At 44.3% G+C, this 72089-nt stretch overlaps 3 protein-coding genes and 4 non-coding genes across 7 annotated transcripts; 5 read left to right on the top strand and 2 right to left on the bottom strand.

Moving 5' to 3' along the window:
• The first annotated feature begins 21743 nt into the window (after positions 1 to 21743).
• LOC123450999 lies at positions 21744 to 23169 on the top strand. The gene is made up of 2 exons (XM_045128013.1): positions 21744 to 22552; positions 22664 to 23169. Exons 1-2 carry the CDS (start codon positions 22045 to 22047, stop codon positions 23038 to 23040), a joined length of 885 nt encoding a protein of 294 aa, XP_044983948.1. The 5' UTR covers positions 21744 to 22044; the 3' UTR covers positions 23041 to 23169.
• A 10291-nt stretch (positions 23170 to 33460) lies between these two features.
• On the bottom strand, positions 33461 to 34340 carry LOC123447056. Its single transcript, XM_045123619.1, has one exon. The coding sequence runs from the start codon at positions 33940 to 33942 to the stop codon at positions 33496 to 33498; it is 447 nt and encodes a 148-aa protein (XP_044979554.1). The 5' UTR covers positions 33943 to 34340; the 3' UTR covers positions 33461 to 33495.
• A 3833-nt stretch (positions 34341 to 38173) lies between these two features.
• Positions 38174 to 38263, top strand: LOC123451647. The gene has a single exon (XR_006632475.1). It is a non-coding gene; the product is annotated as a small nucleolar RNA snoR126 (small nucleolar RNA).
• A 114-nt stretch (positions 38264 to 38377) lies between these two features.
• On the top strand, positions 38378 to 38467 carry LOC123451648. Its single transcript, XR_006632476.1, has one exon. It is a non-coding gene; the product is annotated as a small nucleolar RNA snoR126 (small nucleolar RNA).
• A 395-nt stretch (positions 38468 to 38862) lies between these two features.
• On the top strand, positions 38863 to 38952 carry LOC123451649. Its single transcript, XR_006632477.1, has one exon. It is a non-coding gene; the product is annotated as a small nucleolar RNA snoR126 (small nucleolar RNA).
• A 304-nt stretch (positions 38953 to 39256) lies between these two features.
• Positions 39257 to 39346, top strand: LOC123451650. Its single transcript, XR_006632478.1, has one exon. It is a non-coding gene; the product is annotated as a small nucleolar RNA snoR126 (small nucleolar RNA).
• Positions 39347 to 40806: 1460 nt separating this feature from the next.
• LOC123447055 (growth-regulating factor 9-like) lies at positions 40807 to 43648 on the bottom strand. Its single transcript, XM_045123618.1, has 4 exons — positions 43246 to 43648; positions 42634 to 42822; positions 41830 to 42148; positions 40807 to 41621 (listed from the first exon to the last, which is right to left on the bottom strand). The coding sequence occupies exons 1-4, from the start codon at positions 43415 to 43417 to the stop codon at positions 41075 to 41077; spliced, it is 1227 nt and encodes a 408-aa protein (XP_044979553.1). The 5' UTR covers positions 43418 to 43648; the 3' UTR covers positions 40807 to 41074.
• Between the last annotated feature and the right edge of the window lie 28441 nt (positions 43649 to 72089).

Genomic DNA, 72089 nt, shown 5'->3' with positions numbered 1-72089 from the left:
CCACTCTCAAGGCCTATGGGCTTCCCCGGGGTGGGTTGCCCCCCCGGTGAACTCCCGGAACCCATTCGTCATTCCCGGTACATTCCCGGTAACTCCGAAAACCTTCCGGTAATCAAATGAGGTCATCCTATATATCAATCTTCGTTTCCGGACTATTCCGGAAACCCTCGTGACGTCCGTGATCTCATCCGGGACTCCGAACAACATTCGGTAACCAACCATATAACTCAAATACGCATAAAACAACGTCGAACCTTAAGTGTGCAGACCCTGCGGGTTCGAGAACTATGTAGACATGACCCGAGAGACTCCTCGGTCAATATCCAATAGCGGGACCTGGATGCCCATATTGGATCCTACATATTCTACGAAGATCTTATCGTTTGAACCTCAGTGCCAAGGATTCATATAATCCCGTATGTCATTCCCTTTGTCCTTCGATATGTTACTTGCCCGAGATTCGATCGTCAGTATCCGCATACCTATTTCAATCTCGTTTACCGGCAAGTCTCTTTACTCGTTCCGTAATACAAGATCCCACAACTTACACTAAGTTACATTGCTTGCAAGGCTTGTGTCTGATGTTGTATTACCGAGTGAGCCCCGACATACCTCTCCGTTCACATGGAGTGACAAATCCCAGTCTTGATCCATACTAACTCAACTAACACCTTCGGAGATACCTGTAGAGCATCTTTATAGTCACCCAGTTACGTTGCGACGTTTGATACACGCAAAGCATTCCTCCAGTGTCAGTGAGTTATATGATCTCATGGTCATAGGAATAAATATTTGACACGCAGAAAACAGTAGCAACAAAATGACACGATCAACATGCTACGTCTATTAGTTTGGGTCTAGTCCATCACGTGATTCTCCTAATGACGTGATCCAGTTATCAAGCAACAACACCTTGTTCATAATCAGAAGACACTGACTATCTTTGATCATCTGGCTAGCCGACTAGAGGCTTGCTAGGGACGGTGTTTTGTCTATGTATCCACACATGTAAATGAGTCTTCATTCAATACAATTATAGCATGGATAATAAACGATTATCTTGATACAGGAATTATAATAATAACTATATTTATTATTGCCTCTAGGGCATAATTCCAACAGTTTACTAGTGGCTTCTCTCATGAAAGCAAGTAGACGGTGGGTGAACAAATTACTGTCGAGCAATTGATAGAACTGTGCACAGTCGCGACGATATCTATGCAATGATTATTTCTATAGGCATCACGTCTGAAACAAGTAGACGGATACTTTCTGCATCTACTACTACTACTCCACACGTCGACCGCTATCCAGCATGCATCTAGTGTATTAAGTCCATAAGAACAGAGTAACACCTTAAGCAAGATGACATGATGTAGAGGGATAATCTCAAACCAATGATAAAAAACCCTATCTTTTTACCCTTGATGGAAACTGCTTGATGTGTTCCTTGCTGCCCCTATTGTCACTAGGAAAGGTCACCACATGGCAGAACCCAAAACCAAGCACTTCTCCCATTGCAAGAATCATATATCTTGTTGGCCAAACAAAACCCAAGACTCGGAGAGACTTACAAGGATATCAAATCATGCATATAAGAAATCAGCAAAGACTCAAATATATATCGTAGATAATCTGATCACAAGTCCACAATTCATCGGATCTCGACGAACACATCGCCAAAGAAGATTACATCGGATAGATCTCCATGAAGATCATGGAGAACTTTGTATTGAAGATCCAAGAGAGAGAAGAAGCCATCTAGCTACTAACTACGGACCCGTAGGTCTGAAGTGAACTACTCACGAGTCACTGGAGGGGCGATGATGATGATGAAGAAGCCCTCCAACTCCAAAGTCCCCTCCGGCAGGGTGCCGGGAAGGGTCTCAAAATGAGATCTCGCGGAAACGGAAGCTTGCGGCAGCGGAAAAGTATTTTCGAGGCTCCCCTGATTTTTTGCGGAATATTTGGAAATATATAGGCGCAAGACCTAGGTCAGGGGACGGCCAGGGAGGCCACAAGCCTGCCCACCGTCGCCTCCCCCCTGGTGGCGGAGTGGGGGCTTGTGGGCTCCCTGGAGCCCACCTGGCTTGGCCCAAAAGCCCCCTGGACTTCTTCCGTTCGGGAAAAAATCATTTCGGGGTTTTTCTTCCGTTTGGACTCCGTTCCAAAATCAGATCTGAAAAGAGTCAAAAACACGGAAAAAAACAGGAACTGGCACTTGTCACTGAATTAATAAGTTAGTCCCAAAAAGATATAAAAAGGTACATAAAACATAAAAAGAAGGCAAGATAACAGCGTGAACCCATAAAATCTTATAGATACGTTTGAGACGTATCAAGCATCCCCAAGCTTAACTCCTGCTCGTCCTTGAGTAGGGAAGTGATAAGAATGAATTTTTGATGCTTTCATGCTACCTAGCATAGGTGTCCTTTGTAATTCCTCTTATGTGACGTGAATGTTCAGATCCATTTGATTCAAAACAATAGTTTGCTATTGATGTGGAAACAATAATAATTCAAGCAAACTAGCAAAGTAATCATGAACTTTCAAAATAACAAGGCCAAAAGAAGGTTATCCCTACAAAAGCATATAGTCTGGCTATTCTCTATTATCATTGCACAACGAATTTAAATCATGCACAACCCCGGTATTGGCCAAGTAATTGTTTCACACCTTTACTTTCTCAAACATTTTCAACTCTCACGCAATACATTAGCCTGAGCCATGGTTATAGCACTATAGATGGTGTGGAATGTGGTGGAGGTTGCAAGACAAAAAGGAGAAGATAGTCACATTAACTAGGCATATTAATGAGCTGTGGAGATGCTCATCAATAGATATCAATGCGAATGAGTAGGGATTGCCATACAAATGATGCACTAGAGCTACAAGTATGTGAAAGCTGATAAAGAAAACTAGTGGGCGTGCATCCAACTTGCTTGCTCACGAAGACCTAAGGCAATTTTGAGGAAGCCTGTCATTAGAATATACAAGCCAAGTTATATAATGAAAAATTCCCACTAGCTATATGGTGGTGACAAAACGAGAGACTCTCAATCATGAAGATCATGGTGCTCAAAATGCACAAGTGTGGAAAAAGTGGTAGCATTGTCCCTTCTCTCTTTTTCTCTCATTTTTTTATTATTTTGGTGGGCTCTTTGGCCTCTTTTTTTATGGGCTTCTTTGGCCTCTTTTATTTCCTCACATGGGACAATGCTCCAGTAATGATGATCATCACACTTTCAACTCAAAACTTAGAGCAACTATGACTCTATATGGAATGCCTTCGGTAGTGTACCGTGGCAATGATCTAGCATGGCATAGACATCAATGGAAACATCATGCTAGCTATCTTATGATCATGCAAAGGTAATGTAGACGTGGTGGCACATATCATAGTGGTAGTTGCATGGCAATATATCTCAGAATGACTTTGAAAAATCCATAGTAGGTAGGTATGGTGGCTGTTTTGAGGGAGGCTAATGGTGGGTTTTGTGCACTGGCGAAAGTTGCACGACACTAAGAAGATAATGATGGTGGAAGGTGAAAGTGCATCTAAACCATGGACTCGACATTAGTCATGAAGAACTCATATACTTGTTGCAAAAGTTTTATTAGTAATCGAAACAAAGCATTCAACGCATACTCCTAGGGAAAGGGTTGGTAGGTATAAACCATCGCGCGATCCCGACCGCCACGCAAAGGATGAGAATCAATATACTAATCATGCTCACACTTCATCACATAGTGGTTCACCATACGTGCATGCTACGGGAATCACTAACTTCAACACAAGTATTTCTAGATCCACAACACCTTACTAGCATGACTTCAATATTACCATAACCACAACTCAAAACTAATTGAGGTGAATCAAACTTCTCTAACTATTCAATGCACATGAAGGTGGAAGTTTTCGTATCCCTTTGGATAACTACCCCTTTTGAGACTACTTTCAAAGCATAGATCAAATACCAAGCCACGCATCGCTGTGCTCTAAAAGATATAAGTGAAGCACATAGAGCAAAAGTATCTAGCTCAAAAGATATAAGTGAAGCATATGTGAGCTGAATTGTCTACCAAAAGATATAAGTGAAGCTCGACAAAATCACGGTGTGTGCATGTCTCTCTCTCTAGGTGTGCAGCAAGGATGATTGTGACACAACAAAAAATAAAAGACTCCTACGATACAAGACGCTCCAAGCAAGAACACATAACATGTGGTGAATAAAAATATAGCCCCAAGTAACATTACCGATGGATTGAAGACGAGAGAGGGGATGCCTTCTCGGGACATCCCCAAGCTTAGGCTTTTACGGCATCCTTGAATCTCTTGGGGTGCCTTGGGCATCCCCAAGTTTGAGATCTTGCCACTCTTTATCTCTTTGTCCATAAGAACTTTACCCAAAACTTGAAACTTCACAACACGAAACTTAAACAGAAACTCGTGATAACATTAGTACAAGAAAGCAAACCACCACTTCCTTAGGTACTGTAGCAAACTTAAATTCTACTTGTGCTGATGTTGGGTTACTGTACTTTCAATCTTCCATGGCTAATACCCCCGATACTATCCATAGTTTCATCAAAATAAGCAACCAACACAACAAAAACAGAATCTGTTAACAGCAGACCAGTCTGTAGCAATCTGTATGTTTCGTATACCATTGGTACTTCAAAAATTCTGAAAAATTACGACAGTCTGAAGAATTTGCGTAGCAATCAGCAGCAAAAAGAATCAACTCAAAAGCTCTTACAGAAAAAAAAACGAAAATTCTTTTCGTATGCAGAAAGTTTCTGTCTTTTCCAGCATGACCAAACGATCATCCCCAAGACTAATCATAACGGTTTTGCTTGGCACAAACATAAAGAGAAACACAAAAAAAAACACAATCATAACAGAATTATGAAAGTGTGGAAAACACAAAACAGAAAGAAAAAGGATAGATTCGTTGGGTTGCCTCCCAACAAGCGCTTTTGTTTAACGCCCTTAGCTAGGCATTCAATGACGCTCTCAGAAAAGACAAGAATTGAAGCACAACGAGAGCATCCTAAAGCATGTGAAAATCACATCTAAGTCTAACATACTTCCTATGCATAGGCATTTTATAGTAAAACAGATTGTCAAGACAACCAATAGTTGCCATATGCAAGGAAGAAGATAGAGACAATATCAATCTCAACATGACGAGAGGTAATTTGGTAACATGAAAGTTTCTACCATAATATTTTCCTCTCTCATAGCAATTACATGTGGGATCATATTCGAATTCAACAATGTAACTATCACAAAGGATATTCTTTTCATGATCCACATGCATGCAAAGTTGACGCTCTTCAAAAATAGTGGGATTATCATCTAAAGTAATGACTTCTCCAAACCCACTTTCAATAATATTGCAAATATCATATTCATCATGAGGTTTGAACAAATTTTCAAGATCATAAGAAAGATCATCACCGCAATCATGATTATTGCAACAAGTAGTGGACATAACAAAACTAGTATCCCCAAGCTTAGGGTTTTGCATAATTTTAGCATGATTGTCACTCATAGGATTTATAGTGAAATCATTGCAATCATGTTTTTCATCCAAGGAGCCCTCGTGAATCACTTCATGAATTTCTTCCTCACAATTTTCAGATTCACGCATCTTACGCAAAACTCCAAAGAAATAGTCAATTGCCCTCAACTCACTAGCAATTTGTTCCACACGAGTGCGTCTCTTAAAGAGACTAGCTAGTGGATGAGGATCCATATCAATAGATTTTCAGCAAGCGAAGATGCAAGCATACTGAAGGCACATGGCACACAAGCAAACAGAAAGCAAGCGAGAGAAAAGGGCGAACAAAAAAGGCAAAAGGCAAAAGAAAACGGCGAAGGCAAAAGGCAAATGAAAACGGCAAATGTGAAGTGGGGGAGGGGAAAACGAGAGGCAACTGGCAACAAAAGTAAATGCAAGAGAAGAGTTTGTGAGACCTGCTTGGATAGATCTTGATTTCTCCTCCCCGGCAACGGAGCCAGAAATACTTCTGCTATCTCAAAAAGATCCCCGGCAACGGCGCCAGAAATACTTTTGATGTTTTGCTATGTATCCCTTGCAATGGCGCCAGAAATAGTTGTATCGACGGCACCAGGAATCCTTCAGCTACGGCTACGCCTTAAGGGACTTCCTAGGCAAGTATGCAAAGGATTTCCCCCGTGGCCTTGGAGCCTTGCGTTGGTGTTCCCTCGAAGCGGAAAGGATGATGTAGCACAGCGACGGTAAGTATTTCCCTCAGTTTGAGAACCAATGTATCAATCCGGCGGAAGAGTATCTCAAGATCCTGCACAAACACAAAAGCTTCACCCAACGCTATGAAGGGTTGTCAATCCCTTATAGATTGTTTGCCAAGTGAGAACTGAAAGCAACAAAGTAACAAAGCAAAGTAAAAGCGGAGATGTAAACGATGGATGTGAATAGACCCGGGGGGCGTAGTGTTTACTAGGGGCTTCTCTCATGAAAGCAAGTAGACGGTGGATGAACAAATTATTGTCGAGCAATTGATAGAACTATGCAGAGTCGTGACGATATCTATGCAATGATTATTTCTATAGGCATCACGTCCGAAACAAGTAGACCGATACTTTCTGCATCTACTACTACTACTCCACACGTCGACCGCTATCCAGCATGCATCTAGTGTATTAAGTCCATAAGAACAGAGTAACACCTTAAGCAAGATGACATGATGTAGAGGGATAATCTCAAACCAATGAATAAAAAACCCATCTTTTTACCCTTGATGGAAACTGCTTGATGTGTTCCTTGCTGCCCCTACTGTCACTAGGAAAGGTCACCACATGGCAGAACCCAAAACCAAGCACTTCTCCCATTGCAAGAATCATAGATCTAGTTGGCCAAACAAAACCCAAGACTCGGAGAGACTTACAAGGATATCAAATCATGCATATAAGAAATCAGCAAAGACTCAAATATATATCGTAGATAATCTGATCACAAGTCCACAATTCATCGGATCTCGACGAACACATCGCCAAAGAAGATTACATCGGATAGATCTCCATGAGGATCATGTAGAACTTTGTATTGAAGATCCAAGAGAGAGAAGAAGCCATCTAGCTACTAACTATGGACCCGTAGGTCTGAAGTGAACTACTCACGAGTCACTGGAGGGGCGATGATGATGATGAAGAAGCCCTCCAACTCCAATGTCCCCTCTGGCAGGGCGTCAGGAAGGGTCTCCAAATGAGATCTCGCGGAAACGGAAGCTTGCGGCAGCGGAAAAGTATTTTCGAGGCTCCCCTGATTTTTTGCGGAAGATTTGGGAATATATAGGCGCAAGACCTAGGTCATGGGACGGCCAGGGAGGCCACAAGCCTGCCCACCGTCGCCTCCCCCCAGGTGGCGGAGTGGGGGCTTGTGGGCTCCTTGGAGCCCACCTGGCTTGGCCCAAAAGCCCCGTGGACTTATTTCGTTCGGGAAAAAATCATTTCGTGGTTTTTCTTCCGTTTGGACTCCGTTCCAAAATCAGATCTGAAAAGAGTCAAAAACACGAAAAAAACAGGAACTGACACTTGGCACTGAATTAATAAGTTAGTCCCAAAAAGATATAAAAAGGTACACAAAACATACAAAGAAGGCAAGATAACAGCGTGAAACCATCAAAAATTATAGATACGTTTGAGACGTATCAGCCACCCATCGCACGCAACAAGAGCACCACACGCATGTGGCCGCCGCCACATCTCGAGACACAATGCACAGATCCGTTGCAACGAGGACCTTCACCACGATCCGCGACGCTTGCACCACCACCACCGCCAGTTACCGAGCCGTCGGACCCCTCGCCAACACAGCGCCGCCGCCCAACACCATCGTCCCGTGTCGGCCAACACCGATGGGGGTAGAGATGCCACCGCGAGGGCTAGCCGGCGGTGGCGAGGGAGAAGAACGGGAGGGGCACATTAGGTTCGGTGGCTAGGGTTCCCCCTCCGGGTCGCTCACAGGAGCGACACAAAAGGGCCTCGTGGTCGCTTCAAAGCGAGATGAATTCTGAACAAGGGACGGACATAGTTGGGAATGGGAAAGGGCTCTGGGTGTGGTTTTTCTGTGGCCGGGGGTGTTGGAGTTAACCTTCCCTTGATTTGGTGTTAATTTACGGGACTTCATTCATTGAGCGAGGTTTGAATTTTTTCGACGATTATCATTCAGAAACAAAAAAAACATCCTCGGTCTCGCATGGACGTTTACGGGTGATTTGGTCATCTGAGGCCATGTACAATGGTTGATAAGGTAATTTTATCTTTAAGTCTTGCATGTAATTCAGAGATTATAAAAAAATTGTCTTGCAATGGATCATCTCTTAGCCTTATCTTCAATAACTATCTATTCCTGAAAACGTGGCGAGACATATTGTGTTAAGAGATCATCTCTTGTCTTTTTTCTTAAATAAGAAAAAAAACTTTTTTTCTTATGAGTTATTTTTTTCCTTCACCTCATTATTTATCGTACGTGACACTTCTAAAATAGCACCATATCTGCGTTGCCCTAACTCTCACCTCCTCTTGTGGTAAATTCATTGTTTTGACCTTTTTGAAAAGTTAAGCCGGATTTGACCCCGGTTGGGATTTTTTTCCGGATGTGACCCTTTTGCTACCGCTAGAGCCCTTGGCGGTAAGGTAGAACAACCTAACGCCGAGGCCCCTAGTGGTAGGGAAATGGCCTACCGCCCAAGAGGGTGGCGGTAGCGCATGTCACCCTACCGCTAAGGGGTTCGACGGTAGACACTCGCGAAACTGTGTTCATGTTTTGTTTCCTTTTCGAATCTTGTTCAAGCACTTGTAGTCTAATAGTGGATAATGTGTGCACAACAAATGCAGGAGAACCCTCACACAAGAGTGGACGCATCATTCTGTGGTAAAGCTTCAGATCCAAGCCTGATGTTGCATTTGACGGGATTCACACAGGTAGGAGGTTCTATGGCTATGGGGTGCAGGTCAATTTGTTAATTAAGTCCGTTAATTTAGTTAATTCAGTCCATATATATTTGAATCATTTTGTTAATTCTACCAATCGTGTGTCTCTTAATGTATTTAACTTGAGATGGATTCAGTTGATTCAGTCAGTCAATCACACAATCAATTTAATATAGTACATTTACTGTTAACTTGTGACATACTAAGTTAATTTAATTCAGTCTTTTTAGTAGAAAGAATAAATTATTTGTATTAAATTGTGCCTTTGTATTTGGATTGTGTCTTTTTTATTTGTATTACATGTAGTGCAAAGATTTAGTTATTTGCACTTGATTCAGTCTCTGCATTTTGTCTTTGCATTTTGATTGGATATTATTTTGGCAGTTTAACCTGAAATTGAATAATTTATTGTGGATGGCATTGATTGTGGAGTTTCTGAGTGGGTTGATGCCCCGTGGCCTCGTGTACTTCAAAGATGGTTTGGGAGATGTTTCATGAACGGTGGCGAAGACATATTGACTCGGCGGCGAGGGGCACATCGGCGAGAGGGGGGCAAGAGGGCAGAGCAGAGAGAGAGAGAGAGAGTGGGCGGTTCGTTTATGACCTAGTCGTGCTAACTTCCGTCACTCGTCGGACGTTAGAGTCGTCCTACGTGACACCCGACATATAGGTCCATTCTGTTGAAAATCGTTAACAACGGCTTCAAATCGACCATTTATATTTACTAGTTGAATGCCCGTACGTTGCCACGAAACAACAAATTTGAACATGAAGACATTGATTAAAACATGCTGCTTATGATTGTGTTACAACAAAATAGTGCTTATTCACTCATAGAAAACAAAGTATACTCAAACTCAAGGTGAACATAGTTAAGATCATGGGTCTACATGAAAAAAATAGTTTTATTCTCTTGACAAAATCTTGTATAGCTTGAGAGGTATTGGCTTCACATTCATGGTCATTTTATGCGAGTAGGTGTATGAACACTACTGTAGGTCCATTGATATGGAACAACAATGACATATACATATTTGACGAAATTACGTTATATCCGCTCAGTGAATGTGTTGTGTCAAACACAGGATCCCAACAATTCTTACGCAATCTACACACCGCAACAGATCCTTCCATGTCCCTTCCTCCCCACCGAGTGCCATTGTGTGGAATAACAAGTTTTAACTTCTCTAGTTAAACCTTTTCTTCCAAGACGGCTCCATTTTACTACTTATCACAGTTTAAAGCAACCTGCAACTCCAAGCATCCCGATAAATCTTATCAATAGTTAGTTGGGTCCGTTCTTTTTAGAACATAAACCTGTTCGCAACAAATGTTATCAATACGTTTTTAAGATGATATTGTTTACATAGGTTCTCCACCAAGTTTATAAACAAGGTAATAGCTAACAAGCAGCTCAGTATATGTATCTGAGTTATTATGATCTTCAGGCTTTATTTCTTACAAAATAACAAGAACATGCATTTCCAACAAAAGAAAACAGAAATATACATGCCCCACGGAAACTGAAATTAAGGATAGTGCTTGACCTCTTCTAGTTATTAAATTCTTAATCATGCAAATGTATATAAAACCATGCCTCGTTTCTTTGTCTTCTCTTCATATATGGCGTATATCTCTACTATTAAAGCATTTTATTACAACAAGTCTTTTCAGAGAGGCTCAGGTCTAAACATTATGATACTTTCTACAAACTCATGAGCAGCCTATGCACATAGGCAAATCATCTCTGGTATTTTAAAGTTATGATATAAGCACCGGTTCTTTATATTATTGCACTAAAAATATTTTTATTCAGCATAAGAACAATTTAGACATTCATGTATACAGAATTAAACCATCGATGAGCCTTTCTTTAGATCATCAGTGTAGTAACCTACCCAGTTCCATAATTTATTTTTCCTCTCTTTCTTGTCAATCCGACACCGCATAGCACATGAGATCCCTTCTTTTCTAAGAATAAGATTAAAACAAATAAATCAACTATGTTCTGAATTCTAAATGCATGGTCAAGAGCCCATGTTAAACAACTACAGTGGTGACCCAAGAAAGCATTACAAAAAGTCGACACAAATAAATATGAAAGGTCAGGAAGAAAGTTAAGTTGATCACTCATGAGAAGTTATAGACGCAAATTAAACAATATGACATGTACCAAAGGAAGATGTGCATGAAATTTTCATAGCTACAATCTCGTAGAAATATCATTGATAATTAGTTGTCTCACGGGGTAGTGAAAACACTCTTGTAATAATCTAGGAGGACTAACTACAGAATTACATAGAAGAAAAGAATCGATTCATCCATCGTTCTTGTAATAATTCGACAACTAATGAGGAATATACCTTTCGTTTACTTTTCCAAATCCTTTGTGCACACTTCTTATTTTTAAACTACGATAACATTAATCTGAAATAAATAAATAACCATATTATATAGAAATTAATTTTAACCCCTAACATTTAGAACTGCCTTATACAAATAATCGAGTGCACACGCGACAAGAAAATGTTTCTTTTGTAGAACCAAAACCTTCCTTTTCTGTATACCCGTTAATGAATCCTAGTAGAAGCGACTCATGGTACTATACATTAGTACGACATCAGAGTCACATTTTACATCACTTACTTGCCCTATAAACCACCTTAACGACATGGCATATTAGTCCTATAAAATATATTGGCCTAATTGAGCATGTGCAATGCAGGTTGCCTATTATATGGTGTAGCACACGTGCACGTACGTCAAAAATCTTAGAATTGTTTTTCTTCTAAAATGCAACGTAAACCAAATTAAGAACTATCTTAAAATTGTTTTGTTATTTTCAATATTAAGAGATTGCTTAATTTAAAATCATGAAGAATACAATCGCAACACATGCTTTAATTTAAAATATGACATTTGATCAAATGCTAAACCTGAGGAAAATTCACCAAGCTCATCGCCGCCACCACGCCCCTACATCTCTCCTTGCTCCATCAAGCTCCCTCCGGTGCTCCAAAGCTGCAGGACATGTCTGTGATGAGAAGCACTTCCTTCAGCGTGCTCCCAACATCGCCATACTTCATTACTTTGGCAGCCGCTGCCGAGTTTATTTTCAATATTAAGAGATTGCTTAATTTAAAATCATGAAGAATACAATCGCAACACATGCTTTAATTTAAAATATGACATTTGATCAAATGCTAAACCTGAGGAAAATTCACCAAGCTCATCGCCGCCACCACGCCCCTACATATCTCCTTGCTCCATCAGGCTCCCTTCGGTGCTCCGGAAGCTGCAGGACATGTCCGTGATGAGCAGCACTTCCTCCAGCGTGCTCCCAACATCGCCATACTTCATTACTTTGGCAGCCGCTGCCGAGCTCCATGACCATGCTCCTGTCCTCCACAAGCCTTGCTGACCTCGCCATTGCCATCCTTGTGATCTTCCATTCCTCCCTCCCGCTCGTGCCCTGTGTTGGTCGTTCACGGCACACGGTAGCGAGCCGCCTGGGCCAGAGCGCCGCTGGTCTGGTCAACGAAATCCAGGCCGTTCGACTGGTTTGTCCAATCCGGTCCAACTCAACGGCGGGCAGTCCAAAGGGTGGTGTGGTTTATCCTACAAGGGATTGCCAATTAGCCAGTGCAAACTTGAAGTTCAGTTTTCATATGATGCTAATGCACAATACTGTAAGATATTTGAGTTCTGAGTGAGCGATCAACTATTTAAAATTATTGTCGGCCGGCCAACACAACAACATACATTTATTCCAAGGAAGAGACCATCTAGGTGGGGAAAGACAGATGTATATCCTGATGCTTTGCCAACCTGATAAAAGAATTAGCATTGCATATACACATATATGCAAGTGCACGCATGGAAACTATTGAGTGTAGTCTGTGTGTGAGTGGACCTATGAGAGGCAAGAACATGTTAAAATATCATAGAAGCACCAATCTTTATTCGTAGCAGTAATTACAAAATAATTCTGAGTGGCATCATGCACATTAATAGATTTGACCGGAAATTTTAAAATAAAATAAATTGAGTTCAAAATATGATTTGGTCAAAATATAAAATGAGGCCCAAATGACATAAACTCTAGAAATAAAATATTACTAACAATGGTGCAAATATAGGGGCATATTGACATGTAACAACGGAACATCAGTCAACTGTAACATGTCAACAGCCAATAGTACAATGAGCAAGAAACTTGAAGGAATGTGTCTTTTGTGTGAATATTGTTTCAAGGATAGCTAGTACCATCACAAAATATGTTACGGTAGAACTTTTGTCTCATTTTTATTTATTTATTATTTATCGCGTTGAGTAGTAAATCAGAACAGAAAAAGCAAACGCTTGTCAAGATTATCATTCTCTGAATGTTCTCCAATTTAATACAACTATCATTTCTCTGAATGTTCTCCAATCCAATACGACTATCATTTCTCTGAATGTTCTCCAATCTAAAATGACACAGAGAAAATACCATAGAATAGAATGATGAATATGCTTGTAACAAGAGTACCCACTATCCTTAAATTATACTTCTAAAGATAGGAAAATAACCTCAACCTCAAGCATGATGGTTTGCTTAGCAAAAGTTAGATCAACCTTAATGTTCAATACTAATCTTAGCAGTATGATGTTTCAACGAGTGGATGGATATGGAGTTTCCCTCCTCACTACTGACCAAATTCGAACAGCCTGCTATGCTTGCAAAAAGGTAAGCCAAAACTTGAATTGCTGAAACTGAGATGGAAAGCTATATATTCTGTTATTCGAAAAACATATGAACCTAACTTAGCTTCAAATTTCTCAGAAATTAAGCATACCTTGTTCTACAGGCTACATACTAATATACATAAGCTAAAGACATTACGCAAGCCTTTGAGTTGACTGACCAAAAAAGCTGATGCGTGTCCCTACAGCAGGTAGTTCCACCAGCTCGACGTCCTCGTCATTGTTGTCCTCCTCTTCGTAGAACTCTTCAATTGATGAGCACACCATTCAAAATTAAAGCTAAAATGAAATTCGGTTAAGTTCATAAGAAACAACATCTGATTCAGTTCGTTACAATTTGCAACTGCCCATAAGAATTCAAGCACACAAGAGCAAAGAAGATTCTGGAAATTGCAGGTGGATGTACCTGACAGCGAAAGCTTCAGGCCAGAATTGGCCAGTGCTGACGAATATCAAGATGGGATTTGCGGCAGCGCTGGGCGTCCTTGGCTCCTTCCTTCCCTCCAGCAGTGGGTCGTATCTCACCGACGGTGCCACGGGTCAACTACAATGACAACTTCACCCATCCTCCAACCCCTCCCGGGTCCCCATCTACACTGCGTAGTCGTCAACAGTGAGCCGCTCAAGGAGGCAGGCCGCATTAGACAGAGCTGGCCAGCCATCTACTCCACCCGTACGGTCTTGTATACTTCAGCTCCTCGCTTGGCCCTCCGAGGAGAGTGGTTCGAGAAGGGGAGGCAGCTGGAGGAGGGGGATTGTAGAGATCTCGTCTCGAGGAGAGTGATTGGGGCAGAGGAAACAACGAGAGGAAGGGGATTGCTGCGATTGTGAGGAGTAGTTAGGAAGGATCGTGGGGGCATGGCGTGATAGTGCGTGCCTGCAGTTTGTTCATAATAGCGTCTTTGTTTTTTTCCCATCTGACTTGGGTTGGTTCTCGCGTTAGAGGTGGGGTTGATTTTTTCTGGCTAGTGCGATGGTGTGAGAGCGTTCATACGTGGGAACTGAAGGGGATAAATAGGTTGAACCATCACGACAGCAGATCCTCCTTTAATAATGATAGTTTAAAACATCGAGAGATTACCATAAAGCAGGGCATGGCCAATCGATGGGTTAAGCTAATCTAAACAAAATAACCACAATGATATATCATGCAATGAAACATACCATAATTCTGGTGGCAGAAGATCGAGGAATCGTGCATTCATAGGTGTTCATGAGGCGTGTCTCTCAGAACAAGCCGGCCTTGTTGCGGACTGGAACCTCGGTGAGCACCACGGCATGGGCGGCCGATTAGCTTTGACTTCTCTAGTTTGAGGGTGGCTTCGTTGGTAGAGGTAATCCGGCATGGGGCGGCAACAGGCACAGGGGGGGCGACATCTGTTGACCCAACATCAGGCGGTGTTGGCTGCGCCATTCAAACCACCAACAGGAACACATGACAGCTGACCCTCTCCACTGGTAGCCACGAGAGGGATCGACGTCATGCTCCTTATAAAAATACAAGGTGAATGAGACCATAGTTATGTCTCGGCTAGATGAGTTCTAACCAATCCCATAAAAATACGTCACAAATTATAGGTTCAAAAGTTTAATGTGATGGATTGCTTCGGTCAATGGTACACCCAACAATGTTTGTGCGTGGAGAAATTAGGAACTATAGGCAAGTATGTATGTATTTGAATGTTGACCTTACAATGAGAATATATCTAAATTGCAATTTAATTTAGCTTTCTCTCTAACTCAATTAAGCACTTATTATGCATTCATTTGTTCATCAACCAGGTATAACCTACTGTAACTGAATCGACATAGAATAACACAAAATTGTAAGAGATGGCGAGAGACGAGGGCAGACCTCGAGAACCTCCTTGAGGCCCTTCATGACGGCCGAAGCAACGATGTGGTCATGATGGATCTAGGCACCGCGGCATCCACCGGTTCGCGAACGCAGTGCGAGGTGGTGTTCAGCTCAGAGTCATAGCCGCCGTCATGGTCCACACAGTCGCCGCCGGGAACTTGGAGGTGCGAGATGCCGTTGTAAGTGATAGAAAGGACCGACCAAGGTCGTTGGAGTCGCGTTGTTGTTCGAGAAGATGTCTGGCCCAAACCCTAAGCACAGGGGAGGGGGTCGCGGCTGGGTGCTAGGGGCCAGGAGCGGCGGATCTGGCTTGAGGGGGCGATGTAGCGGTGGGGGGCGGATCGTCGATGGACAAAGGAAGAAGCGCAACGCGAACGACGCAGCGCTAAAGAGATCGCCGGTTGATTTTGGTGGCGTACAGATGGATTCGTGGGTGGGGAACGATCCTTGTTTTCGTGCGTGGGCTTGCTTTGTTTCGGGCAGGTTTTTTTTGGCGATCGTAGGAGTTGGTCACGAACGAAGGAGGTGGTTTCTTATCTATGGTCCGCCCGGTTCGCTGGTTTACTCTCCACTGGTTTTCCAAGGGATTAAAAAAATCGATGAAAGGATGTGGGTGGGGAATGTTGGCTTTTGAACGTGCGTATGCAGCTGTACAGGCGTGCCTATGTGATTCTTGCTTCGGCCGGCTACTTGACGGAACTTGCGTAACTAGCGACACGAATAAAAGTGATCGATGGATTTGATGGCTAAAGGCCCGTGTCGAGCCTTTGTTTTGTATTGCTTTTCGTTTTTCTGGTGTGTCAATCAACACCCCTAGGGTGTCTTTTATACACGTCCACAAGGTACTATGAAAATAGACTAGGACTAGGAATCCTAATACTACTAGGACTCGGTTTAGCTTTCTTTCCTAATCCTAAAGAAACAACATGATTAACTTCTACATTCACCTCCTTAATATTGTTGCTTGACTTCACTTCTTGCAGTCCGACTTTCCTCCTCATCTCGATGAACTTCTGTCGACCGAGGGACTTGGTGAAAATATTGGCAAGTTGGTCTTTCGTGTTCACATGTTGAACCTCGATCAACCCTTCTTCAATGCACTCCCGGATATGGTGGAACCGGGTATCTATGTGCTTGCTCCTTTCGTGATGAACCGGATTTTTGCACAACGAGATTGCAGCTTGGTTATCGATCTTCAGTGACACCTTCTGCACCTCCCGCTTTGCAAGAATAGTTAGGAGTCTTCTCAGCCACACTGCTTGACAAGCCGCCGTGCTTGCCGCTATGTATTCTGCCTCGCATGAAGACAGTGCCACCACCTTTTGCTTCTGAGAATTCCAGCTAATCGGATTCGGACCAAGGTAGAAAACCATGCCCGTTGTGCTCTTTCGGTCATCAACATCACCTGCCATGTCGCTATCTGAATATCCACGAAGGATCAATCCTTCCTTTCCCTTTTTGTACGTGCAACCAAGATTAATGGTGCCTTTCACATAGCGTAGAATTTGATTGACCGTGCTCATGTGCTCGGTTGTCGGATTCTCCATGAAACGACTCACGATCCCGACTGAATAAGCCAAGTCAGGTCGGGTATGCACCAAGTATCTTAGGCTGCCCACAACGCTTCGATACATTGTGGTGTCCACCGGCGGATTTGAGCTACGCTTGCTCAATTTGTGACGTTGGTCCATTGGAACTTGTGTCTCGTAGCAATCTGACATGCCACACTTTTCCAATAACTTGACCGCGTAGGCCGATTGACATAGGGAAATCTCTCCGGAGCTTTGCTTCACTTCGATGCCCAAGTAATAGCTGAGTAATCCCAGATCACTCATACTAAACTTGTTCTTCATTTGCGCCTTGAAACATTTAATTTCTTGTACGCTATCTCCGGTGATAATCAGATCATCGACATAAACTCCAACTAGCAGGTTTGAGCCTTTGGAGTTCTTTGTATAGACTGCGTGCTCGAGGGGACATCTCTTGAACCCCAGCGAGACCAAACACCGGTCTAACTTTGAGTTCCAAGCTCTTGACGCTTGCTTCAACCCGTAAAGTGCCTTCTTGAGCTTGTAAACTTTCCCTTCTTCACCTTTCTTCTCGTAGCTGAGGGGTTGTTCCACGTACACTTCTTCTGTGAGATCGCCGTTGAGGAAAGCGGATTTAACATCCATATGATGAACCTTCCAATCCTCTTGTGCTGCCAAAGCTAGGAGCACTCTCACCGTCTCGATTCGAGCAACCGGTGCAAACACCTCATCATAGTCAACTCCTTGACGTTGAACGTAGCCCTTTGCAACGAGTCTTGCCTTGTACTTCACAATGGCACCCTCTGTGTCCTTCTTTAACTTGTAAACCCACTTCAAACCTATCGTCTTTTGGTTTGGAGGTCGGGTTACCAAAGTCCACGTGCCATTGCTCTCAATTGCCTTCATCTCCTCATCCATGGCGTGCGTCCAGCTAGGACTTTTGCTCGCCTCTACGAAGTTCGCCGGCTCCTCAACTCCGAAAAGACATAGTCCGGAGTATTCGAGCGTAACTGGCTTTGTGTACTTGTAGACTTTCTTGAGGGTCTTGTAGCGACGAGGCCCTGAGGAATCCGTTGTGGCTTGCGAAGGAGGTGACAAAAATTGTGTCGATGTTGATGCACTTGAGGAAGATGGCTGAGTCTCGGGCGTGTCATCGACATCCGCGTCGTCGGCTTAGTCGTCGTGATCATGATCATCATCTTGATTGTCATCGCCACTATGCGCCTCGTTGTCGATGTTGTCGTCGAGATCTCCACCCGTGCCGTGCGCTTCGTTGTCGCTATCTCCTTGCGACCTATGCACGTCGTCGTCGGTGTCGGCACCATGATGATCACTACCATTGTGGTCACCTTGGTTGGGCGTCTTATCAACCACTTGGACATCCTCCCCTGCATCATCATCAGTTGGAAATTCAACCGTGAATATGTTACTGTTTGGAGCATTGTCGGCTGCGGCGCTCCAATTCCACACCTGGTTTTCTTCAAACACGACGTCACGTGAAATCCGTAGACGCTTGGTTTGTGGATCGTAGAAGCGGTATGCTTTGGTGCCGGACCTCCTCTCGTATCCGATGAACACCATCTTGGTGCTACGATCTGCATGCTTTGAGAGATGCGGCTCTGCCGTCTTCACACGTGCCACACACCTGAACGTCCATAGATGAGACACATTCGGCTTACGTCCGTAAATTGCTTCATACGGAGTCTTGTCGATCACCGCCTTCGTTGGATCCCAGTTGAGAAGATAGACCACCGTCGAGACAGCTTCTCCCCAAAAAGTCCCCGGCAGGTTCTTGCTCTTGAGTAAACTCCTTGCCATGTCAACGACGGTTCGATTGCGCCTTTCAACGACCCCATTCTGCTGCGGCGTGTAAGGTGCCGTGAGGAACCTCTTTATGCCAATCTTCTCGCAGTAGTCGTTGAACTCATTCGACGTAAATTCTCCGCCACGATATGTTCGTAGAGCGTGAACCTTCAACTTGTGTTCCATCTCCGTTGCAGCCTTCAGCTTCTTGAACGCTTCAAACGCCTCATCTTTAGATCGTAGGAGAACGACCCACATATATCTCGAGTAGTCGTCTACCACGAGGAAGAAATACTTCTTTCTCGCGTGAGTTGCTGGGGTGATAGGGCCACATAGATCACCATGGAGCAGCTAGAGTGCATCACTTGCACGATAGGTAGACTGAGCAGGGAACGGCCTGCGGTGCTGTTTTCCAACCAAGCACACGTCACATACTCGATCAACATGGTCGATAAATGGCATCCCGGATACCATCTCCATTTTTTACATCTTCTTCAAGGCGTAGAAGTTAACGTGTCCAAATCTAGCATGCCATAACCATGAATCATCATCACTCTTGGCGAGCCAACACTCCGGTTGAGATTGATCAAGGTTGAGGATATAGATCCTATTCCGTGTGCGATTAACACGAGCTAGCACGTTTCGGAGGTTGTCGAAGATCGTCATCACTCTGTTCTCGATATTCACCTTGCATCCATTCTCGTCAAGCTTCCCAATAGAGATAATGTTGTTGCGAAGCCGTGGGATGTAGTACACTCCGATGAGTATGCGATGTTCGCCTGTGAGACCCTCGAAGAGGACAGATCCTTGCCCGTAAATCTCCACAGCTGAACCATCACCGAACTTGACCGAGCCTTCAACATCGTATTCCAGCTCGAGGAATTTCTCCTTGCACCCCGTCATGTGGTTACTCGCACCCGTGTCGAGATACCACGACACGTTCTGATCACCGGATAACTTTGGTGTCACTTTTTCCTCAGGAAGTAGCACCTTCCGGCTTGGTTTCACAACCACCGTTTCAGCAAGATCACAAACTTCAGCCATCAGAAGACCTGGACCTTCGTCTTCCTGCTTTGCCAATTTTGCCTTGATCTCCCGCTTGTTAGGCTTTGGACAATCCTTCGCAAAGTGACCCATCTTATTGCAGTTATAGCACTTGACCTCGGACAAGTCCAAGTTCCGTGGTTTCTGCTCTTTAGATTGGCCCGCCTTACCACGACCTTGTGGTTTGCCTTTTCCTTTGCCTTTTCCGGTTTGTCCATCGCCCTTCGTGTTGCTTGAGCCTTCGCCACCGTCACGCCTTCCTTTGCTACTTGGGGCCTCCCAATCTGCGCGCGAGTACATGAGTTGGTCACTACCTCCTCCTTTGCCTTTCCGACAGCCACGAGCATTCTCTTCCCATGTCCGCAATCGTCCGATCGCCTCCGTTATGGTCATGTCGTCGATGTCGTAAAGCTGCTCGAGTGTGCCGATGATGTACGTGAATTTATCAGTGACTGAACTGAAAAACTTCTCCACGATCTCGGTCTCATCGAGCTTTGCACCAAGCGCGCGGATCTCTCCCACCAAAGTAGTAAGACGCATGGCATAGTCATTCACCGATTCAGTTTCCTCCATCTGCAACTTATGAAATTGGCGCTTCAGCACTTGTGCCCGAGCCTTGGTGACGCGATCTTCTCCGATCCTCATCTCCTTGAGTGCGTTCCACGCCTCTCTTGCCGTCTCGAACTCCGCCAATGTCATCAGCACGGAATCCGGCACAGACTGGGCTATGGCGGCCATGGCACCTTCGTCGCGCTCCTCGTCGACGTCGTCGTCCGTGATGGCCTCCCACACTCGAAGGGATCGAAGAATAATCTTCATCTTCACCGCCCACACGCCGTAGTTGGCGTCGGTGAGCATCGGGTACTGGATGGGGATGTTGCGATGCGTCTGGACGTTGGCGCCGCTCGTTCCTCCACCACTGGTTGCTGACTTGACGCCCTTCTTCACCTTGTCGCCGTTCTTGTTCGCCTTGGCACCACCACTGTCGGACTCGACCGACTCAGCGTCGCTGTCCGTCATCGTAGATCGTAGATCGTCGAGGCTCTAGATACCAATTGTTGGCTTTAGAACGTGCGTATGCAGCTGTACAGGCGTGCCTACGTGATTCTTGCTTCGGCCGGCTACTTGACGGAACTTGCGTAACTAGCGACACGAATAAAACTGATCGATGGATTTGATGGCTAAAGGTCAGTGTCGAGCCTTTGCTTTATATTGCTTTTCGTTTTTCTGGTGTTACAATCAACACCCCTAGGGTGTCTTTTATACACGTCCACAAGGGACTATGAAAATAGACCAGGACTAGGAATCCTAATACTACTAGGACTCGGTTTGGCTTTCTTTCCTAATCCTACAAAAACAACATGATTAACTTCTACAGGGAAGGTATCGATAGGACGGTGGGAGATCGAACCAGGTTGAACCATCACGACGACGGCAGATCCACTTTAATAGTAGAGATTGAAAAACATTAAAGCGAAGTTGATGAATTTTTACTACTCACAAGGAATGTAGAGATAATTCTGCTCGATCGCTGCAAATATAATGGTTTTTTTGTAATTCACTCTGATTTACGGGATTTCATTCATCCAGACCGGTCTGAACGATTTTGACGATTATCGTTCGAAGACAAACAAAACAAAATATCCAGACCGGTGCGCGTTGCCCTAACTCCCACCTCCTCCGGTCCTCCCACAGCCCCATTCCTTCCTCCTCCCTCCATGGCTGCCTCGGCCGGCCGCATGACCACACACGCCCTCGCTCCTTTCCACTAGCCAACAACCGTTTCCCGGGGACCGCCGATCGAGCAGACACACTGCACGACACAGCACAGTCACCTCCTTCTCCATCCCCCCAGCATAGCATACTATGAGAATACTATGATCCCTTCCCTCCCTCCCTTCCACTCCATCTTGCCTTCCTTCACCCCCCCACGCATGCGTACAAGACACACCTCCCACCCCCAATCACCGCCTCCGCCATCCCCCTCGCCATGCACTGAGCGGGCCGGCATTGCCGCCACCTCCTCCCCCTCTTAGTCTGTGAGCTACTGCGGTTTGTGTCGGTGTTTGGGTGCGGGGGCAATGGCGGCCGGGAGGAGGCTGTCGGAGCTGCTCCAGGAGCAGCAGGAACCGTTCCTCGTCGAGGCCGCCAAGATTCGGAGGCCGCGGCGCGGCCGAGGCGGCGGCGGAGGGGCTTGCTGGCCCGTGGCGGCGTGCCAGCGGCTCCTCAGGCTCTGCAACCACGGCTTCAAGAAGAGGAGCGCCGGCATTGTCGGCCTGAGGTCCGCGCTCAGCAAGGCGCTGTGCGGCAAGGCCGTCAGGAGCGCCTTCCGCTGGGAAAGGCTTGGCGGCGGGTGCTGCTTCACCGGCGTCGGCGTCGGTCCCGACCGCGAGTTCCGCCGGCTGCGGCGGTCCGCCGGCGACAGCGGCGAATGCGGCGCCCGTGCCATGGAGTTTGACGACGGGTACGAGCGAGAGGGAGCGGCGAGGTGGGAGAAGACGGACATGGAGGTGGACTCGTCGCGGCAGCTCAGCCCGGTCTCCGTCCTCGAGCTGCACTCCGACGTCGACTCTCCCGAGCATCCCCGCTGTAAGCGCTCCGGCCTCAACAATTGATCGTCACGCCATGGACTCCGTCTCGTGTTAAAATCCCAGACCGATTTTATCTTTCTTGTTTTGCTCTGCTCTCTTCTTTCGACAGGGGAGGAGGACGAGAGGCCATCAACCTCCGGAAGCTCACCCTCAGCACCATCCTCAGACTTCCACGGCCCCACCTCGCCGTGCTTCACCTACGACGTCCGCGCAATGGAGACGACGGAGGAAGAGGACGAAGAGACGGCCGGAAACCACCGCGGCGGCAAGTGCGTCGAGGAGCAGATCTCGTCGTGGGAGAGGATCGCCGGGGACATCACCAGGATCCCCGCCATGGTGGAGCTGGACCTGTCAGAGCACACGCGGCAATGGAGGGGGCTCGGGCCTGAGGTGAGGAAGATCGGCGCCAGGATAGAGACCCTCATCTTCGAGGAGATCAGGAGGGAGACCGTCTGCGACATGCTCGCCTCGCACTGTACATTTTGACGCCAACTTCTTGTTGACCACACAGGGAAGGGTTTGTGTGGGTGGTTAATTTTTCTTACTGAGTAGTGCTACTGCCAGAGGATCTGTGTAAAATGTGAGGCTTGATGTGAAGATCATTTTGTTCCCCAACTCCAAAGTCTTGGTCTCTTGCTCTTCTCCTCGGGGCTGGCGACCATTTTCCATTAGTTAAACAGAAGAGAATGATCAAGCTGATTAACGGAAAACTGAAGTCATAATTCGCCAAGGAGCACACATAGTATACCCACACATACAATCAAAGCGTAGTCTTGCAAGTATTCATGCAAAAACACTACTATGAACTTCCAAGGTGCAAGGTGCAACCACCTACAGTATAATTTTGGCTGGAGTACTGGCCAATTGCACGATCTAAAACTGGCCAGCAGACAAAGCCATTGAAACCGAGCGGGCAAACCTGTGGCCCGGAGGCCACAAGATCAAAGCTGCGGGGCCAAATGAAGAAAATGGCATCATTGTTTTGTTCCTCAGGACCGGGATTCAGTTCAGTTCGTCCAATGGCGCAGGCAAAATTAATTGGTAATCCTCACCACGATCCACATTTGGATTCCGAGCATGGGGGTGTGGTTCCAGATGGAGCGAGCAAAGAGCAAAGCAAAGAGGCTCATGTGCCTCTGGTGAAAAAAAGGACAAGGCTGATTAGTTTAGGGTGCACTTTCTGGTCATGTGCCTGCATCTTTGTTTGGTTAGGGGGGGTCAAAGAGGCAGTAGAGTGGTACCTTCTTTGAATCACACCGTGCTACTGTGTGGTGGTACTGGTGGTAGCAGTTGATTAGTTTAATTGCTAGGTTAAGGACAGTCGTGCTGCTAACAGGGACAGTAGACTGGCTAGTGCTGTTACTTTTATCGTCATTGAAAAGAAGTGGCTGTGGTAGCTGTAGTACTACCACTCGCTCAAAGTTTGGACAGGTTTTTAGGGGCATGGTTCTCCTTTGGTGAAAGGAAATTAAGAAAGGTTAGAGCATATACACCGTAACTTGCAATTTCGATCCTTCAAACGCTCCCGGACACGTTAGGGCGCGTTCATGAACATTGACCGGTCACGTTTTAAATAATGTATTTTACATTCGGACATTTTAAATTAGAAACCTCAAATCCATATTATTACATGCAACGTAAACTTAATAGGACATAGGACACTAGCGGCTCACGAGACTCGATCTCCCACCGTCTTCCATGCCATACTTTTCCTCGTCGGAGCCCGTAACCCGGATGGTGCCGGTGGACGTGTGGTCAATGACGGATCCTTCCTCGGAGGAGCCGACGTCCACCACGATGCGGTTGCGGCGTCCGCACTCTTGCATCCTACTGGGCGTCAAAGAGTGTGACTCCGCCTCCCGCGCCCGCTGGTTGGCCCGACGGACACGCCGCGCCATTACATCGTCTGAGGACGGCCATGCTTCGTGCTCCGCGTGCCAACGGAGGGGTTGTGCTTCCGCCATGATGTTTGGACGCCAGACGGACTGCACCGCCTCCGATGAGGCAGCGACGTCGAATCGAAGCACCGGCTGTGCCGACGCAATGGATTCCCGACATTGTGAGTCCGGGATGAGCTCGTGGTCGAGGATCTGAAGGTGAAGGACCCGGATCCGCTGCCCGGCATGGCGGAGAAAGACGAAGATCATCGGGGGTGAGCTAGGATGACGGATGGGAGTGAAAGGGAGTGGAGTGAGATGTTAGGGTTTGGTCCGACGAGCAGACGGGGATCAATATATATGTGGGATTTGTGGCACAACGGTGGGTTCGGTGGCGGGTCGGGTCTGTCAGGCGGGCGTGCGCGGGTTCCTCCATATCCGCGCCATATTTGGGTTGGATATGAGGGGTGCCGGTCAGCTCGGGTGTTTGAGGCCCATTTGAGGGGGGCGGTTGGGTCGACTTTTTGTGACCGGTCATGACCGGGCGACCTGCACGGTTGAGGTGGATATGAGGGGTCCGACTGTAGATGCTCTTATTCCTTGGCTCTCATCATTAGGTCAAGGCAATGGTCGAAGAGAAATGCAATGCGATAACAACATCTACACTCGGGCGTCTCAAACCCGTCATAAAACCGGTCAAAAGAAACCGACGTACCCACGCGCCTCAAACCTGCATCAAATACCCTGCCTGTCTGACATCCTTCATATCTAGCCCAAAAGTACGACGTATATGAGACGGGCCCGAGCATGTTGCCATGTCAGCCCGACCCACCATCGTGACTACCATCGTCCGCACAAAAAAACCAATCTGCCCGTTCTTCGAACACTAACTCTCACTTCACACTTCTCTCTTAGTTCGTCCTCTCCTCGCTCTCTTTGATTTCGACTCAATCCAGTGAGATGTCGAGCTCTGGCTTCGACCTTGGCGTCACCCTCTGCATTGCGCTGGAACGGTACGGATCTGCACCTTGTCGTTCCAACGTCGGAGCTAGGCCCAACCGGTCTGCACCGTGCGAGGTTTGCACAATCCGCTCCCCCCTCCCGATCGGTCGCTACTCTGCACGGGCAGCGGTGGTTTTTAGTGACCGCTCCGCCAGTCCGCACGCGCACGACGAATTGGTGGCGCGTGCCGCCCATCGCAACAGGCAGCACGGAAGGGAGAGGGAGAGAGCTAATCAATCAGTGTGTCGTCGCCGTGAGTTGCCGACAGATCCCGACGAGGGCAAGCAACTCCACGCTTGGGTCTACCGCCGATTGGTGATGATGACGAAAGCGAAAGCTCGCCGGCTACGAAAGAAGAACCCCAAGGCCCTTCGGCTTGCCATTGAGCAGTTGAAGCGCGAGGCGTCGTAGGCAGCTCGGGTGGCCAAGCTCAAGCGGCAACAATATAGGGAAGTCTAGCGGATGAAGGGGCTCATCGTCCTCTCCGACTCCACGTTCGACGACGACGACCACAACTCCACCTCCCACGACTCTGACGATCCACCACGTGTCGCACACTCTATAAATTGCACCGGCGACCGAAAGGGCAAAGGTCCGACGAGAAAGTGGTGAATATCCAGTGTCTCCGCCGTTAATTTCTAGTTATTTATGCCTCTAGTTAGAACATGTCCGCCATATGTGGATTATGCGGAACTTTGACTAACATATGGAGACTCGTTTGTGATCTTTTGATGATTGAAATGTGCATCCGTTTCATTGTCCTTGCGATGATCTACGTTATGTTGGATGACTAGTACGGATATAGAGCATCAGATATAAGGGCTGCAGATGTAAATGATGAAAATTGAGAGATGCGCGTGTAGGCGTTTGAGGTACCGAATTTAATGACCCGTGCTCGAATATAGTGAACCATGTTCCAATTTGCAAACAAATACACTTTCGTTTCAAAGTAAGTGTCTTAACTTTGTATTTATTTTAGGGTATAGAGGGAATATAACCGAAATTTGTATGTATTTTTAGCAGAGCTGGAGTAGATGATGATCTTGTCTTTGGCTCGATGGTGTGGAGGGTCCGGCAGCTGTACGAGTACTACCTGAAATCGCAGCAAATCAAAACGGCGGTTAGAAGGGGACAAAGCCCCATCATTTATTGAACGCCTCGCCATCAACACGCACACATGCGCGGGCGTGGGCGCGCCGCAGAAATATTTATTAGCGTGATGTGATACTACTCCTCCATTCCTCCTCCTCGTCAACCCGTCTTCTCTGGAACTCCATGGATGTGGATATATGGAGTTGCTATGAAATCTCCGTTTTTCTAGCCACATGCAAACGAGGCAGGTCGCTTGAGTCGATCGTGTGAGCTCGAGGAATCACTCGGTCGACACGGCTGACCCGCTTGGTCGAAACTCAGCAGTACAGTTCACGGTTGATGTACCACCAAGTTTATACTATGTATCAGCAGAAACAAAAAAATTCAGCCGTTGCCACGAACGGACGATCGGTTTTCAGCAGGGTGGTGTTGGCAAGGACACATGGACTGATGGACCGGTAGTAGTGTAGCTTTACGCAGCGGCATTCATGGTCATGGCGGTCGTTGCTGCGGCCCGTACGTGCAGTCGCTTTCCGGGCGGGGGCTCCGGCCGGCCTCGCCGGGCATGCAAGCATGGCCGCCGTAGCGCGAGGGATGAACCGGCGAGCGAGCTGGGTCACGGCCCGGGCCGGCTCCAGCGGCGTCACGCCATGTGCGCCATTAATGGCGCGGCGGTGGTGGTGGCAGGTCGCACGGTTGCCCGAACGCTGATACTAGCCGATGCCGATGCCGATGCCGATGCCGATGCCGCACCCGAGAGCCGACCCCAACCTGCAACCGCCGCTGTGGGCGCGGTACGTGTTGGTGCCTACGTACACAGTGATGTAGGGGTGGTACGCTTCCCCTCGTCCCGTCCGCGACGGTACAATCATAAGCATAATCATGCAGTCGATCGAGCCGTGCGTCTGCTGTTCAGTGTTCACTACAGTAGTTATCTAAACGCTCTTATATTATTTTTTTACGGAGGGAGTACTAGAAGCGTTTGTGTACTGGATGCATGTTTTGGCGATACGGCATAATCCATTTTAGGAACATGTACATATATGCCGCTTTTACAGGACAGCGTTGATCTGCTACCTAGTCTCTTGTCCTTGCTCTCCATCCAAGCTTAACTGTTCCGCCTCTCGTGCTGCTAGAAACCCAAGCCATGACCGACATGTGCGGCGAGACACCCAACCCAACCATCATCGACCGTCCGCAGACGCGATGCGAACGAATGCACAGCCGGACCACAGGAAGTGTGGGCAGTGGAGTACTACTAGAGTCCTTTCCCTTCCGTCTCCGGCAGCAGCAGTTCGGTCGCACCCAGCCAGCCTTGGATGCCCTGTCGCGGCCCCTCCTTTGTCGTGGTCGTGCCGTGCGCTCCGGCCGGCCGGCCGGCCACTCCATCCCCATTAATCTTTTCTTTCTTTCTACACGTGCATGCATGCATGCAAGCACGGACGCCGGAGCGACGAAGCACCGAGCGCTGGGCTATAAACAAAACCGGGGTTGGTTAATGGCCCCTACGTACTGCAGCTGCCGCGTAGTACTCCAATACTAACTTTCTATATCTGATCATATGTGACAAACATTGCGTGTCTTATGCTTATTTCGCCCCCTTCTCCTCGTCTTCACGTGGCCCCTCCATCGATCCCGTCTTAACCTCTTGATGACGCCCGTGTGGTGTGTCTTGTCGAGGGGGAGGAAGCTTCAGCGAGCAGAGCAGGAATGGGTGTGTGAGGCTTTTTGTAATTAGTTAATCCGGAGTGCTTGTTTTCTTCTCTTCCTGGTAAGACAAGAGCCCCTGCTCCTTACCAGCACGATCCAACTCCACTTGTTATTTCATTTTATTTGGCGACGAACGATCCAACTTGGCTTCACAAAACCAGGACATAAACAAGCCCCCCTGCTAGGCTGTTGACATTTCAGCGTCATCCACTAGTCTTCTACCCAAATAAAAGTCTAACCCGATGAGAAAAAACTAAGGCTCCGCTTGGAATCCCACAAAAAATTTTACACCCGTAACAAATTACGACTGCTTAATACCGATGTCTAGTAATATACGACATACTACCATTTTCAAAGTGGTGGGAAAAACGGCCGGCTCAGGTATGTATCAAATACCGGCTAATTACGGGTGTAATCGATCGAATCGGTGTAAATGTTACAGGCCAAAAACAATCGACCAAGCGCACATAGGTAGCTGGTGTGGTTTTTTCCTTACGGAGTATATTTCACCGATGCATTTGCTCTGAAAACGACAATCCAAGCGGGCCCTAAGCAATTCACATATACAGTTCAATATAAAGAATGCGTCGTAGGTTATCATATGTGAACATGTGTGATGATCTTACCGCAGATAAATCATGACTTTGGTTTAACCCCTGTTTGGAGGAATCTAATACCTCGTTTTTTATTGAGTGTGCCGACATTGTTGGTTACTAATATACCTGGGCATCTCCGCCCGGGCCCAACCAGCCCGCCCAGGCCCGACCCTAAAATCCAGGGCCTAGACCCGATGGTCTTGCCATGGGCCGGTCATGGGCCTGAGTTTTGAGCCCACCAAGAGGGTCGGGGCGGGCTTGGGCTTGCTATATTGGGATTTTAAGGAAGAGGCACGACCCACGTTCAACAGATGAAACGGGCTTGGGCTTCAAAGTAGGCCCGATGGTAGGGCCTAGGCCGGGCCTCGGTCTTAGTTTTCTCTCGTGGTCTTTTTAGGGGCCGCCCCAAGCCCAGCCCGGCCCGGCCCCGCCCGTGGCCAGATATAGTTTCTAATCCCTCTCGACATGAGAGTCATGTGAATGATGAAACTGGACCATGTTTTTTTAGGATTTTCTTTTTTTAGATGAAGGCTCATCTCCTTGAAAGAAGGCTTCAGGGGAATTGTTTTGTTTGTTGAAGTGACCAGGCGAACTGGTTTCCTGGCCATTTCGAGAGCGTTGCTATTTATTTATTTGCTTGTGCTGAGCCGTAACCACGAGTCACACCCCTCACGACCAGAGCTCGCTTTTCCTCCCAAAATTCAAGGAATTTCCTATTGGATACACGTTGCGCCAAAGGAGCGACCTTTTGCGCACACACCCTCGCGATCGAGCGATAACCTAGACCGTCTCATTAACAATTTACAGCGTTTTCGGTTTTGAGAACCTTCTAGATTTTCCTAACCAATTCTTTTTGTCTTCATGAACCTTCTAGAAGGTTCCCTGAACCGGTTTCCTGTTTCATTATATTTTACGTTTATTTTTCTTAAATTATCATTTATTTATTTTATTTTTATTTTTCTTAATTATTTAATTTTGCTTTAGTTTTTATGAACCTTCTCTAGTTTTTTTATAAAATCGGCTTATTTTCTTATTTCTTCTTTCCTCCTTCTTTTCTTGTCCTTTTGCTGTTTCTTTTTTATCTTTCACTTCTTTTTTTGATTCTTCTCTATTTTCTTAACTTGTCAACAATTTTTGAAACAGGAACTTTTTAAAACTCCTGCAAAATGAAATTTTGAACAATTGTTTGGAAACATGAACATTTTCTAAATATTATAAAAAAAATAAAAAATCATTCCAATAATTTGGTAAAGAAATAATATATAATGAAATTAAAATTTTTTTTATAAAGGAAGAATTCAAAAAATATGAACATTTTTTGAAATTTCCAAAAAAGACAAATTGAGTTCACGAACAGATATTAGGATTTGAACAAACTGGAAAACATGAACATTTTGAAATTCTGGAAAAATAATTTAAAACATAACATTTTTTAATGCAAACGAAATTCTATTTTATGCTTTTTTGGAATTACGAATAAAATATGAAACATGGGAACACTTGTTGAAATTGCAAACAAAATGATGAAACCGTGAACATTTGTTAAACATGAACATTTTTCTGAAATTGCGAACAAATTTTGAAACCAAGAACATTCTTTAAGACATGAACATTTTTGTTTGAAATAGTGACAAATTTAAAAACATGAATTGTTTTTAAGATTTCTTAACTTTTCTGAGACACGGTCAATTTTTGAAATTGTGTATGAAATTTAAAAACAAGTACATTTTTTGAATTTTTGAACAATTTTGGAAAAATATAATTATTTTGTAAATACCACAAGATTTTTTCAACATGAATATTTTCTAAAATTGTGAACAAAAATTAAAGACGTGAAATATTTGTTCAAACTGTCTATAAATATTTGAAATTATTGAAAAGAAAATATAGGGAAAAACAAAAGATGGAAGAACAAAAAGGAAAACAAAAAAGAAAAAGAAAAGTAAACAGAAAAAGATGAACAATAAAGCACTCCCTCTGTCTTAAAATAAGTGTTTTAAACTTAGTACAATTATATACTACAACTAGTACAAAGCTGAGACATTTATTTTGATACGAAGGAAGTAATAACTAGAGAAAACAAAACAAACCCGGTTCAGGAACCTTTCTTGAAGGTCTCCAAAACTAATAAAAAACGGCTGGTAAGCTTTGGAAGGTCCCTAAAACCGATAGAGCTGCTACAACTTAGCGGACCAGCCCATCTTCAGCTCTAGATTGCCAGCCCTTAATGAAAGCTCGACAGTTTAACAAAAAAGCGAGCAACGAGACTGCAAACTCTCGAATTTTTTCATATGTTTTTGGTTTCTCTAACTTTATTGGGTAAAATATTCATGTATGTCGAAAAGTGTCGGCGGATGTGTATTTAGAGAATATTCACAATTCATGAAGGAACAATTGCCAATATATTTAAAATGCTCATCTTCGTGTTTCCTAAATTTATCACTTTAAATAGATTCATCGTATGTTAGAATACTCCTTCACCGTGTATTATAAATTGCCTGTTATATTTAGAAAAAAGTTGAATATAGATTTCACAACTGTTCTTACACCATTAAATATGACTGATCATGTATTTTTATTTTGTATTGAAAAGAGTTGATCGTCTTTTTTGAAATGTCCACCATGCACTTAGAAAATGTTTGATGTGTGTTTACAAATGTTGAAGAAGAATTTACAAGAATTGTAGATGTATTATAAAACATTCAACCTATGTTTTAAAAATGACTATACATAAAAATACACTGTAAAATCATGTATTTTTCTAATTAGTTCCCATTTTTTTTGTAAGAACGCAAATAAAAAAAGATAGAATAAGCAACTTGAATGATGGACAAAAACTTTAAACTAACAAATAAAACAAAGTTAAAATAATAAGAATAAACAAACAAACAATGGAAATAAAAATAAGAATACTCTAACAAACAGCAAAAAAGAAAGAGAAATGACTAAAAAGAAACAAATCTTAATAAAGAAAATCAAAATATTAAAAGCAAACAACAGACTGGGCCGAAAAAATTGTAATATGCAATATGTATATGGGTATATATTGGGTTTTTTAGTGATTTCAGTTTGGACTACATATGGATGTATATAAACATATCTTAGAGTGTACATTCATTTATTGTGCTAGCCCCTATTGAAACCTTTAGAAATTATTATACTTAGGAACGGAGTAAGCATATAGCTTTTGCGGCATTTTTTGTGCAATAGGTGCTATATAGCGCACTCTCCCGGTGTATTAGCCCGGCAATTTTTTTTGTTCTTCTGCAGTTCAGTTTGTTTTCATTTAATTTCATGGTTCAACGTCCACAACTTAACGATCCAACTACGTCATTCCAATTCTTTTTTAGCTGTGGCAAGGTATGGATTTTTTGGTCTCGCATTCCAGTATATTTCCTAGTTGTTGGTGAACCAAATATAGAACATAGTGTCTTAGGATTAAAATATTTTTGCATACCTTCTAACTTCAACCAATATATTGCTGTTCTAATTATTTTGTAGTTTTTGTGCGATATGTATGTAATTCTAGTACATTTTCTTGAAGCTCGTGAAAAATATTACTATTATTTTTAGTAACTCATAACTGGATAAATATGTTGATAGTTTTTTAAAAACATTCCATAAATACTACTTTATGAAATACATGCCAGTCATACACATAAATGCTCATGTAAGTTAGATAAGGCAATGATGTAGGAGTATGTCAAATTAAATGTTCATCTGATTCCCTTTTTTTGCAAAACAATCTTCATGTAATTTCTACGTACTGAAATTGTTTCTAAAAAGCAATACTTCCAGTGCTGACAAAAGTTCGTTGCTCATGAAACCAAAGCTCATTCTCTTCAAAATTTAAGATAGTTTGTACCACCAAAAAGCCACCTCTTGGTTGGGTGTGTTAAGATTTGTGGTACATAACTATCTCCAACATGACTGAAATTTGATGTCCATATTTACACATCTATATGTGTGCATATCTCCGGTATAATTTATGGCATTCATAGAAAAGTTTTGCCACCAAAGTAGGGAAGTTGGTCACATGTTCATGGGTCCTCGCGAACTCGCCTTTTCTAGCTTAAATTCAAGGTCATGACACCGTTGTACTCCATTAGTTTCTAAATATAAGTCTTTTTAGAGATTGCACTACGGACTACATACGGACCAAAACGAGTGAATCCACCATCATAAAACTCTAAAAATACTTATATTTAAAAACAGAGGGAGTAAAAAATAATGTGAGTGAAATTAAAACTCCAAACTGCAGGACTCTGGTTTGTTTGGCAAAACTTCTCATTCACTAACGAACATGATCTGCACCATAGGATGACAACACATCAATATTGGTACAAAATCACACCCAAGAAACACATATTACAAAAAACCCAGGAATAGTCGTAACTTAATTATCACCCACTTCAGTTTTTTTTTCACCATCACCTTTTCTAGCTGAAATTCAAGGTCCTGATACCATTCCAAAAAACAACGTGAGTGAAGTTAAAACTCCAAACTCAAGGACTCTGATTTGTTTGGTACTTCTCATCCACTAGCAAAGATGATGTGAACCATGTGATGACAGGACATCAACATTGGTACAATATCAGGAAAAAAACATATTACAAAAAACCCCCAAAATAGTCGTAATAATCTAACAATTATTATCATTCACTTCAGTGGTTTCTAGCCAGCCTGACGACACTCTCCTCTGCAACCCCACAAGACCTCTTGCAAGAGAGGCCAAGCCCAAGAGCGAGCCTAAGGCCGGCCCACCCGAGCATCTTCTGGGCCTCGTGGTGCCCCCTGCCGGCCTTCCCGCCGCTGGCCGTGCAGGCGACGTAGGCCGCCAGGAACGGGTCCTCCTCCGGCCGGACGCCCCGTCTGCTGGACCTGCTCCCCACCGCTTTCACCGGCGGCGACAGGGACGGCGCTCCCGGCGGAGGCGGCACGCGCAGCTTGTGCGTCCGTCCCTCCGCCTTCTTGGTGCTATCCGGCGTACTCCTTCCGCCGGACGGCAGCTTCTTCTCCTCCTCGGCCGCCGGGCTCTCCTTGGACACCCCCGGCTCCTGCTCCCACGAGAAGGCCACCGCCCTGCACGGCGTAACAGCTCCCGGCTCCATGCCTATTCCCCTCCCCAGCTAGTAGAGATCAGTGGATCACGCTAGCTAGCTCCTTAGCAGTTAGCTCCCCGTAGAGTAGAAATAGAATCGGAGACGAAGAACATGGAGAGAGACGGCGTGGTCCGAGGAGGAGGAAGAAGAAGAGCCGAGGTGGTACCGCCGTGCATGCGAAGCGCGTGCTCGCGGCGGGCTCTTGGTTCGGTGGTAGGCGGGTACCACGTGGTGCTAGCTAGCTAGCTGCACATAGGCCGGCGAGGAAGGAGGCGGGTTCCCTGGAGGTTTTATAGCGGCCGGCACAGGCACAGGCACAGGCACAGGGTTTGTTCGGCAATGGTGATGTGACGGCCGGGGTCTCGATCAGGAAGGAGGGGTGGCGATGGCGATGGCCTTGGCCCGTTGGCCTGGCCGGCGTGTCCTTTTCCGCGTTCGGTTTCGCCTTTGTGGCGTGTGGGACGACGATGGAGATAGAGATAAGGATCGCCGGGCCCAAACAGAAACCGAAGAGAAACCTCATGCGCACGCACGCAGATCCACCGGCGGCTAACCTTGTACCGGCAATACGGTTGCAGATCGACGCTAGCACTATGGCAGCAGCAACGTACTGCCGCAGCACTCTACTCAGCTCTGCTCTCGTCAACGAGCAGGGAGCAGGCGGGTGTCGTCGCAGCTTGCGTGACAATGCTACCGGTTAATTATCAGGACCTTGGCGCTAGGTTACAGCGCAGGAGTCAAGGACGCAGACCACGACTTCCATGCGTGCCTGTACCTGTAGAAAATGTTGGGTTGGGACTGGGACCTGGGAGCTGCCGGCCAGAGAGCCGGGACAAATTAAGGGTTGTGATTTGTGTCATGGCCTCACGGGCGGGCCGACCTTTAGGTTGGAAGAGCGCCAGCGACGCCTATTCTAATCGTGATTCGGGGTAATGTGACTCGGACTTTTTGTAGGATCCAAACCTGTTTTTGTTTGTTTGGATAGAGGGAAGAACGGAAGGTGATGACCTTTCTTTGTAACGTACTATCTCCGTTTCATGATACAATGCGCTTGTGCTTTCCAAAACCTAGGTTTGATTATACATTTGATCGAAGAGACCGATTCTCACGGAAGCAAAAATTATACTCCCTCCATTTCATAATGTAAATTTTTGTTTCCGTCACAGTCGGCCTTGTTGATTAAATGTATGTTCAAACTTAGAGCGGGTAAATTACATTATGAAATGGAGGGAGTATGTAATGGCTTTTCAATAAGCATGTGTAACATACTTGTTGGGAAGAAGTCTGGGAGGCAGCCCAACTGGCATTTTATGAAAGTGACGACCCGTGCTAGAGGTCAATGTTGTTAGGAGTGGCATCTCAAGTTCTTGACGCCAATGTCATTATCTTTTTGGTTCTAGTCCTTATCAACATCAACCCTTTGGATTATAATGACTTCCGTAGGAATTCTATGAACGATTTGATTTCCTCTCAACATCCACCCTTAATTGACAATGTACGGACTGTGTGTTTGCGTGTCCTTTTGTTCATCGTGTATTGGTATACGTGTCCTCCTCTTGTATGCGAGTTGTGACATGTGTTCTCAAAAATGTGTCGGAGTACTCGCGCATGGGATCGGGAACATAAATAGTGAAAATGAACTAACAAAAGTAGATGACAAAAAAAAACTTAAAATCCAAATTAGTAATGCATCTCTCGTACTATTAAAAACAAAAAAACCTAGCTATGATTCGGTCCATTAGCACAACCAATACCAAATTTGTCTTCTTCTTCTTTGTTTCTCGAGGAGTCAAATGCATGTATGGTCCTTAAACTTGGTGGCGATGTCCACAATGGTCCTTAAAGTCACAAACTACTTCAATACGGTCCTAGAACTTGAGAATACCGCTTTAATACGGTCAACAAACTTGACAAACTGGTCTTGTGATACGTCTCACATATGTTTCGTGTATTGCATGATTTTTTAAACTGCCTCTGATTATATTTAATTGCAAGAAAACACCTAAAGTTAAATGTGTAATGTGGTTTTCACCTACCATTATGGGAAACAAAAAAAATCCCAATACAGAGGGTCAAACATAAGACCTCCAGGTCTTCTAGTGCGGTTTGCTTAGTACACACAAGCTGACCACCATGTAATGCTCTACTTGACCTAAATTATAGGGTTCTTGCGTTCCTCGTCAATCGTTTTTCTATATCTATATTTATTATATATGGCACTCCTATTGCACCACAGAAGTTTGTTTTAGTTTTTTCAAGTTCATGTTTTTATATTATTATTTTTCCATTTGGAAACATAAATGGAAGGAAAACCTAAGTGGGAAAATTTCATGTGTATTAATAACTGTAAATATCTTCTTGGAAAATGTTACACGTGTAATAAAAATTTACAAACGTCTTTAAAAAATGTTTGTTATGCATTAAAAAAATGGCCACAAGCACGGACAATTATTGTGTATTCCATTCTATACTTAAAATACTCAATTATTAAAAAAATGACAATGTTGTATTTTGAAAAGTGTTCAGTGTGTATTTAAAATTATTGTGTCATAATAGTAAATTCTAGAAACGTAATAAAAGCATGTTAAGTGTGGTTTTGGAAATGTAAGAATTATTTTAAGCAATATACTGTTAGTACATGTTGACCATTATTTGAATGCATGACGAACATTTTTCAAAAACACGTTTGCAATTTTTAATACACATGAAATAATTTTCAAAAACACTATTATAGTTTTTAGTACACATGAAACATTTCTAAAAATATGTTGATCTTTTTAAATGGACTAACACTTTGTTTAAGTTTTATGGCAAATTTACTTTGAAATTCAGAAAATAGATATATTGAAAAGAATAAAACAAACTTGTGCGGGCCTATAGTTACGCCATATACGAAATTACATAAAACATGCTCGAAGAGGTACATAGAAAAATAACCTCTAGCTCAACAATTTACGCGAAGCAACTGATGACCTGGTGGTTAGCTTGTGTGGACTAATTGACCGATAGTCTGTAGTTCTTTAGGTTCGATCCTCCATATAGCTATTGCTTTTTCTTTTTCCGTACCGACATGGGCAACCCATATTTCTGGCATTAGGCTTTTTGTAATTAAATAAATTATGAGATAGTTTTCTAAAGAAAAAAGTTGTGGAGTACAAGAAATGTACTTCCTTCTGTTCATATTATTTATCTTGAGTTTGTCTAGATATGGATGTATCTAGACATATTTAGTGTTAGAACATCCGTATCTAACAAATCCAAGACAAATATTTGGAACCGGAGGGAGTATGTGAAACGTATCATAAGACGGGTTTGTCAAGTTTAAGGACCGTATTAAAAGAGTATTCTCAAGTTCTGGGACCGTACTGAAGCAGTTTCTGAGTTTAAGGATCATTGTGGACATAGCCACCAAATTGAAGGACCATACATGCATTTTACTCGTTTCTCGAGCTAAATACTGATTTTGATCTTGAAATTATTATTTTTCGAAATTATTACGTGTTACTGTTAATTTTTCTCTCGTGCGCCCTGGTTTGTAACCTGGTCCGAGCTTTGGGGCCTCTAGGCTTCAAATGGGCTATAAAAACATTGTTGGGCTGAAGTTAGCTAACATCTCGGCCCAGTCCTTCCACAGGCCGTCGAAATAGTTTAGCGGCCGATTAGTGTTCCCAGTGCTCTAGTGTCAGACTCGCAGCTTCCCCAACTGAATCAGCAACTACCAGATCCACCAGATCTCCTGCTTGATTCGACCAGGGATACGCAAATTTCTACGAATTTTCGCCGGCCCTCTGCAATTTCTGTCAGCCCTGATCGTAGCCTCGTCGATCTCAGCGAATCGATTGTAATTTTTTTTTTCCGATTATTATGCACGCGCTCAATAGGGATGGCGTCCCGAGCCGCCGCGGTCCGGCGAATCGTCTTTGCGGCGGTTTCGATCTCTTTCTCCATGTTTTCTTCGCAATACCTCTATGATTTCACAGGTGTTGGGTCATTTAGACGAGCTGTAGCTTCCAGATGCGATGGCGCCATAGCTTTCTTCTTCCAGTTACCCTCAGATTAAGCTGCGATTCTGATGTAGTAGTTTATCGCTCTTTCATTTTGCTCTTTGATTAATCTCTGTATTTTATTTGGCACTTCATTTTTTTTAAGTGTGGTTATTTCTGCATTATACTGTTAGGCTTCTGCTGCATATATGATCTCGCCATCTTTTTTGTGATCCTTTCTCACAATTGTTCTTGTCTGGCTGTGATGACAACAAAATTACTTGTTCATACCTTAATTTTGGTTAAGGACCAAATCTGATGACTTCATTTGTGCGTGTCTGAGCCGGTGCACTTGTTTGTGTTGTGCAGTGCTGTTGTTAAGTTTGGTTCTCTTATAGTACCTTCTTATGCTGGTTCTTGTGTTTTAGGTGACAGTTTGGTATTAGAGTAACTAGTTTGTGTGGCTGTGATGACAACAAAATTACTTGTTCATACCTTAATTTCAGTTAAGGACCAAATCTGATGACTTTATTTGTGCGTGTCCGAGCCGGCGCACTTGTTTGTTTGTGCAGTGCAGTTGTTTAAGTTTGGTTATCTTATACCTTCTTATGTTGGTTTTTGTTCCTGTCTTTTAGGTGGCAATTCTGTATTAGAGGAACTAGTTTGTGTGGCTGTGATGACAACAAGATATATTTGTTCATAACCTAATTTCAGTTAAGGACTAAATCTGATGACCTTATTTGTGTGTGTCTGAGCGGGTGAACTTCTTTATTTGTGCAGTGCAGTTGTTTAAATTTGGTTCTCTTATACTCCCTCCATTCACAAATATAAGTTGTTTTGGAAATTTTAATATGCACTACATACAGACTGGAATGAGTGTACAAACACACTAAAACGTGTCTATATACATCTGATTCCGAATTAAAATTAGTGGAACTAGTTTGCCTGGCTGTGATGACAATAAGATTACTTCTTCATACCTTACTTTCAGTTAAGGACCAAATCTGATGAATTTATTTGTGCGTGTCTGAGCCGGCACACTTGTTTGTCTGTGCAGTTGTTTAAATGATTCTGTCATAACTTCTTAAGCTGATTTTCGTACCAGATTTTGTTTCTTGTAATTTAGGCAACAATTGTGTATTAGAGGACTAGTTTGTGTGGCTGTGATGACAAAAAGATTACTTCATACCTTATTTCAGTTAAGAACCAAAACTGATGATTTTATTTGTGCGTGAGTTGTTTATGTTTGATTTTGTCCTGCCTTCTTACATCCATTTTCTTCTCAATTTTTTGTTCCTGTGTTTTAGGTGACAATTGTGCATTAGAGGAACTAGTTTGCGTGGCTGTGATGACAACAGGTTTACTTCTTCATACCTTAATTTCAGTTAAGGACCAAAACTGATGACTTTATTTGTGCGTGTCTGAGCCGGCGCACTTGTTTGTGTGTACAATTGTTCAAGTTTCCTTCTCTCCTACTTTCTTAAGTTTATTTTTGTCTCAATTTTTGTTCTTGTATTTTAGGTGACAGATGTGAATTAGAGGAACTAGCATATTGATTTTGTATTCTCCAGTATATGTTGTGGTTTATGTAACATCACCAGTGATTATTCATGGGAGTTCAACAATTTTGGGAAGCCATTGCTTTTTCACTTGATAGCTATTGGCTTCAGTTTCTCCCATATTGATGCAACGCAAGATAGCCCTTGTTCCATGGATACGGTTGGACTTCGGGTTAGGCCTGCGTTCGACATATGCAAATATGCCTTTGTGCTTTGTAGTGTTCTGGCTCGGTTTTGTGTTTTTAAGTATGTAAACTCAGTTTCTTCAGTTGTGATGACAAAATTTTGTTTCTCGATACTGACTCTTGATTTATCCAAGGTCAAGTTTTGGTGAGAATTGCATGCCTGAGCGCATGCAGCCTTGTCTTTCTGTGTTTATTTTGTTAAAGGTCTTTTCTTATTTGCTTGCTAGTGTTCTTGTCGGGCTGTGATCACAGGAATATTCTGTTTCGCAGTGCTTCTCTGAGCCAATGCTGCTGCTTATTCTCCGCATGCTCCGTTGTGCATTTGTTTTTACTATTTAAGTTTTGGTTTTCTCAGGTCTTGTTTCTGATTAACTGGCTATTTAAAGCACTTATTTCAACCCTGCGTACTTCTTGGTTCTCATGCATTTGCAAATTAGATTTTGGATTTTCGTTTGTGATTGAGATCAAAATCGTTCCTATGATTGATATTTCACAACAAAACAATGGATTTTTCAGGAACTTGCTTCATAACAGGAAACTGGCAAAATCTAGTAACATCGGCCCAAGAGTGACTGCATGATCCTCCTGTATCGGTAGGTAGCCAGATACTGTTCTTATCTGCCTGATATCTTATTGATAAATATCTCTTTTGAAATATCCCTCACCATATCAATACTGTCATGAACATAGTCAATACAGGAGTATCAAATTTCAGGGCCGTAACCATGCCAGACATGGGTCCATTCTTTTGAACCATACCAGATATGACTTGTCCTCAGATGTATGATAGAAGTTTGAGAAATTGACTGTATGATTGTAGGAGTAATGTAGTATGGTTACTGGACTCATTCAACCCACAGTTCCGTTTCAAAAAAAATTCAACCCACAGTAAGCTGTTCAAGGCCAGATAACCAAATTGCTTTACATGTTTGTCAAGACGATTTGAATTGATATTCATCTGCTTGTTCTTTGATTACAATTTATGTTCTTATGAAGAGTTGCCGGTTCTGATCTTGGGCATTTTGATGATGTGGCTATGTTACTTGAGTAAGAATAAAAAATCTTCACTTATGATAGTAGTTTGACATTGAAATAACCATGCTGTTATGAGCTCAAATAATTCCAGAAATGTTCCTTGGATGGGTATGCAGAAATGAATCCTTATAGTTTACCTGTTAAGAGATGTAGCTAATAAGCTTGATACAAGGCAAGCCATAATATTTTAGGATACAGCCAAATTCCTAAACACTAAAGGTTGCAACTAGCTGAATATTAAAAAACAGAACATCGGAAATATGGAGGAAAAAACAATCATGCATGGGGCATGCATCTAAGCTACTTCATCCTGCTTGTATCAGCATTGTTCCCTTCCATGGTGAATTTTGCTATGTCTAGCTCTCCATTTACTGCAAACTCACATTTCATGTTCATCAAGACTCAGTAACCAACCATATGATCTTGATTCACACTTATTGGTCAAGTCATCAGTGTTCTTGGAGTTTGTTAGGATCTCACCTAAAGGCCCACCTTGAGGTATCTCCCAAGAGCTTGAGATGCAATCCTCCTGCACTTGCATCATGTTAGATGTAAGGCAGCTGATGCGTGGACCTTCTGTAGATGAATAGAAAGTTGGTGGCACTGAAGCATTGTTTTTCTGAGACTCGATCTTCTCATTCTTATGCATGCTGAAATCTTGAAGGACTGATTGAAGGCATCCGCGATCATGGGGCGTCGTGGACGAAATGTCCTTACTGCTCTGCTGGTTGCTTATTTCCCAAGGCTTCAATACTGTATTTGAGGAGATCGATTCACTATCGACTGCCGGGCTGAACTTATCTGGTTTGGTCTGTTGCTTCAGTTGAGAGAGCAGGGACAATGTGTGTTGTTGATTAGTAGAATTTATGAGTGGAGCGCTGTTGCCTTCTTCAGGGTTGTTTCCCCTGGCTTTGCTCACCATTGCCCTGCAAATGAGTACATGTGTTAGATCGAAATGACGACCTTGCTATGGAATTTAAATGTTTTTGCTTGTTTCTTTGCCTCCCAAACTATATGACACTTAATTGCATAATTTAGCAGTTGCGTTTTTTTCAGTTACTCCATATCTGTGAAATACTCGAATTTTTTTCAGTTCTGATCCATACAAGAAACTAAGATTCAATGTATACAAACCTGTTTAAACTGTCTGTCCAATAGCTGACACTCCCTGGCTTCAGTTCCTCACTAGCTTTTGATTTCTTACAGCCACCCTGTGAGACAGCGGATGATAATGGGCCAGCAGCAGGTGCCTCTTTCGCATTCTTCCTTGTTTGGTTTTCCACAGGCTTTCTTGAACGATGGCGGTTCCTATTGATGTGCCGCTCACAATACTTGTGCTCGGCCATCGCCTCCTTCGAGCACCGCCATTTTTTGCCGTCGGTTCGACGGCATCTTCCAGGTTCCGGGTCAGAATCTGCATTGGTGAACCCTTGATAGGCGGGCCTCCAAGTCACTGCATTACAGGGAAGCATGTCAGGCTCTGCTTGCATTTATAGTTTCATATCCAAGTACTTAGTAGATGGTATTAAGGTTGTGCTCCATACATATGTTAACTTGTTTGGTGACTAAATCCAAATAGATAACTGAGACATCATACATGCAGCACTCTTGCAATGTTCACTGATATATTCATATCTGCAACTCCACTGGCATACATGTACATATGCTGACCTGTTACCTAAGACAGCTATATGAAGCATCCAATGACATGTATGTACTGATATTTTCGATCTACAAATTTCTGTCCATGGAGATAATGTGAAAACGAAATAAATATGTAGGGCTTTGCTGGCATGCCTTTATATATCACGTGCAGGACAGTACTTTTTCTCACATTCCTATCCAGACAGTTCTTTTACCACATCAGTGTATATATAGAAATATTACCTCGATCAAGGAATGAGATGCGAGGAGTAGATGTTTTGGCAGGATGCTTACTTCTGTCGGAGGAGGATCTGAAGCTCTTGCTGATGGAGATGAGCAGGCTGGAAGGTATGGGGGTCTTTGCATTGAGATACTTGTATATGAGGGCCTGGTGCTCCAGCTCCATCCACTGTGAAGGAGTGAAGGGCATCTTGCTCCTGGCCAGCAGCAGCCTCTGCTCATTTGACCTCCCAAAATCCATACCTAGATACAAAAAAAAAGAACCATCCAGTATGAGCAAATGCTCAAAGAAGCAGCAGCAGCCTTATCTTGAATGAAAATATCCATGCCTGGTTATTTATTTCCTACTTATTATTGCAGGCGCCGAGTCAAGACAAAAGTGTAAAAAAAAAGCAGTGGTAAAAAGAAGCGATGGAATGGAGCAGCCTTGGCTGAGCAGCAGTAGTAAAAAGGCCAGCGAATGGGTAGATTTATTTACATGTGAGCAAATCCCCATGGCCATAGCTACCTGCTTTTGACCCTTTTATTTTTTTATTTTTGAGCAGGGGAACAGTCGGACGCCAGAGCACTGCCCATCTATCATGGCTCGCAGAGATGGATGCAGAGAGCGGATCGAGCCAAGATGACAGATGCGAAAGACGCGGGACGAGGGAGTCCAAGAAAGACCTGTTGATGGCGGAGGAGCGGCGGCGGCCTTGGAGAAGCTGAGCATCTTCTGCTGGTCGAGGAAGGGGGAGGGGTAGGGGTAGGGGCCGGCGGTGGCCTGTGCGAAGCCGCCGGATCTCTGGGCGTCCTTGGGGGCCGGCGGCGTGAAGCCCAGCACCTGCCCGAGCTCCATGGCGGCGGCGGAGAGCTCACGAAGCGTCCGGGAAGGAGGGGGCGGCGGGCATTGCTGCCGGAGCTGGAGCTGGAGCTGGAGGCAGTGTGTGTGTGTGTGTGGTTGGAGTGGGGTGAGGCAGAGGCAGGGAGTGTGTGTGTGGGTGTTTGGGGGACTGGACTGGAGTAGGGGTGGTGGGCCTTAAATAGCAATGGCCTGTCTTTTCACTGGGCCCTTTTGCTTTGGATTTGCTTTTGCCCTCGTTTTGGGTTCCTCCTTTGTTTATTTATTTACTGTTGGTGTTTTTTTTGGTGAGTGAGTGAGGCTCGATGATGCTTTTGGTGGCCGGTGACAGTGAGTGATGAGTGGTGGTAATGGCCTCTTTGGTGGGGGCATGCGTGCGGCGGTAGTGTACGTGCGATGGTGATCCATGTTGATGGCCCCCGGCTCTTGTCTCTGTGGCTTGGCTTGGAAGTACAGTTTCTTCTTCGCAAGCATTTTGTGTCTGTGTGTGTGCACTTTCAAAAAAATAAATAAATTATGTGTGTGTGAAAAAATGATGGTATCCGGTTCCCGGTGACCCCCGCGTCGCCCTCCTCTTGCGACTCGGGGGGGGGGGGGATCCTCGATCCGCCGCCGTCCCACTTCCTCCCTCCCCTCGTCGTCACATGAGGGGTTCACCCCGCGAAGCCCGGAAGGAAGTGGGGATGGCGGCGGCGGGGCGTTTTCCTGGTCTGCGGCGGCTCCCGGAGGCATAACCTCGGACGTTGGTTGATGGCTGGATCTCTAGCTGGTTATAGCTGAGGCCGGTGGTGGATGTGCAGTGTTGGGGCTAGGGGCCGCGTCTCCTCTCGTATGGGCGTAACGAAGGTTGCGTGCGGGAGAGCTAGATCTGGCATGTTCCAAGCCGATGGCGGGTTCGGCACATGTGGCTCCAGAGGGGCCTCCTCGTTGGGCCAGCCGTGTCCCAGGCGGGGGCTTTGCGTGGCCTCGGACGGGGAGGCAACAACCGGTTGCAAGCGGGCGGGCCAGATCTCGTCACGTCCTGGCTGCATTGGGTGCCTGGGTCGCCTTAGGAGCGGCTGGAGGTGCGGGTGCAAGACGTGTTGGAGTGTAGCAACATGTGATGGTGTGTGGTCTATTGGTGGTGGTGCGACGTTGGGCGTAGATTCTCTGAAAGAAAGTATTGTTCAATGCAGGTGATGGCAACATTTGCGAATGTCGTTTTCCTTCTGGAAGGCATCGTCGACGAGATTTGTCACCCTTTTGTCATTTCGGATCCATTCTTCGGGTGAAAACCAAGATCCGCGTCGTCGGATTGGCAATGAGGCAGCCTTACTTCGTTGGAAGCATTGTTTTGGAGAGATTCTTGATCGACGCATCCCGGTTGGTAGTGGTGGCGTAGTCTGCGTTGCCATGTCCATTCGTGGCTTGCCGTTGTACGGTGGTGGTGGGAAGCAGAAGCTCGATGACATGCGGGAGCATTGGACAAGTCGACAAACCTGGTTGACGAAGGTGCTGTGTTGTTTTGTTCCAGCGAAGTCAAAGTCGACGGGTCGTGTGTGGAACAGGTGATGTACGATGCCAATATAGTGGGGCTACGGTGTGCTCTAGTCTTTCATGTTTAGTTTTCCCGACATCCTGGTCTGTCTTGCGATGTTGTAAACCTAGTATAGCGAGGTGTGGTTGCATTTTGTGTAGGTTTTCATCCAGTTTTCCTTCAACAAACCCAACCGTTTCCTTCAATAATGCTCTCTTGCTATTTAAAAAAAAATGATAGTGATACTACTACTTGTTTCAATATATATATATATATATATATATATATATATATATATATATATATATATATATACTTTTGAGAAAGTATCGTTCTATTTTCTGTTAGCTATATCAGAGCCCGGACGCTTCAAATCCGTCTCAAACATCCGGACGGACAGCCCGGTTACTGTCTATTCACAAAAATGCGTATGTAATGGACCTCGAATGCATGGCTGTCGAGGTGATGGCCCGTGGCCCTGACCTCCGGCTTGCAAGTACAGTGTCGATGTTACACTCCACTGGTTTCTTGGCAACATTTGCGTGTGTGGAAAAATGGTGGTGGTGATGGTACTTGTTCCGATATTATTTGTAAAAAGTTGAGCTGGGTGTACCGCTAGTAGCATCCACGAGAGACAGCTAGCCTTTTTTATGGCAATTTAGTTGGGGAACTGTGGCTGTTAGCCGGACGAAGCAAGCTATAGCTAGCTAGCAAATCCATAACTGCATGGCGGTACCGGCACGTACAGTACGAGCACAATGAATTTCGTTTGCAAGTACGTGGCCGCAATTACTCGCACCCCCCCTACCCCCCCCCCCCCCCCCCCCCCCTTACCCCCCTTGTATGCTTGCAAGTGAATGAATGTCTCCCCCGCCCGCCAAACAGATTACGCGGCACGGCTGGTCGCTCGCTCGCTTTCAAATCGTAAAATGAAGGACGGCGACGCCTGCTCTGCCTAGCTAGCCACGCCCTGTGCTTTCAAATCGTTAGTACGTACGTGCACGTACGTGGGTGATAATACGGAAGACGGTGAGCATTTTACTATCACTATACGTTTCAAGAAAAAGGTGACAAGGCAGAGGAGACGAGAGAGGTGTGCTATGCTATGCATGTAGATGTATGCGTGCATGGGCACGCAAAGCGCCGCGGCTGCGTGCGGTGCGGCGGCGAGCTTTGGCGGTGCGGCTGCGGCGGCGTGGCGGCAGAGGGCAGGGCAGGAGGGCCCCCGCCACCCCGTCGCGTCGCGTCGCGTCACCCGTTGCCGCTGCTGCTGCCTGCGCGGTCACGAGGTTGAGGTGACGCTTTTCATGGGGAGCCCGCCCCTCATTCATTGCAGATTCGCCCGCCGCTCCCCCCCCCTCCCTCCCTCCCTTGGCCTCGCCCGTGCGTCTCCACGCCGGCGGCGACGACGACGGCGGCGGCGGCGGCACGTGCGCGGCCTTGATGAACCACTCACGGCGTTGCGCTGCCGATGCTTTGGCCCGTCTTGTATACCATGGAGGATCACGTAGTAGCCGCGTGTGTATGTGCGCGTGTGTGTATGTACGCACGTACGTACGTACGGCGACGCGTGTGGATGCATGTCTCTTGCGGGCGGGCATCATGTGAGCTGAGGCGGTCAGGTCTGGTGTGGTGTGGGTCCCCGGCGCGGGTGGCTTTGTTGGGAGCTTTGTCCTTTGTAATAACCGCAGCAACACCGAGTGCGCTTGGGCGGTTCCCGATTTATGTGACACCGTGGGAGGGGGAGGGAGGAGGGATGTGACCATTACGGTATCTCGCAGCGCGGCTCATTTATTGCCAAACAAGTTTGAAGCAGGCCCGCCGGGTAGTAGTAGTAGCTAGCTTTGGATCTCCTCTCCTCTCCTCTCCTGATCGTCCTGAGTCCTGACACACGGGGGCACGGGCGGGCCCGACCCTCTAGCCAACAGCGTCGTCCGAGCTGAAAAGAAATGGAGAAAGACAAGCGGCGTGGCCAAGTAATCACCCAAGGCTTTGTTCGTTTAGCCCGACCACCGCCGGGATCTGGCCCAAACCCCGCCGATCCGCGCGGGTTTCTGCCCGGCCGGGGTCGGATCCCGGTCTCACTTATACTCCCTCCTTTTCGGTTTGCAAGGTTCATCTTAATTTTTTTTTTATTATTATATTAGATTGATTTTGAGTTTAATTAAGTTAAGTGCTTTGAGTCGCATGCCATATTTAATTTATAGAGATAAGAGAAAGGAAATTAATGGCTATGCATTCATCTTTTTCTACATGCATCATGCAAGTCCAATGAAAGAGAGGATGCTATATTTATTGACTCGGAAATTGAATATGTGAGAAATATTTCATTGACTAGTTAAAACTAGTGTCATCCACTCACAATTCATCTTGATTAATGAGATTTTAGATTTGAGCCCTATAAACCTGAAAGGAGGGAGTAACAGTCTTCGGTTAGACCCGGCCTGGATTAATCCCTACCAAACCCCGTGGAAACCGCAGGGAAATGACCCACATGTCCAATCCCGTGGAAGCAAACCCCGTCTCTCTCTCTCTCCCCCAAATGATTTCACTCGCTCCGACTCCCTTTCTCGATTCAGAGAAGGCGGTGGCGTCCTTCCCCCTTCCCCTTCCCCTCCATCTCCTTGTCCAACCGGCGCCCACTCGCAGCGGCGCGAGCTGCGTGGTGATCTGGAGCAGCCGTGATGCGAGCTGTGGCGGCACGAACAACCCACTATCGACGTCACTCTCTCCATACGGTGAGCTTGTAAGCTGTTAGTCCTCTTCTTGATTCCCCCCTCACCCCTTAGTTCCGAGGGTTCATGGATTCTTGATCTGAGGAAAATGATGATAAAGAATGATTCTTACTTCAATGCTGATGTGCTTTTGAATTGTCTTGTTGATTGTTGTGTTACCTATTGTATTTGTGGATGTATCTCAAAGCACTAATTTGGACTTTATTTCCACTTTCTCCGTGGATCAGATCTCATGCTGTCTGTGAATCCCCTGGCACCAATTGTTGGAAGAGACAGAGACAAGTTTGTATAGTTTGACAATGATCCGAAGAGGTAAACTTATTAGATACGTTATTATGTACGTCAAGACAGTAGAACATGAAGGCACGCATTGTCGCACCGTCTATCGTGTCAATAGAGCACTGCAAAATTTTTAGTACAGTTGAACGACATGAATATATACAATTGACATGGTTTGGATTACACTTCTTGGTCAAAGTTAGTTTTGGATATAAGTTTGCGTAAAAAATATAGAAAATATTGCATAAATCATTCCCCATACATTTGGGTTTGAGTTGAGATAAAAAAAAAGAGTACATATTATTATGTATATATCCTGCAACTAGATTATACTTTGTTATGTTAATAGCCGGGCCACCTAGATAAAAAGAGCCATTTTTACGCTAACAAGGAGAAAAGGTTGGTTACCCTTACATTATTTCAACTTCTAGTTTACTTTCTTTCATCTCACTCGTTGTGGATCAATGGTTCTTTCTTTTATGTGAGAAGTCCATGACATGCCTCTTAGTTCTTACCATGTTTACTTGTGTCGATGTCTAAATTGTTTATTGTATTTATACCTCTGATGTACTGCTAGCAATCTTTGGTGCCTTATTTATGCAGGAATGAAGAGTTCATGTGTAGTGGTCATGTTTGTGGAGGAATTCATGACCAGCATCACCAACACTGAATGGACACGATCCGTCTGGCCTAGCAAATCTTTGGCTAGGAACCACTGTTGGACGTCGATAGGACAGTCATTGAGGTGTTGATCTCTAACTCGACCCCATGGGGTCGTGTCCGACATGTAATCTGATGACACCATGATCGATTGCAAGAGCCACGACATGTTTGTTGTTGTCGTGGTGGCTGCTAGCAAGTGCACATAATAAAATAATTCAACACTGACTCTTTCGTTCATCAGTAGAATCTGGTGTGATTGCTAAACCCTAAATTCAGGTTGTGTTTTTGGTCGATGAAAACTGCTACTATGTTGAGCTAAATCTGACGGTATAGTTAACCGCTACTATGTTGAGCTAAATCTGACGGTATAGTTAACCGCTATTGTGTTTAGTTGGTTCTGACGGTAAAGTTAACTGCTATTGTGTTTAACTAGCGTGTTGTAGTTACACTGCATTTTTCAGTGGCAAGTGTTGCCGATGGAAGGGTGTAACCGAACAGAATTTAAGCTAAAGAGATTGTGGGGATATGTGGAAAAGTGGTTGGCCGAGGATGGATGGCATGAGGGGATTCATCAAATTCTTGAAGGTGTTGGTTACCCGTGGGGAAGGAAACCCAAATAACCGAACAAAGCCTAAAAGCACAGAACAAGTAGTAGATCAAGACAAAATTATTTTGTGTGGTGAAGAAGGAGGTGCTGCGCTGGGGCATCACCATGGAGTTCGGAGCTCAAGCTCAGGTGCACATTAGGGGTGTGTTTGGTTTGTAAATGAAGTGTCACGAAATGTCATGGTTTCGTTCCATTGAAATGGAATGGTTTTTTATCTTTGTTTTTGGTATAATAATGAAGTAGAATGGAATGGTTACGTCTTCATGTTTGGTTGATGAAATGGAATCGAACGAAAATTGTTCAAATCAGTTTTTGTTTCTTTTTTTTGCAATATATGCAACGGTGATAGTATGTTTGGAAGCATTTTATATGAATTCCAGAATAACATTTCATTTGTCTGTTCGTCACCATTAGTTAGTAATTTGCTTCATATCATTTGAGATAAATGACATAATAGACTATATATACGCAATCAAATATATTTACTAAAAATTATAGAAGGCAAGAACAACTGAACAAGCATGTACAAATTGACGTCAAAATTTGTTACGAATCTCAACAAAGTAGGCAAAAACAATTGCGACAGGCTGCCGGGTGAGCACTGGCCACCATCGCTCGTATGGTTGCCGCTTGAGCACTGGATGGATGCGCCCATCTTCACGGCCTTGGTGACACGTCCGTCGGTGCCATCCACGTCCGCCCCCGTCCTTTCCAACTGCCGGTCAAGCGTTGGGCGTCGTCTTCCCGACGTGAGTTTCGCACCCGCCGCCCCAGCTGCCACCCGTGTTGCCGGCCTTGGCCCCGCACTCGTAGTCTCCGTTGTCCCCCTTCTTCCCGGCGACACAGATCCATGAGAGGAGAGTCACTACACAACGACACTCAAAGCAACGTCAAATAATCTGTCGGCATATGTCACATAAGGCGACACATTTAGTGTCGTAAAAACCTTCGCCGACAGAAAGGAGTTGTCGCCCATAGTCCTGCCAGGAAAGGTCTTTCCCGACAGATAAATCTATGACGACAGACTGTTTACGGGGTTGGTGAGATCTATGGTGACAGACATTTCTATACCGACGGACTATGATATGCCGGCAGATCATCTGACAGTGTGCTGCTACTGCAACAAAAGACCTTCCAACGGCGCCAGAAACACGTGCTGACGGGAGACTGTTCTTGTCTTGATTCTCCTCAGCAACGACACCAGGAATCCTTCTGCTACGGCTACGCCTTTAGGGACTTCCTAGGTAAATATGCAAAGGATTTTCCCTTGGCTTTGGAGCCTTGCGTTGGTGTTCCCTCGAAGCGGAAAGGGTGATGTAGCGCAGCGGTGGTAAGTATTTCCCTCAGTTTTGAGAACCAAGGTATCGATCCAGTGAAGGAGTATCACAAGTGCCTGCACAAACACAAAGAACCTGCTCCCAACGCTATGAAGGGGTTGTCAATCCCTTATAGATTGTTCGCAAAGTGAGAACTGAAAGCAAGAAAGTAACAAAGCAAAGTAAAAGCAGAGGTGTAAACGATAGATGTGAATAGACCCGGGGGCCGTAGTGTTTACTAGTGGCTTCTCTCATGAAAGCAAGTAGACAGTGGGTGAACAAATTACTCTCGAGCAATTGATAGAACCGCGCAAAGTCGTGACTATATCTATGACAATGATTATATCTATAGGCATCACGTCCAAAACAAGTAGACCGATACTTTCTGCATATACTACTATTACTCTACACGTCGACCGCTATCCAGCATGCATCTAGTGTATTAAGTCCAAAAGAACAGAGCAACACCTTAAGCAAGATGACATGATGTAGATGGACAATATCATATCAACGACAGAGTCCACCTTGTTACTGTTGGAAATATGCCCTAGAGGCAATAATAAATTAGTTATTATTATATTTCTTTGTTCATGATAATCGTTTATTATCCATGCTATAATTGTATTGATTGGAAACACAGTGCATGTGTGGATACATAGACAAAACACTGTCCCTAGTAAGCCTCTAGTTGACTAGCTCGTTGATCAAAGATGGTCGAGGTTTCCGGACCATAGGCAAGTGTTGTCACTTGATAACGGGATCACATCATTAGGAGAATCATGTGATGGACTAGACCCAAACTAATAGACGTAGCATGTTGATCGTGTCATTTTGTTGCTACTGTTTTCTGCGTGTCAAGTATTTGTTCCTATGACCATGAGATCATATAACTCACTGACACCGGAGGAATGCTTTGTGTGTATCAAACGTCGCAACGTAACTGGGTGACTATAAAGATGCTCTACAGGTATCTCCGAAGGTGTTCGTTGAGTTAGTATAGATCGAGACTGGGATTTATCACTCCGTGTCACGGAGAGGTATCTCGGGGCCCACTCGGTAATACAACATCACACACAAGCCTTGCAAGCAATGTAACTTAATGTAAGTTGCGGGATCTTGTATTACGGAACGAGTAAAGAGACTTGCCGGTAAACGAGATTGAAATAGGTATGCGGATACTAGCGATCGAATCTCGGGCAAGTAACATACCGAAGGACAAAAGGAATGACATACGGGATTATATGAATCCTTGGCACTGAGGTTCAAACGATAAGATCTTCGTAGAATATGTAGGATCCAATATGGGCATCCAGGTCCCGCTATTGGATATTGACCGAGGAGTCTCTCGGGTCATGTCTACATAGTTCTCGAACCCGCAGGGTCTGCACACTTAAGGTTCGACGTTGTTTTATGCGTATTTGAGTTATATGGTTGGTTACCGAATGTTGTTCGGAGTCCCGAATGAGATCACGGACGTCACGAGGGTTTCCGGAATGGTCCGGAAACGAAGATTGATATATAGGATGACCTCATTTGATTACTAGAAGGTTTTCGGAGTTACCGGGAATGTACCGGGAATGACGAATGGGTTTCGGGTGTTCACCGGGGGGGGGGGGAACCCACCCCGGGGAAGCCCATAGGCCTGGGGGGTGGCGCACCAGCCCTTGGTGGGCTGGTGGGACAGCCCAAGAAGGCTCTATGCGCCATAGGAAGAAAATCAAAGAGAAAAAGGAAAAAAAGGGGAGGTGGGAAAAAGGGGAAGGACTCCACCTTCCAAACCTAGTTGGATTCGGTTTGGAAGGGGAGGACTTCCCCCCTTGGCCCGGCCAACCCCCTTGGGGCTCCTTGAGCCTCAAGGCAAGGCCCCCCTCTCCCACCTATATATACGGAGGTTTTAGGGCTGATATGAGACAACTTTTGCCACGGCAGCCCGACCACATACCTCCACGGTTTTACCTCTAGATCGCGTTTCTGCGGAGCTCGGGCGGAGCCCTGCTGAGATTAGATCACCACCAACTTCCGGAGCACCGTCACGCTGCCGGAGAACTCATCTACCTCCCTATCTCTCTTGCTGGATCAAGAAGGCCGAGATCATCGTCGAGCTGTACGTGTGCTGAACGTGGAGGTGCCGTCTGTTCGGCACTAGATCGTGGGACGGATCGCGGGACGGTTCGCGGGGCGGATCGAGGGACGTGAGGACGTTCCATTACATCAACCGCGTTCACTAACGCTTCTGTTGTGCGATCTACAAGGGTACGTAGATCGGAAATCCCCTCTCGTAGATGGACATCACCATGATAGGTCTTCGTGCGCGTAGGAAATTTTTTGTTTCCCATGCGACGTTCCCCAACAGTTACCCTTCATGGCAACCAGTCAATGTGTGCCTTGCTGCCCCTACTGTCACTGGGAAAGGTCATCACATGATAAGAACCCAAAACCAAGCACTTCTCCCATTGCAAGAATCATAAATCTAGTTGGCCAAACAAAACCCAAGACTTGGAGAGACTTACAAGGATATCAAATCATGCATATAAGAAATCAGCAAAGACTCAAATATATATCATAGATAATCTGATCACAAATCCACAATTCATCGGATCTCGACCAACACACCGCCAAAGAAGATTACATCGGATAGATCTCCATGAAGATCATGGAGAACTTTGTATTGAAGATCCAAGAGAGAGAAGAAGCCATCTAGCTACTAACTACGGGCCCGTAGGTCTGAAGTGAACTACTCACGAGTCATTGGAGGGGCGATGATGATGATGAAGAAGCCCTCCAACTCCAAAGTCCCCTCCGACAGGGTGACGGGAAGGGTCTCCAGATGAGATCTTGCGGAAACAGAAGCTTGCGGCGGCGGAAAAGTATTTTCGAGGCTCCCTTGATTTTTTTTTTTGATTTTTAGGGAATATATAGGCGCAAGATCTAGGTCAGGGGGGTGCCAGGGAGGCCACAAGCCTGCCCACCGCCGCCTCCCCCTGGTGGCGGAGTGGGGGCTTGTGGGCTCCCTGCAGCCCTCCTTGCTTGGCCCACAGGCCCCCTGATCTTCTTTCGTTCGGGAAAAATCATTTCGGGGATTTTGTTCAGTTTGGAATCCATTCCAAAATCAGATCTGAAAAGAGCCAAAAACACAGAAAAAAAGGAACTAGCACTTGGCACTGAATTAATAAGTTAGTCCTAAAAAAGATATAAAAGGTACATAAAACATCCAAAGATGACAAGATAATAGCGTGAAACCATAAAAAATTATAGATACTTTTGAGACGTATCAAGCATCCCCAAGCTTAACTCCTGCTCGTCCTCGAGTAGGGAAGTGATAAAGAATGAATTTTTGATGCTTTCATGCTACCTAGCATAGATGTCCTTTGTAACTCCTCTTGTGTGACGTGAATGTTCAGATCCATTTGATTCAAAACAATACTTTGCTATTGACGTGGAAACAATAATAATTCAAGCAAACTAGCAGGGTAATCATGAACTTTCAAAATAACAAGGCCAAAAGAAAGTTATCCCTACAAAAGCATATAGTCTGGCTATGCTCTATCATCATTGCATAACGAATTTAAATCATGCACAACCCCGGTATTGGCCAAGTATTTGTTTCACACCTTTACTTTCTCAAACCTTTTCAACTCTCACGCAATACATGAGCGTGAGCCATGGTTATAGCACTATAGATGGTGTGGAGTGTGGTGGAGGTTGCAAGACAAAAAAAGGAGAAGATAGTCACATTATCTAGGCATATCAATGAGCTGTGGAGATGCTCATCAATAGATATCAATGTGAATGAGTAGGGATTGCCATACAAATGATGCACTAGAGCTAAGAGTATGTGAAAGCTCTTAAAGAAAACTGGTGGGTGTGCATCCAACTTGCTTGCTCACGAAGACCTAAGGCAATTTTGAGGAAGCCTATCATTGGAATATACAAGCCAAGTTATATAATGAAAATTTTCCACTAGCTATATGATGATGACAAAACGAGAGACTCTCAATCATGAAGATCATGGTGCTTAATAAGCACAAGTGTGGAAAAAGTGGTAGCATTGTCCCTTCTCTCTTTTTCTCTCATTTTTTTGGTGGGCTCTTTGGCCTCTTTTTTTTTGGTGGGCTTCTTCGGCCTTTTTTATTTCCTCAGATGGGACAATTCTCCATTAATGATGATCATCACACTTTCAACTCAAAACTTAGAGCAACTATGACTCTATATGGAATGCCTTCGGTAGTGTACCGTGACAATGATCTAGCATGGCATAGACATTAATGGAAACATCATGTTAGCTATCTTACGATCATGCAATGGCAATGTAGATGGGGTGGCACATGTCATGGTGGTAGTTGCATGGCAATATATCTCGGAATGACTTTGAAAAAGCCATAGTAGGTAGGTATGGTGGCTGTTTTGAGTGAGGCTAATGGTGAGTTTTGTGCACCGGCGAAAGTTGACGACACTAAGAAGATAGTGATGGTGGAAGGTGAAAGTGCATCTAAACCATGGACTCAACATTACTCATGAAGAACTCATATACTTGTTGCAAAATTTTTATTAGTAATCGAAACAAAGCATTTAACGCATATTCCTAGGGGAAGGGTTGGTAGGTATAAACCATCGCGCGATCCCGACCGCCACGCAAAGGATTACAAACAATAGACTTATTAATGCTCAGATTTCATCACATAGCGGTTCACCATACGTGCATGCTACGGGAATCACTAACTTCAACACAAGTATTTCTAGATCCACAACACCTTACTAGCATAACTTCAATATTACCACAACCATATCTCAAAACTAATTGAGAGGAATCAAATTCTCTAACTATTCAATGCACATGAAGGTGGAAGTTTTCGTATCCCTTTGGATAACTACCCCTTTTGAGACTACTTTCAAAGCATAGATCAACTACCAAGCCACGCACCGCTGTACTCTAAAAGATATAAGTGAAGCACAAAGAGCAAAAGTATCTAGCTCAAAAGATATAAGTGAAGCACATGTGAGCTAAATTGTCTACCAAAAGATATAAGTGAAGCTCGACAAAATCACGGTGATTGCATGTCTCTCTATCTAGGTGTGCAGCAAGGATGATTGCGACACAACAAAAATAAAAGACTCCTACGATACAAGACGCTCCAAGCAAAAACACATAATATGTGGTGAATAAAAATATAGCCCCAAGTAACGTTACCGATGGATTGAAGACGAGAGAGGGGATGCCTTCCCGGGGCATCCCCAAGCTTAGGATTTTATGACATCCTTGAATCTCTTGGGGTGCCTTGGGAATCCCCAAGCTTGAGCTCTTGCCACTCTTTATCTTTTTGTCCATAAGAACTTCACCCAAAAATTGAAAACTTCACAACACGAAACTTAAAAAGAAACTCGTGATAACATTAGTATGAGAAAGCAAACCACCACTTTCTTAGGTACTGTAGAAAACTTAAATTCTACTTATTATGATGTTGAGTTACTGTATTTTCAATTTTCCATGGCTAATACCCCCCGATACTATCCATAGTTTCATCGAAATAAGCAACCAACACAACAAAAACAGAATTTGTTAACAACAGACCAGTCTGTAGCAATCTGTATATTTCGTATACCTTTGTTACTTCAAAAATTCTGAAATATTACGACAGTTCGAAGAATTTGCATAGAAATCAGCAGCAAAAAGAATCAACTCAAAAGCTCTTACAGAAAAAACATTAAAATTCTTTTCGTGAGCAGAAAGTTTCTGTCTTTTCCAGCATGACCAAACGATCATCCCCAAGACTAATCATAACGGTTTTGCTTGGCACAAACGCAAAAGGAAACACAATCATAACAGAATTATGAAAGTGTGAAAAACACAAAACAGAAAGAAAAATGGTAGATTCGTTGGGTTGCCTCCCAACAAGCGCTTTTGTTTAACGCCCTTAGCTAGGCAAAAGGTGACGGAATCACGTATAGTCATGTTTGGTGCTCAAACCATAAGTAGTGTGATCATTTATCATCTTAAGATCTTCATCTTTATTGGATGACTCACCACTAGCTTCAGGAACAAAAACAGATTTGACGGTCTTTTTGAGAGTGAGATTTGGAGTATTTTGCACAGCGGCAAAAGCGGAACCCAAGTTGGTTATGACATCTTCTAATTTGCCAATTCTCGAAGAGTCATTAACTATGAGTTCCTTCTCCCTTAATTTTTTCAAAAAAAATCCCACTTTGTATCTGTACTGAGTAATTTGATTGTGGATCTTTCTATCCAAACCCTCAATAAGTTCAACTATGGTAATTTTGCTTTCAATAGCGTCAAGCCTTTGCATCACGTGTTCCAAGGTCAAGGTAGTTCCATTAACCATGAGAGGGGGTGAGCCTACCAAATTCATGAAAGCTCTATAGGAGTCAACAGTATGGCTCCCCAGAAAATTCCCGCCTACAATGGTGTCAAGGATATACCTATTCCAAGGAGAAATCCCAACATAGAAACTGCAAAGGAGGATGGTAGTGGGTTGCTTACGAGTAGATCTACTTTGAGCATTGCAAATCTTGTACCAAGCGTCCTTTAAATTTTCTTCCTCATTCTGCCAGAAATTGAGAAGTTCATTCTCAAGAGTATCGTTTGGAGTGGTGGGTCTAGCCATTGATGGACTATCTCACACACAAACGAGCAGGAAGAGAGAGTGAAACGGGCGAAAGAAAATGGCAAAGGAGAAAGGTAAATGAAAACGGCAAATGTGAAGTGGGGGAGAGGAAAACGAGAGGCAACTGGCAAAAAATGTAAATGCAGGAGATGAGTTTGTGAGACCTACTTGGATAGATCTCTCCTTCCCCGACAACGGCGCCAAAAATACTTATGCTACTCCAACAAAAGACCTTCCAACGGCGCCAGAAACACGTGCTGATGGGAGACTGTTCTTGTCTTGATTCTCCTCAGCAACGGCACCAGGAATCCTTCTGCTACGGCTACGCCTTTAGGGACTTCCTAGGCAAATATGCAAAGGATTTCCCCGTGGCCTTGGAGCCTTGCGTTGGTGTTCCCTCGAAGCGGAAAGGGTGATGTAGCGCAGCGGTGGTAAGTATTTCCCTCAGTTTTGAGAACCAAGGTATTGATCCAGTGAAGGAGTATCACAAGTGCCTGCACAAACACAAATAACCTGCTCCCAACGCTATGAAGGGGTTGTCAATCCCTTATAGATTGTTCGCAAAGTGAGAACTGAACGCAACAAAGTAACAAAACAAAGTAAAAGCGGAGGTGTAAACGATAGATGTGAATAGACCCGGGGGCCGTAGTGTTTACTAGTGGCTTCTCTCATGAAAGCAAGTAGACGGTGGGTGAACAAATTATTGTCGAGCAATTGATAGAACCGTGCGAAGTCATGACGATATCTATGACAATGATTATATCTATAGGCATCACGTCCAAAACAAGTATACCGATACTTTCTGCATCTACTACTATTACTCCACACGTCGACCGCTATCCAGCATGCATCTAGTGTATTAAGTCCAAAAGAACAGAGTAACGCCTTAAGCAAGATGACATGATGTAGATGGACAATCTCATATCAATGACAGAGCCCACCTTGTTACCCTTGATGGCAACCACTCCATGTGTGCCTTGCTGCCCCTACTGTCACTGGGAAAGGTCACCACATGGTAAGAACCCAAAACGAAGCACTTCTCTCATTGCAAGAATCATAGATCTAGTTGGCCAAACAAAACCCAAGACTTAGAGAGACTTACAAGGATATCAAATCATGCATATAAGAAATCAGCAAAGACTCAAATATATATCATAGATAATCTGATCACAAATCCATAATTCATCGGATCTCGACAAACACACCGCCAAAGAAGATTACATCGGATAGATCTCCATGAAGATCATGAAGAACTTTGTATTGAAGATCCAAGAGAGAGAAGAAGCCATCTAGCTACTAACTACGGACCCGTAGGTCTAAAGTGAACTAATCACGAGTCACTGGAGGGGCGATGATGATGATGAAGAAGCCCTCCAACTCCAAAGTCCCCTCCGGCACGGTGCCGGGAAGGGTCTCCAGATGAGATCTCGCGGAAACGGAAGCTTACGGCGGCGGAAAAGTATTTTCGAGGTTCCCTTGATTTTTTTCCTGTTTTTTAGGGAATATATAGGCGCAAGATCTAGGTCAGAGGGGCGCCAGGGAGGCCACAAGCCTGCCCACCGCCGCCTCCCCCTGGTGGCGGAGTGGGGGCTTATGGCTTCCCTGCAGCCCTCCTGGCTTGGCCCACAGGCCCCGTGATCTTCTTTCGTTCGGGAAAAAATCATTTCGGGGATTTTATTCCGTTTGAACTCCGTTCCAAAATCAGATCTGAAAAGAGCCAAAAACACAGAAAAAACAGGAACTCACACTTGGCACTAAATTAATAAGTTTTCCCCAAAAAGATATAAAAGGTACATAAAACATCCAAAGATGACAAGATAACAGCGTGAAACCATCAAAAATTATAGATACGTTTGAGACGTATCATGTGCTATGCCGACACATAATGTGACGTGCATTGCTACGCCGACAGTTTATCTATTAGTGTGCTAAGCCGACAGATAGTGCGACGTCAATTACTTACGCCGACACTTTTACTGCCATGGTTTTACATTTCAACACAAAATGGGAATGCACCATATTTTAATCAAATTTCATCCATAATATACAATTCATGTCCAGTACACAATACAAACACAAACAATTACACTCTCCAATACATCACAAGATACCATTCCCAACACATTTATTCAACATATATTGAAGATTCACTAGTTTGTTCACTCAAATTAGGTACAATTATTAAGCAAGTACATAGGGTGACATACAAGACCTGTCCTTCTACAGAATATGAGGGCCAAGCTCCAAAGAGTCCAATTGCTCGATCACTTGACTACTACAAAAAAAATATGAAAGAGACTAATTCTTGAATCACCAAGCCAACATCAACTTCGACATGAACAAAAAGGAGTTCCTTCTTTCCTCCATATGTCCCTGACATGAGATTTTGTTCAAACTTGTGAGTTGCCCTTGATCCCAAAGATCTTGAAGATGTACTGCAAACAGTTTGGCTACGTAAGATATCTTATATCAGAACATCACCAAAATCTTGCTAGCTCCTAGCATATCACATGGCGTACTATAAAAATTATGCACTCATTGTTAAGCAATCAGATTTGTTCTAAGGCATCAGGAATAAGGTTCTTACAGTAATTTCAGAGATTTGCAGAAGAAGACCAGAGAAAAGAAGGAAGCACATGGAAGAGAAGGGACGGCTGATGGACAAATACGATGATGAAAAAAGACTAGAACAAGCAAAACAATAAATACATTGACAAACTAGCTTTTCTACGAAAATTCCTGGGTCCTAAATTTGAACATATGCAGTGTGTTTAAGTACATTAGATATTTAGTTTTTTGTGTAAAGTGGATGAGAAATTTTGTTATTATTATTGCACACCCCGTGCTACTGAAGCCGTTCTTTACAACATGAATGCAATAAAAATCACATTAATCTAGCAGTGCCAATATTGCACATAAAAGACTACAGGGAAAACATAATGAAAAAACTAGTGCCAATATTAGCTCACCTATGTCTCCGGAGGAGCGCCACGCCTCCGTATGGAACTCTCGGTCATTGGGCGACAAGATCAGACTGTCGATTCAAGAATCCGGAACTCACACAACACATTACTACAATGCTTATTGTTAGTTCAGAGAGCGAAGGAAGATTGGTTGTCCAAATCGTGTTGAGTTTTATTCATATATATGCATGCATTGACCCCCTTCTTTAAATTAGATCTCACAGATGCGGGATGAACTCCTACCACATGATCACATACGAGCAATTCAAGTGGAATTGGCGGGATTCTTTCTTGACCACGTCATATCTAAAGACGGAGAATTCCATGTGGATTTGTGATTGGATCTTAGGTAGATGATGTTAGGGATTGCAAAAGACGTTATATTGTATATATGTATCAGCGTCGGATAGATATACGAAAACTTGTTGTTCGACCAAGCACGGATCAAGAGATGTCACTTCTCCCTATATATGTTCAGCATGACGATCTTGTGTAATTAATGGTTTCCTTCATTTTCTTATTAGCCAGCGTCGAGTTCTCTCTATATGTATAGTAGCTAGCGTCGACCAAGCACAAAGAAAGAGAGGACACTTCTCTCTATTAGCTAGGTAACACAATATGAAACCCCTAAATTAACCCTCCAAAACCCCCCAATCCCCCCTTAAAAATAAAATAAAACCCAACTCCTGCCAGATGCTGACGCGTGGATGCCCTTTGGTCCTGGTTGGTGTTACCAACCAGGACTAAAGGCCCTCCTGGCTGGGCTCCTTGCAGAGGCCACGTGGAGACCCTTCTGTCCCGGTCGGTAAGCGAACTGGTACTAGAGATTTTGGGTTTTAGTCCCAACCCTTTAGTCTTAGTCTCAGAACCGGGGCTAATGGGCCTCTGGAACCGGGACAAATGGGCCATTTTCTATTAGTGCTTGTAACCAAACCTTTGCTAGTCCATACTCACGAGCACATTGAAGGATAACTGTGAAATGGGGCAAATGTATGATGTGTTGAAAATACGAAATCTGCAATAGGCCATTCACCATCTGTTAGAAGATGAGCTCGGTTCGGTTAAATCACAATGTCACCATAAACTAAGTGTAAATTGGAGGTCAGATATGTTGAGATTAGACAAATAAAACTTGCCATTTCTCCCTTTTAATCCTGAATGTAATTCAAGAAACTAACAATATGACATGATTGAACATGAGAACACAGTTCCTTTGCGAAATTCCTTCTTCTGCTGCAAATAACACATAATGCAACATGATGCTTAAGTGACAATGGTGGAAGGGAAGATGGGTACCAAGAAAATTATGTAATGAGTTAAAAGACACGACAACAAAAAAATAAAATGAAAATTCCACAATTACTTTCTAGATCTTTTGGCAGTCACACATGCAAAATTAAGCATAAAAACTTATATGTTTTGCACATAGCCATCACCCATACACAAGTAAAATCATAAATTCATGTATCACATATCTGAAACTGTCGGTTACGCAACTACAACATGTAATTTATTCATCTGTCCTTATTGAATAACTCAGACTCAAACAAAACCAAAATGAACTTATTCGAACTAGCAAGATATCATGGGCAATCATATTTGTTGGACAAAAAGGAAAAAAAATAGAAGATGAAGTTTACCCGCAGCAGCCATTTCTGGAAATAGAGTAGGACACGGGGGGTGGGGGAGGCGTCCCTGGTGGTGGAAGAGGGACATCAAGGAGGCTCCTTGGCTTCGTACAACAGGAGGGCCCGATAGACTGCGATGCCCCTTAGACTGGACATCACCTTCAGCGGTGAGAAAGGAGGCGACGAATCGATAGATGTCATATGGCCATAGTGGCACCTCGAGTTGTCGATGACAGGGAGGTGTTGATGGTTGGACGGAGGATTTGGGAGGGGGTCGCCGGCAGTGGGAGTGGCGGCGGTGTGGGGAAATCAGCATGCAGGTTCGGGGGCGACTCAAGGCAGGTTAGGGCTGGAGGCCATGTGGCACGAAGCAGACCGGGTTTGCGGCAGCGGTGGTGCGAGGCAAGTCGGCGTCGGAGGCCGCGGTGGCTTGGGGTCAGAGGACGCAGCCGCGCAAGCAAATCAACCTCAGGGGCGGCTACGGCGGCATGTGAATTAGGTTTAGGTATGTGTGTGTTTCATGAGAGAGAAATGAAATGGGAAATTGGGGGCACAAGCAAACCTGAGCGAAAATTTTGGAGTTACCGCTCCTATCGCGCGCGGTTTACTTCTCAGCATTTTGAGGATGGCCCGCGCGACCCGAAATGAGTGGGCCAGCTACAAACTATGCCGACACTTTTCTTGCCGCAAAGAACTGCCGACACACAGTCTAATGCCAAAGAAATCTACGCCGACACATTGTGTGTCCGCAAACGTGATTGCATTATCGACAGATAGACTGTCTAAAGTTTAAGACAATCATGATAATTTATGTGTCGGCACTACTATGGACAGATAATGTGTCGCTAATGTACACTTCTACCGACAGATGTATGTCGTTGTTGTGGTGTCGTGGTGTAGTGAGTCCGGCGGTGCGTATCCAGGGACGGACCTGCCGACAACACGGATCCAGGGATGGAGCAAATTGAGAGGGCCTGCCGCACCCGAGAGAGTGGGCTTCGAGCGAGAGGAGAGGGACGAGTGACGGTTCCGTGTGGTCCGCTCAATTTGAAGAAATCATTCGATTTGGGATCTAAATGAAATATTTGGTGGGTAACCAAACACTAAAACATGGATGAGGAATGGATCCAACTCGTTACATTCTGATATGTTCGTGGAGCCAAACACACCCTAGGTGTTTGAGCCTTTGAGGAAATGGTAAAGAGAGAGAGAGGGGAGGAAGAAGAAAAAGATTAAAGGTCCCATCTATAATAACGATCAACTTAAGGGTCAAAATAAATGAAGTTGACTTTGTCGTCACATCAGACCTGACGTATGGGTCCCGCATGTCATACACGTGTTTAAAATCGTCTAAACTAGGCATCATCTGAAAGTGGTAGATTTTAGTCATAAAATTACGAAATTTTGATAGTTTTCCGTCAGTTCTTAAAAAAAAAAGGTAGTTCAGTGGGGCAATCACCTTTAAAGTGTGTGTGCGCGCGCGCGGCGCGCGGCGCGCTACAAGGGAAAAGGAACCACATGCAGGTGGACGAGCGAGCGACCCTGCACTGAACCGGGAAATGCGTCATGTTGGCGCCTCGCGAGTCGCAACGAGAGGATCGGCGAATGTCTTTCGTGCGCTCCATTAATGTGACCGAGTAGATAGATACGCTGCCTGACCGGGGATCCAGAAATCCTATCCTATGCCAATGTTCATTGCAACACTGCACACGCGGGTCACACCCACGCACGTACGTACGCTCACAAGCCACATGTTCCCGGTCTGCTGTACTGTGTGCACTGTGGTGATACAGCGGCCGGCGCTCCCTACCACGGATCGGCCGCATTTAGGGAACGGTGATACGCGGGACCTGGCTGTTTACATGGCTTTCGCTTTTTAGCCGGCCTGGTCTTTTTCTTATGTACCCCGTTTCAAAATATAAGACCTTTTAGAGATTCCATTAGGAGACTACGTACAGAACAAAATGAATGAATCTACACTCTAAAATATGTTTATGTACATCTGTATGTAGTTCATAGTGTAATCTCTAAAATGCTTTATATTTAGGAACGGAGGGAGTACTATCTAATTTGTTATAAAAGTTGATGGCTCTTTCGAGGCGACAAATTTGAATGGCATATGAAGGGTTGTGCTTAGAAATCATGATGGTCAGGTGGTATCCTGTGCTGCAGGTTTTCTTTGAAATCGTGATGGCGAGGTGGTATCCAGAGCAAAGCACTTTGAAGTGCTTGCTGCTGAAGCTGGGCTTCGACTCATGTCAGAGTTGGAAGTTTAGAAGGTTGTGTCGAAAACTGATGCATTACTATTGAAAGAAGCACTTTAAGAGGAGGGTGTCAATTTCTTCTGCCTAGGTGTTATATTTGATCGGCTTACAACTTTTATTCGTAGTCAGTTCATGGGGTGTAAGATTGAGCACTGACCTAGAATATGTAATCAAGTAGCGCATGCTCTGGCTACGAAGGAAACGCTTATGACCGGTGTGCCTGACTCTGTATCTGACGGATATGATCCGTGTGTATCTGCTTTGGTGGCGAGCGACTGCGCTTCGCACACTGTTTAATGCCGTGCATTGAGTTTAATTTTTTTTTATAATAGTTGGTCGGAAGTATAAAACATAATAGAAATTATATCAAGATTCTAAGACCATTGAATTTCCACTACGGCCGTCGAAACGAGCGATGTTACCGCTCTTCTATTGGTACCAGCTTGACCTAATCGATGACAACCGAAAAGTCTTCGTTTGTGTGCCTCTAAGAACGGACGCCCTAGAGACACAGTCATCGACGTTGAGGGCTTTCATAAAACTGAAACACATGACAGCAAATCACGTCATTTGATGAGAAATCCTAACCTGGCCGTTCCAAGGTGACCCCAAAAATCTACGCCAGAGATTTATCCACTATGTCTAGATAGAGTAAAGCCCGGAAGACAAACTCAAAAAGAAACGCCGCCATCTACCTGTGTGTCGGAACAATGAGGACTAAAATGCCTAATCTAAACTACTAGTCGGAGCACAGGCATCGAAATTTCCATCCCCACCATCAGTCACCAAGCAGTAAACAAAGAAAAGGGGAATCCATGAATTTGTTGCTGAAGTCTGATGGAAAGAGTTTGACCTAACCATCTAAGGTTAGAAAAAAGAAGAATAGCAAGTTACGTGTAGAATATCCCGTGGGAACTACGAGATCACCACAAGAAGACCTTCGACGTCTAGGGATCATGGACCGACCATAGACCATGTTCAATAGATGGAACACATCAGCTGATCGCTCTTTGGTTGGATAGTAAATATAGGACAAGGGCAATCACTTAGTTTCAAAATCAGCATTCTTAGGTTTAAGATCACAGAGTCACACGAAAAAAAGGCAATAGGTCTCCGTTCCTGGTTCTTGTGTAACTGGATGTATACCCAGGTTAGCTTTAGCCGGCTCAGTTTTCTCCAACGCTATGATGATATCCTCTAAAACAGACACACTAACGTTCGTGAACTGGACACGACAGCCGTATATCTCAAATGTCCATCCTTATTAACCTAAGAACGGGATGTTTTTTACTTGATAGCTGACCCTTTCGATCATTAGCAACCCTTCCGCTAAATGCATGTAGCTGTTCAGAAAGCCGTTCAGCAACTTTCGCCAAATGCATATAACATCAGCAACCTTGTAGCCAAATATTACGATGTTAGCCGCATGTATATACGGCCAAGCTAGCCTATTTGCCACACAATCCGTCGACGACGAATACATAAATCTCAAGATAATATGTCGATTCAGTCTTTCAAAAATGCTTCTAAATATAATATGTTTTAGATTACTTAAATTTTATTCCAGTTTTTGTTTTTCCCGTTTAAATTTCTTGTTTCATCATTTTAGATTTTAATTCATGAATGCAAGCTTCTTAATTTGAAGCCTCCTGGTGCATAGGGGGTGTGAGGTCCCAATGGCCCCGCGTGTATGACTGTGTGTCACTGGTTGATAGTAACACACAACTAGCCATAACGGGCCAGCCGGTTTCGTAGTTTGAGTAGGTATTGCCTGGTTTTTTTATTTTTCTTTCTTTTATGTGTTTATAACAATTTTTCATCTCCTTTACTATTTTCTGGTTTTTTGGTTTATGTTTTCCTATTTTAATTTCACCAATATTAAAAAATCATGAATATTAAAAACTGGTGAATATTAAAAATTGCTGAACATTTTTAGAAACAAATTCATACAGTTTTTAATTTGATAATATTTCTAAAGCTCATGAACATGATCAGAGTCTATGAAAACTATTTCTGGTAAATCAAGCTCTCTCATGGGTGAAAACCAGCCCTTACTAGTCAATGTTATCATTCTGCAGGATTCGACCAAGGATTTGTCCTCCTTGATCTCTTCGAACTTTTCCAATCCTACTATTTTCCCCGAGTCTTCTTGAGTAATATGATCCCTCAGAGTCAATCTTTTCCCTTCCCCCCTTTGCCCTTTGAATAGTATAAAAAACTGGTCAGAATAAGCCAAATCTGCGAGTTTTGACGAGTTCCTCGTAACCGTACCCCGGGGTTCCCTGAACGTCCGAATTGCAGTGGGACCCAAAATTAGTGAGTAATAGCAAAGAAAACCACGCAAAATAGGGCAAATCTGCGTGTTTTGATGACTTCCCCGTAACCGGTCCCAGGATTCCCCAGACATTCGGATTGCAGCGCGATCCAAAATTACTGAGTAATAGTATAGAAAACTCTTCAGAAAAATCCAAATCTGTGAGTTTTGACAAGTAACCCTTAACCGGGCCCCAGGGTCCCCCGAACGTTCGAATCGTAGCGGGACCCAATATCAGTGAGTAATAGCATAGCAAACTGGCTAGAATAGGCCAAATTGTGAGTTTTGATGAGTTCCCCGTAATCGAAACCCATGGTTTCCCGAGCGTTCGGGTCGCCCCAGGACCCAAAATCAGTGAGTAATAGTATTGAATACTTGCGAGAATAGGCCAAAGCTGTGAGTTTTGATGAGTTCCCCGTAATCGTACCCCGGGGTTCCCACGGGCGGAGCTGGAGCAAATATTACCCGATGCACCACTTTAACAAGGTTTAAAAAATTAATCAACAAATGTATTAAATAAAGGTGTATTTCATAACTTCTAGCACACATTATTGGTTATAACATAAGACGGTTTCTAAAACCAAAATATAGAAACCAAAATATAGCCAAGTACGTACTTGTGTCACAAAGAGGCTGACCATAATGCTTATTATAATAATAAAACAAGGATCAAAATTACTTGAAAAAGATCGAGTTGCAGTTCCAAATTCCAAAATACATCATCGGACAACAAGTTCAATAACCTACAAGACACAAATAGAACTGAACTTACTAGTAGAATATAATAAAATGCGCAAATGAAAGTACTTAAATGGCTAAAATTTGAAAGTTACCTTTAGTATGTTCTGTTCCTCCGAGCCATGAAATACTCAACCACTTGAGCATTGGTGACCTTTTTCATTTCTTCTTTCTCCACATAACAAATAACATCATCACTCAAACTATCATCATTAAGACGATTACGCAAGCAAGTTTTGACAAGTTTCATAGCTGAAAAGCATTTCTCAACTGTAGCAGTGGCAATAGGCAAGACAATTACTAGTTTCAACAAGCGATAAGACAATGGATACATAATGTGCCTCCTGGTCTGCACCATTTTTTTTGAAAGCTCGGTGATTGTTGCTATGTTGGAAAAACTATCATCTGTGCGTACATCAGCAATATAGAGGCGTAGATCCTTATCAAGATCCCTTTGTTCCCCAGAATCAAAATCTTGAGGGTATAGTTTAGCCAAACTCATAAGATTCTCCAAACTGAAATCATGAAATGAATCTCTTGGACTCAAAGCCGCCGACCAAACAAGTAAATTAGTGGATGTCTCACTAAACCTATTGTCAAGCTCTTGAACTCAAAAGCATCATTGAAACAATCAACTTGATAGTGATGTATGTTTGTAATTCCAGTTACCTTCCTTCTCTTTTTAGGATTAACATATGCTTCTTCCATGTCCAACTCTACAATATCATGTTTCTCACAAAACACATGAACTTCAGCTAGCATAGATTCCCATCCATTTTCTCTAAGGTCATTCAGAACAACTCTAGTTGACCTCACACATTTCATGGCATTTACTATGTCTTGATCCTTCCGTTGCAATGCCAATGATAATGTGTTTGTAGTTGTGAGGATTGTCAACATGAGATGCAAATAGAATACAAAGTCAAAAGATTGAAAATACACTAGAAGACCAAGAGCTTGGTCTCTATTTGTTCTATCAGTGTCTTCTTCTTCAACAAATTCTAGAACTTTAACAACTGACCTGAACATGTCAATCAAACTCTTGATTGTTTTAGCATGGGAACCCCAACGAGTGTCTCCGGGTCTTTGAAGGCATTGCTCTTGATTTAATCCTGTTCCTGTTGTAAGTTGTCCACACCCTAAAGCCTTTCTCATTTCTTCAAGATTAATATCTCTAATCATGTCCCTTCGCTTGGAAGATCCACCCACAACATTTAGCAAGGTAGAAATCATGATGAAGAAATTACTAACTCCTTTATGCTTTCTTACCACAGCCACAACAACTAATTGAAGCTGGTGAGCAAAGCAATGAACATAATAAGCTGTGCTACTTTCTCTCATGATCAATGATTTGAGGCCATTAAACTCACCTCTCATATTGCTAGCACCATCATACCCTTGTCCTCTAAGTTGATTGTAACTCAATTTATATTTTGCAAAAAGAGAATCAATTGAACTCTTGAGGTATGAAGAAGTTGTTTCTTTCACATGGATAAGACCAACAAAACTTTCTTTAGAATCTCCAAAACTATCAACATACCTCAAGGCCACAGCCATTTGTTCTTTGCCAGAGATATCTCTAGACTCGTCAACAAGCAAACAAAACACATTATTGCGAACTTCTTTGAGAATAGATTGCACTATCACATGCGCAAAACCTTCAGCGATATCTTTCTGGACTTGAGGAGCACACGTAAGAGAATTCTTTGCAGCATCTTTTCCCGCAGCCTTGCGTTACAACTGGATCATGCTCAGCTAAGAAGACACGAACTTCCAAGAAGTTTCCTCTGTTGTGCGAGTCCTTTGACTCATCATGTCCCCGGAAAGGCAATCCTTGTTTCAGCAATAGTCTAGCTGTGTCAATAGCGGCATTCAATCGAGCAAAATATGCAACCTTCAAAGCTTCACTTTGAACCTGAATAGCAACATCAATGTGTTGATCTTTTTTCTTAAAATCGAGTAACTTTTTCATTGCTTGATTATGGACACTCCCCACCTCACCAACATGTTCTTTTAACCTTGATTTCATGTTCCAGCTCTTCCAACCATTCACAACGAATGCCTCATATCCAGCTTCTTTCTTGTGATTACGGTCCCTAAATAAGAAGCAAGAAAAACAATATGCCCTTTTCTTCTCTTCACTGTATTCAAGCCAGCTCTCAAATTCATCAAACCATTCGGGATTGAACTTTCTTTGTTTACCCCCAAATTCTGTGGATTCAAAATCAATCTCTCTTGGCTGACAAGGTCCATTCAACAAATATTTTCTTCTTACCAGATCTTTCAAATTAGGATGATAATGCTCTATCAATTTTCTCTTGCCCGGATCATATTGAATCTCCTCTTCCCAATTTATGTCTTCTTGAACATCCTGTGATGGTGCTTTTTCTTTTGAGAAGAAACATGTCCATAGAAACCTATCTGTATTTGACAAATAACAAGTGAGACATTCAGACTTGTATAGACAAATAACAAGTGAGACATTCAGACTTGTATAGACAAATGACGGCGTACGGTGTCGCAAAATTACCGAGCTCCGGATCGGCTGGCGGCGTGCGGCTTGCCGGCGTCGCTGCGTGCATCCTGTCGCGTCTCGTGTGGTCTGCGCTCTGCGACGTCTGACGCCTTGACGACTGTGTACGCGACGGCCGGCAGTACTGGCGACGGCCGGCGGCGAAACTGACGACGTACGCGACGGCCGGCGGCACTTGCGACGGTAGGCGGCAAAACTGGCACGTACGCGACGGCCGGTTAGGTTTCTGATTCCTTAATCAATTGATCGAGCCATCCAGTCCTGATTCCTTAATCAATCGATGGCATGGTCAGATACGCGACGTGAATACGTGAAAGTGTGATGTAGCTTTTCCTGAATCACCACTCTTGGGCTTCCCTGATGCACCACTCTTGGGCTTCCGAACGTCGTAATCGTACTTTATTAGAGATGGTGTGATCTATGATGTCTCTTACCGATTTGCCGTTATCATTTTGGGGTTATGCATTAGAAACAGCTGCATTCACTTTAAATAGGGCACCATCAAAATCCGTTGAGACGACACCATATGAACTGTGGTATGGCAAAAGGCCAAAGTTGTCGTTTCTTAAAGTTTGGGGATGTGATGCTTATGTCAAAAAGCTTCAGCCTGGAAAGCTGGAACCCAAAGCGGAAAAGTGCGTCTTCATAGGTTACCCAAAAGAGACAGTTGGGTACACCTTCTATCTCAAATCCGAGGGCAAAGTGTTTGTTGCTAAAAACGGAGCTTTTCTTGAGAAGGAGTTTCTCTCGAGAGAATTGAGTGGGAGGAAGATAGAACTTGACGAGGTTGTCGAACCTCTCATCCCTCTGGATGGTGGCGCAGGGCAAGGGGAAACCTCTGTCATTGCGACGCCAGTTGAGGAGGAAGTTAATGATAATGATCATGAAACTCCGGTTCAAGTTTCTGTCGAACCACGCAGGTCGACGAGACCACGTGCTGCTCCAGAGTGGTACGGTAATCCCGTGTTATCAATCACCACTCTTGGGCTTCCCTGATGCACCACTCTTGGGCTTCCCTGATGCACTGGGCTTTTTTATTTAATAAGTAATACTAGCTAATTTTTGGACCCGTATTCCAGTGCATACGGGTAGGCTCAATGAGCTCCGTCCCTGGGGGTTCCCCGAACGATCGAATCGTGACGAGACCCAAAATGAGTGAGTAATAGTATAAAAGCTGGCCAGAATATGCAAAAGCTGTGAGTTTTTACGAGATCCCCGTAACAGGACCCCGGGGTTCCCCGAACGTTCGAATCGCAGCAGGACCCAAAATCAGTGAGTAATAGTATAGAAAACTAGCCAGAATAGGCCAAATCTGTGAGTTTTGAAGACTATCCCGTAACCGGGCCTTGGAGTATCCTCGACCTTCGGACCGCAGTGGGACCGAAAATCACTAAGTAATGGTATAAATACTGTCCAGAATAGGCCAAACTGCGATTTTTGATGAGTTCCCTGTAATTGGAACCCATCGTTCCCCGAACGTTCAGATCGACCTGTGGCCCAAAATCTGTGAGTAATAGTATTGAATACTGGCCTCAATAGGCCAAAGCTGTGAATGTTGACGAGTTCCCTGTAACTAGACCCCGCGGTTTTACGAACGTCCGGGTCACCGAGGAACTTGGCACGGTCCCCGTAGGCAGATCCTGGAGTTCCCCGGACGTTAGGATCCCACGGGGGCCAAAATTAGTGAGTAATAGTATAGAAAACTAGCCAGACTAGGCCAAATTTGTGAGTTTTGACGAGTAACCCATAACTGGGCCCCGGGGTCCCGAGAATGTTCGAATCGTAGCGGGACCCAAAATCAGTGAGTAATAGCATAGAAAATTCACTAGAATAGGCCAAACTGCGAGTTTTGATGAGTTCCCCGTAATCGGAACTCGTGATTTCCCGAATGTTCGGATCACCTCGGGACCCAAAATGAGTGAGTAATATATTGAACACTCGCCAGAACAGGCCAAAGCTGTGAGTTTCGACGAGTTCCCCGTAATCGTACCCCGGGGTTCTCCGAACCTTCGAATCACGACAAGACCCAAAATCAGTGAGTAATAGTACAAAAAAGTGGCCAAAATATGCAAAAGGTGTGAGTTTTGATGAGGTCCCCGTAACAGGACCCGAGGGCTCCCCGGACATTCCAATCACATGAGGACCCAAAATCAGTGAGCAATAGCATAGAAAACTATCCAGAATAGGCCAAATCTATGAGTTTTGGTGAGGCCGAGTTCCCCGGACGTTCGGATCGCAATGGTACCCAAAATCAGTGAGTAATAGTATAGAAAAAGGGTCAGAATATGGCAAAATAGTGAGTTTTTACTACTTCCGTGTAACTGTACCCCGGGGTTCCCGGAACGTTCGAATCGTGATAAGACCCAAAATTAGCGAGTAATAGTATAGAAAATTGCCCAGAATATGCCAAAGCTGTGTGTTTTGACGAGGTCCTAGTAACCGGACCCCGGGGTTCCCCAGACGTTCGGATCGCAGCGGGACCTAAAATCAGTA

The sequence above is a fragment of the Hordeum vulgare genome, chromosome 4H (assembly GCF_904849725.1).
Source record: "Hordeum vulgare subsp. vulgare chromosome 4H, MorexV3_pseudomolecules_assembly, whole genome shotgun sequence".
Lineage (NCBI taxonomy): Eukaryota > Viridiplantae > Streptophyta > Magnoliopsida > Poales > Poaceae > Hordeum > Hordeum vulgare.
Note: the sequence above shows the minus strand (reverse complement) of the source record. Positions and strands in the feature narration are given on the sequence as shown.

What these genes read in the sequence shown, in the direction of transcription:
- LOC123447055 (XM_045123618.1), bottom strand. Translation starts at nt 43,417, where the DNA reads ATGGAGCTCGGGCAGGTGCTGGGCTTCACGCCGCCGGCCCCCAAGGAC. An exon ending in CGCTCCTCCGCCATCAACAG is followed by an intron (nt 42,823 to 43,245) that starts GTCTTTCTTGGA and finishes TTTTGTATCTAG; the next exon opens with GTATGGATTTTGGGAGGTCA. An exon ending in CAGATCCTCCTCCGACAGAA is followed by an intron (nt 42,149 to 42,633) that starts GTAAGCATCCTG and finishes CCTGTAATGCAG; the next exon opens with TGACTTGGAGGCCCGCCTAT.
- LOC123447056 (XM_045123619.1), bottom strand. Translation starts at nt 33,942, where the DNA reads ATGGAGCCGGGAGCTGTTACGCCGTGCAGGGCGGTGGCCTTCTCGTGG.
- LOC123450999 (XM_045128013.1), top strand. Translation starts at nt 22,045, where the DNA reads ATGGCGGCCGGGAGGAGGCTGTCGGAGCTGCTCCAGGAGCAGCAGGAA. An exon ending in CTCTCCCGAGCATCCCCGCT is followed by an intron (nt 22,553 to 22,663) that starts GTAAGCGCTCCG and finishes TTCTTTCGACAG; the next exon opens with GGGAGGAGGACGAGAGGCCA.